Source organism: Miscanthus floridulus, chromosome 15 (assembly GCF_019320115.1).
Source record: "Miscanthus floridulus cultivar M001 chromosome 15, ASM1932011v1, whole genome shotgun sequence".
Classification (NCBI taxonomy): Eukaryota; Viridiplantae; Streptophyta; class Magnoliopsida; order Poales; family Poaceae; genus Miscanthus; species Miscanthus floridulus.
The window spans coordinates 20508708-20579546 of NC_089594.1; the positions used below are offsets into that span (position 1 = coordinate 20508708).

Consider the following 70839-nt stretch of genomic DNA (forward strand, 5'->3'; position numbering starts at 1 on the left):
GGGTGGGATTAGGACCTATCCTCACCTATTAGACAGCAGGCACGCCGTGCAGATGCAACTGATGGTTATATTACTCCGTTATGTGTATATGATATTGCTCCGTTATGTGTATATGCTAGAGGATGGAGAACTGTGAGTGGATGTACATGGGACGCCCAAGTCAGGCTCAAATCACTCGTGAATGGATGGATAAGACCGAGAAATTCTTGGACCATGCATTTAAGGAAGCTAAGGGAGCGAGAGACACGTTCTGTCCCTGCAGCGATTATAAAAACAAGAAAAGAAAAACAAGGGAAGTCATGATGAAGCATCTTTGCAAGTTTGGATTTATGCCAAACTATACCCGGTGGGTGTACCATGGTGAAGCCTATCATCCTAGAGAGGAGGTCGTGAGATGACGCTTGGAGGCATTTGATGGTGATGGCGGGGTAGAAGGATGGTTAGGTGACTATGAGGATGCAATGTTCGCTGAAAGACCTCCGAAGGTCGAGCAGGAGGATGAGGAGGAGGAGCCAAAGCCAAGCGCTAAGGCGTTCTTGGCCATGTTGGAATCGGCACAGAAGTTCCTACATGAGAAGACAACAGTTTCTCAACTGGATGCCATTGGGCGCCTACTAGGGTTGAAGTCCTAGCACAACATGACTCGAGCCTGCTTCGATGCTATGATGGCAATTATTGGGGATTTGCTTCCGGAGGGTCATCATTTGCCGAGCAGCTTGTACGAGTCAACGAGACTCCTTCGGGCACTGAAGATGCCGTATGAGCAGATACATTGTTGTCCGAAGGGGTGCGTCCTATTTAGGAAAGATCACAAGGATGCAAAGTATTGTCCAAAGTGTAAATCCTCTAGGTATGTGGAGGTAGACAAAGATGATGGCAAGAAGGAGCAGAATGAGGGGATCCCCATGAAAGTCCTACGATACCTTCCGATCATACCGAGGCTCCAACAGCTATTCATGTCCGAGGAGTCCGTAAAACAGATGACATGGCACAAGAATGGCGTTCGATACAATCCTGACAAGATGGTACATCCAGCAGATGGTGAAGCATGGAAAAGCTTTAATGGCAACCATCGTGGCAAAGATGAAGAGGCCCATAATGTACGTATTGCACTGGCAATGGATGGGTTCAATCCTTATGAAATGATGTTGGCCCCATACACTTGTTGGCCCGTGTTTGCTATCCCCCTCAATCTCCCCCCCCCCCCCCGGGGCCCTACTTCAACGGCAAAATATATTCTTGACATTGATAATTCCTGGACACTCGGGAAACAAAATGGGTGTGTACATGGAGCCGGTTTATGATGAATTGATCAAGGTTTGGAATGAAGGCGTATGGACTTATGACCGAGCTACAAAGAAGAACTTCAAAATGTATGTTTGGTACTTGTACTCCATGCATGACTTCCTGGCGTATGGGATATTCGCCGGCTGGTGTGTCCACGAGAAGTTTCCATGCCCGGTATGCAAGGCAGCTCTACAGTTCATTTGGTTGAAGAAGGGTGGCAAGTTCTCGTTGTTCGACAAGCATCGATAGTTCCTCCCTCTTGACCATCCATTCAGAGAAGACACTAAGAACTTCACGAAAGGTGTCACGGTGACCGACCCTGCACCTTAGAAGATGGCTGGTGGCCAGGTTCATGCTCAGATAGATGCTCTCATGGTCCCAGCGCAGAAAGATAATCCAAAGAAGGGTAAAAGAAAGAAAGTTAATCCAAAGAAAGATAATCCAAACAAAGATCGCTTTGTGGGCTATGGTGTGGAACATATGTGGACTCATAAGTCAGGATTGGAGAGGCTTCCCTATTTTGATGACCTTCTCCTTCCACATAACATAGATGTAATGCACACTGAGAAGAATGTCGCCGAAGCACTTTGGGCAACACTCATGGACATTCCTGACAAGACAAAGGACAACACTAAGGCTAGAGTAGACATGGCAACACTATGCGACAGACCAAAGCTACAGATGCTGACTCCAAGAGATGGCAAACCATGGAAAAGGCCTAAGGCCGATTATGTCTTGGAAAAGAAGCACAGGACAGAAGTGATACAATGGATGCAGACGTTAAGTTTCCCTGATGGGTTTGCAGCGAATCTGAGGAGGGGAGCGAATCCAGATACTGGCCGAGTGTTAGGGATGAAGAGTCATGACTTCCACATATGGATTGAGCGGCTTCTTTTGTCAATGGTTCATGGCTACGTCCCTAAGCATGTCTGGAAGGTGCTGGCAGAGTTGAGCTTTTTCTTCCGCCAGCTTTGTGCCAAGGAGATCTCTCTGAAAGTGGTTGAGGAGTTGGAAAAAATGGCACCCAAGTTGCTCTGTAAGTTGGAGAAGATCTTTCCACCTGGCTTTTTCTTGTCGATGCAGCATTTGATTTTGCACCTCCCGAACGAGGTCCGAATGGGGGGGCCCGTGCAAAACCATTGGTGCTATCCAATCGAGAGATGTCTAAAGACTGTTCGCCAGAAATGTGGAAACAAAGGCAGGATTGAGACTTCCATAGCAGAGGCATTTATTCATGAGGAGGTGTCAAACTTCACAACATTATACTATAGTGACAACCTTCCTAGCGTGCATAATCCACCCCCTCGTTACAACGAGGACGAAAATGAATCGACCCTCAGCCTATTCAAAGGGCAACGCGGGAGATCAAGGGAGCATCCAAAAAGTTCTTGACCAATGAAGAGTGGCGCAAGATCATGCTCTACGTGTTGACGAACCTTGATGAAGTCGACAAGTATCAGAGGTAAATTCTCAATGAACTTGTTACATAGCCAGTCATCTTTTTTGCATCCAACAACCTTGTTGCTTGTCGGTGCAGGGAATTTTTTGACCAATACTGGCATCATCCAAGGCCACCTTCTGACCATGAACGAGAGACCCTTCTTGAACATGGTTCGCCTGATTTCATAACATGGTTCCAAAGAAAGGTACCTTTTGACCAACTTAGCTCGTTCCAAGTTTGGCGTTCCTAGTTACCTAATTTCATTTCTCTCCTGCTTTACCTTGCAGTGCCAAAGTGATTTGTCTATAAGTGCCCAATTACGACAAGTGGGCAAAGGCTTTGACTATAAGGTCTCGTCATTTAACGCTTATGACGTGAATGGATATCGCTTTCACACAACAAGCTACAAGAAGAGTCGGTGTCACACCCAATTTTAAGGATAAAATTGAATGAACTAACTCATGTGTGCCCAGGGATCAATCACACACATAAGCTGACAAATTACAAAAAGTATCATCACGGTGTCTCTTACATCAAGAATCATAATATAACTTAGTCTTACATCACACAGCGGAAAGTAAAAGGTAACTCTCTCATGTGGAACACCATCACAGGGAAGGTCAACTGGTTGACCACAAGCCTAAAAATCCTCTGGGAATTCCTCATACCCGTTGTCATCTGTTACCCATCCGGGATTTTTATCCAAATAAAGAAAATAAACAAGCGTAAGTACATCCCGTACTTAACAAGTTAACATGGGGTTATGAAGCTCAAAAAGGGTTGACTCTGGCTTACTGCAGTTAGCACTTTTAGTACGACAAGCTTTTATTATCAGATATTATCAAGTTATGCTTAAGCTCCCATTTAATCCCATATGAACATATATCAGGGTCAAGTGTACCATATATCATCATTGAACAACTTAAATGATCATCAACAAGTAACCAGTTATTCTGTGAGTTTTCCGGGCCGCTCGTAACCGTGAGCACGACTGTTATAACAGTTTGTTACCCTCTGCAGAGGTGCTGCACATTCACCGCGAGTCATGATCCCCATATGCCTGGGTTAATTACTCCCATGTCACTGCCAAGGTGAGCGGGCAGGGTACACTATGAAGCCATTTCATAGGTTTCACTAACAAGTTAGGGCCGCTAGGTTTCCTTGGCAGGCAGATGTAGGAACCCCCCTTTCCTATGGCACATATCCATCGCGGCTATACTCATAGGAACATAGGCAGCCCTATACCCAATGTGGCAAGCCCCATTTGCGCCAAAAAGGTAACCTCTAACTAGCTAGAGAAGTTCCTATTACTGAGCTAAAGTCAGAGCCATATGACTCTCCCGGTTGCACTATCAATCCCAGCTTTTGCCGACAGATAAGTCCTTATGGAGGGCCGGGAGCAACATGATCAAAGGTCATTTGCACCTTCGTCCTATGGAGCAGTTGTTATATATCATGTTAAACTCTTAGTTCCATAGAGTCATTCATCATCATGTAGATTAAGTTCAGTTAGAGCACTAGCAATCTACCCATATGCAATTACCCCATAGGAGTCAAGGGAACAAGTCATCAAATGTCTAGAATGTCCTTAGGGTTATCAAAATTAGACACATGCACATGAGTAATTGATTAAAGTGAAATAGGACATCAAGGTAGGCCCATGCTATACTTGCCTTGGTTCACAAACTCTTGCAGGTCCTGCTGGTCGTCGAAGAATTCTTGGTCTCCAACGTTCTCCTCACCGTCTGAACGCGACCAACACGGCAACATACAACATTCCAAAAGCATTCATGCCAAGCAAACATTCCTATCATTAGAACAATACACTAACAGTATAGAAAACAAGATAAAATGTTTGTGAAAATAATCTACATCTCGCTACGTTCACGTCAACGCGAAGTTCACGAAAAACGGAGCTAAAATGCAAAAGTTATGATTTAAACGGGATTTCCTATAGCAATATATTTAATTAAATCTAACCAGGAAATTAAAATGTTCCAAACTTGACTAACAGTGGTTCTAACATGTAGCTTATGGAATTACGAAGCTAACGCGATTTGAATGGATCAATTCGGAGCTAAAACGACAATTTTATAAGCAAAACAGTTCAAATGGCATTTCTATAAATACTGAAAACGTATTTTAGACTAAAGCATTGAACTTTACGCTTTCAAAACGTGAATGCATATTCGGGGATTTACGCTAAGGATTGTAGGTTCAAATAGATGAAAACCGAGGGGCTCTTAAGCTAATTGACCTCCGAAGAGGTATCTTCTAATCTTGACCGCAGATCGGAAAACAGACGGCTGGAATCAAATCTGGGGGAGAGAAGAGAAGGGAGACCCGGCCGGCACAGTGACGCCGGCGGCAAACTCCATGGCTGGCGGCGTGGAGGTCACTGACGTGCACGGATAGAGGCCTATGGGCCACGGTTGGCGCAACCGAGAGCACCGGGGTTAGCAGGGGAAGTAGGGGGTCTCGGCCAGGCCGATACGGCGGCCGGAGGACGCGGGTGGCGCGGTGGCCGCCATGGCCGGCGGCTGAAGCTCGCGGGCGCATGCAGCAATGGCCAAACAGGCCGCCAAAAGCCAAGGGAAAAGGTTAGGAAGAAAGAGGAGAGCGAGGGGAGGCTCACAGCGGGGAGAAACGATGACAGAGATGGCTCGGGGAAGACAGCGGCGTGGATGGCGATCTTCGGTCGGCGGTGCTCCTCCATGCAACGGTTGCTGGGGCTTCCGAGGTGAGAGCGGGCGAAAACGGAATGGGGAACAGCAGGGGGCGCGCGGAGGGGGGGGGCTCGGCTCCTTTTTATCGAGGCCGAGGAGCGGGGGACGCTCCCACGATGCACGTCGTGGCGGCGGTTGTAGCTGCGTCAGGCACGGGCGGGCGGTTCCGAGCCGCGCAGGAGGAAGGGGACGGCGCCGACAGGCGGTGCTTGGGCGTCAGCGGCTGGGGACACAAGGAAGGCGCGGTGGTTGCGCGCGTTATGCTAGGCTGGCGCGGCTTGCTGGGCCGAGCGAGGCGCGCGGCTGGGCTGACGGCTGTGCTGGGCCGCGCAGCGCGCAAGGGGGAGGCGAGCTGGGCTGGCAGGGCGTAACGCGTGAGCTGAGCCGCGGGAGGGAGCTGGGCCAACGGCCGAAATGAGAGAGGAGAGAGTGAGAAGGATTTTCTTTTTTTTTTCCAAATAGATTCCCAAAAATATTTTCAAATAGGTTTTGAATTCATTTGAACTTTAAATCAAGATCAATCATCACAAAATTAGATATGCAACAGCATGTATGCATCAAAAAGTTTCTAACCTTATTTTTAATTTTAATTCCACAAAATTTATTATTTTCCTATATTTTAATGCACACATATTTGCATAAATAAATCATATTTACTAATTTTAAAAGAATGTAATTTTTAGGGTGTTACAATTCTACCCCCCTTAAGATGAATCTCGTCCTCGAGATTCGGGTGATTGCTTACTCAAACATTTGGGGATAAATCTTTCTCAGATCCTCTTCTCTTTCCCAAGTAGCTTCATCATCTGTATACCGATTCCACTGCACCTTGCAATCTTTATGATTCAGCTTCTCGTAACTCTTTCGGCAGTTTCCAAGATCTTTATCGGATACTCTTCATAAGTAAGATCCTCCTTAACAGCAAGTTCTTCCAAAGGAATTTGCTCTTCTGGTACCCTCAAACACTTCTTCAATTGGGAAACATGGAACACGTCATGCATACCTGACAAACTCTCAGGCAGTTCCAACTGATAAGCTACTTCTCCACGTCTCTCTAGGATCTTAAAAGGTCCAATATACCTTGGTGCTAACTTTCCCTTCATATTGAATCTTCTCACACTTCTCATTGGTGACACCTTCAAGTACACATAATCACCAATCTCGAAAGTCAGCTCTCTTCTGCGAATATCAGCGTAACTCTTCTGTCGGGACTGAGCTACTCTCAAATTGTCTCTAATCATTCTCACTTGTTCTTCCGCGTCTCTAAGGACATCGGGTCCAAACACTTGAGTTTCTCCAGTCTGATTCCAGAACAAAGGCGTTCTACATTTACGCCCATACAGCGCCTCGAAAGGTGCCATCTTGAGACTCTTCTGATAACTGTTGTTATACGAGAACTCTGCGTATGGCAGACTCTTATCCCAACTATCACCATACTAAAGTGCACAAGCTCTCAACATATCTTCCAAAATCTGGTTGATCCTTTCAGTCTGTCCATCAGTTTGTGGGTGGTAAGCAGAACTGAAATTCAACTTTGTCCCTAAAGATCTATGTACTTTATGCCAGAATTGCGATGTAAACTGAGTGCCTCTATCCGACACAATTTTCTTGGGAACACCATGTAGGCACACTATTCTTTCCATATACAACTCTGCTAGTCTTGCACCTGTATAGGTAGTTTGACTGGTAAAAAGTGGGCAACCTTGGTGAGTCGATCCACTATTACCCATATTGAATCATAGCCTCTTTGAGTGCGGGGCAATCCTACGATAAAATCCATACCAACTTCTTCCCATTTCCATTCAGGAATCTTCATTGGTTGTAGTAACCCTGCAGGTCTTTGATGCTCAGCTTTCACTCTTTGACAAGTGTCACACAAAGCCACGTATTCTACCACATCTCTCTTCAAACCATACCACCAATACTTCTCCTTGAGATCCAAATACATCTTGGTACTTCCGGGAAGTATAGAATAAGCAGACTCATGGGCCTCTTACGGAATTGCATCACGGATAGCCTTCACTTCAGGTACACATATCCTTTTTCTGAACCAAAGAGTGCCATTCTCATCCATTATGAATCCGGGTGCCTTTCCAAGCACTATATTCTCTGCTATCTCCTTAAGTTTTTCATCCTCCAATTGACCTTTTCGTATCTCTTGCTCCAATGTAGGCTCTATCACCAATTCCATTGCATTAGTGACAAGGCTCAAGTTGAGATACTCTATTTCAGCACACAACTCTGCTGACATAGATGTTATCTGAAGTCCATTGGCATAGCTCTTTTTGCTAAGTGCATCCGCTACAACGTTTGCCTTTCCCGGGTGATAATGCACTTCCAAATCATAGTCTTTGATCAATTCCAACCAACGACGTTGTCTCAGATTCAGATCTGATTGGGTGAAGATATACTTCAAACTCTTATGATCAGTATAGATATCACTCTTATGTCCAATTAGATAATGTCTCTAGATCTTCAAAGCATGAACCACAGCTACCAATTCCAAGTCATGAGTAGGATAATTCAACTCATGCTTCCTTAGTTGTCTAGATGCATATGCCACCACTCTTCCTTCTTGCATAAGCACACATCCAAGGCCCAAACGGGATGCATCACAATATATAGAGAAGTTCTTGCTTAAATCGGGCAGAATTAATACTGGAGCTGTAGTCAATCTCTTCTTTAGCTCATCAAAGTTTGCCTGACATTTATCCGACCATACATACTTAGCATTCTTTTCCAACAGAGCTGTCATAGGCTTGGCTAGCTTGGAAAAACCTTCAATGAACCTCCTATAATATCCAGCTAATCCCAAAAAGCTACGAATCTCACTTACAGTTGTTGGTGGTTTCCAATTCAATACATCTTGCACTTTGCCTGGATCCACTGCTATTCCACCATTGGAGACAACATGATCCAGAAAAGAGACTTCCTTCAACCAAAACTCACACTTGCTTCGCTTAGCGTACAACTTATGTTCTCTAAGCTTTTGCAAGACCAATCTTATATGTTCAGCATGTTCTTCTTCAGTCTTGGAGAATATTAGTATGTCATCTATGAATACCACTACAAATTTATCCAGAAATTCCATGAACACCTTATTCATCAGATACATGAAGTATGCAGGTGCATTGGTCAATCCAAAAGACATCACGGTGTACTCATATAATCCATACCGTGTAGTGAATGATGTCTTGGGTATGTCCGAGTTTCGGATCTTAAGCTGATGATAACCTGAGCGGAGATCAATCTTGGAGAACACATGGGCTCCTCTCAACTGATCAAACAAATCATCAATCCTAAGCAAAGGGTATTTATTCTTGATTGTAACATCATTAAGTGAACGGTAATCCACACACATTCATTGACTACCATCCTTCTTATCCACAAAGATCACAGGTGCCCCCCACGGGGAAGAACTGGGGCGTATGAAACTTTTTTCTTGCAACTCTTTTAGTTGCTTCTTAAGCTCTTCTAATTCATTAACTCCCATTCTATATGGACATTTAGCTATTGGTGCAGTTCCAGGTAATAATTCAATAATGAATTCAATGTCTCGGTCAGGTGGCACACCTGGCAAGTCATCGGGGAAGACATCCGGGAACTCCTCCACAACACGATCTTGTTCATTGACTTCACCATCTAGCTGGTTCACTATGGCTGTAGGCTGGGCTTGCACTACCACTTCTACATAGATTCTATCTCCATTGAGTGATGTCACAACCACAGATTTCTCCTGACACTGAATCACTGCCCGGTGTTGTTTCATCCAATCCATTCCCAGAATAAGATCAATTCCCGCTGTTCTCAACACAATAGGCTTCACCTTGAAGTCTACCCCCCTTAAGGAAATGCTAGTTGAGGGGCTCCAATAAGAAGCTGGCATACTACCTCCTAGGGAATTTACTAGTATGGGGTTTTTCATGGCACACAAAGGTATGCTATGCATTCTAACAAAAGCTTGGGAGATAAAAGAATGCGAAGCACCAGAATCAAAAAGTATGGTAGCAGAGATAGAGTTGACGCTGAACGTACCCAACATGACCTCAGGCGTCTCCTGAGCTGCATCAGATGACACATAATTCACCTTCGCAGTGTGAGGTGGTCGGGCGTTGAACTTCTGATTGCTGGTCTGGTTCTGAGGTGCTTGTTGGTTCTGCTTCTTAGGACACTAATGAGCATAGTGACCCACTTCTCCACAGCGATAGCAGGCATTGGGATTGTTGGGTGCACCACTCTTCACAGGAGCATTGTTGGGCACTCCTTGGCGTGTTGCAGGATTGCTGGTCTATTGCGGGGGACGCTGATTTCCAAACTGTTGCTGGTAGTGAGGGTGTTGCTGGAACTGGTTCCGCTGAGGATACTGACCACGGTTTCCCTGGTGAGTTGGTCCTTGATTCCTCTGCTGGAGACCTTGCTGGGGATAAGCACATGGGCGAGTGTTGCTTCCAGAAGCTTGCCCTTGGAGCCTTCTCTTCTTAGCTTCCATCTCCTTGCGCTTATCGTCAATCACGATAGCGCGATTCACCAAAGACTAGAAGTTAGGGTAGGTATTAGACATCAGCTGGAGCTGCAGTCCATCATAGAGTCCCTTGAGGAAACGGCGTTGCTTATCCTTGTCGTCCGCTACATCATTTGGAGCATAGCATGATAGTTGTGCGAACTTGTCCCGATACTCCGACACAGTCATGGATCCTTGCTTGAGGGACCCGAATTCTTCTTGCTTCAGTTCCACTAGTCCATCAGGAATATAGTATGACCGGAAATTGTCCTTGAATTCCTGCCAGGTGATAGCAGGAGCATTGTTGGGACGTCCAAACTGGAATGATTCCCACCAATCCTGAGCAGCTCCTTGGAGTTGCCCAGAAGCGTACAACACCTTCTCAAGGTCGTTGCATTGTGCTATGTTCAGTTGTTTCTCCACAGCACGCAACCAATCATCTGCCTCCATAGGATCTGAGGCATGGGTGAACACCGGTGGACGACCTTTCATAAACTCTCCACGCTTATCTCTGACCTGAACAGGCGGTGGTCCTCTTGCAGGTTCGTTCTCCAAGCGCTGCATCATAGCTTGCATCAGCTGCGCTTGCATTCCCAATATTTGTTACATAGTCACAGGTGGCGGTGGTGGTGGATTTATGAGAGCATCACATCCACGACCACGGCCTCTGCCTCTTCCTCCTCTTGCGGTCATCTGTTTTCCAACAAATGTGCAAAATTTAGAGATTTTCCAATTATAGAGAGCTTACAAAAGATAAGAAACAATGCTGAGAATTTTCTGGACAAGATTCAAATTCAGTAGTTCAGTAAAACTGTTATAACTCGAGTTTCAGAGATCCAACAGAGGTGCACCAAGATTTGTTAGAAAGCTTAGGAGATCAGCTACAACTTTTATTTAGATCACTTTTACAGATTCTGACACACACATAGTCAAAAGTAGAGCTAAACCGAATCTGTTCTGGGTTCCAGACAGCGCAGGAACATCAACTTGTGTCAGCTAGATCTCACAAACCTGAACATCTATTGATGTGATTCTAGAGACATTTGAAAGATACAGAAGTCTAGTTATCTCCACAAAAATTTCAGAATTTTTGACAGCCCAGATTTCGAGATACCAGATAAAGAACACAGGCTGCTCCAGAAATTAGCACAGCAGAGATAAGGTAAAGCGAGACATCTGCAATAAGATTTCTTTCTAAACTTAAAGTTCCAATCTAAGGAAGTTGTGGACATGCCCACAAACTCCCAGCAATCAAGCAAATACCAAATCAACCAAGTTCACAAATTAAACATCTAATCATCCAAGTTCACAAGACCAAACAAGACTAAATAAGAAACACGAACTAACGACGTGGTAATCTAGATCAAGGCACCTAACACCTATGGAGCGGTGTCAATCATGGTGAAGGTCCGGCGCTTCTTCTTGTAGATGGATGGCTGTCCAAGTTGAGCTCGAAGTTCATCCACTTGCTTCTGGAGGCGTCTCTGAGCCCTCTGAGATGCACGCAGTTCTCCTTTGACTTCCTCATCCACTCCCTGCATAGCGTGGACATGCTGTACCGTTGCTTCCAGAGTTGGGTCATTCTCTAGTGGAGCCAAAACCTACCAAACACCCTCATGATCATTTTGAGGAAGGAACCTGAAGCGATCCTCCCTCATGGCCTCAAAGCGACGCCCATGGTAATGGATTGTAGGCGTTCTGTGCTGCATCCTCCATGCCATCCAAGGCATGGGCTCTCCTGGCAGGGGCACAGTGGACAGTCTCCACCTCATGTCCATTCTTGACGTCGTTCCAAGCGGTGACCACCAGCTCTACCTTCCAGAAGGTAGCCTCCAATGGATGCTGGTACTCGGCGCGAGTGGTAGCTGATGGAGGCGTGCAAGTCGGGGTAGTAGTCGTCCAGCACGTGGGTGAGGAGGGTGTGGTAGTAGACTGTCTCTGGGGCTGGCTTGAAGTAGTACTTGCACTTCTAGCCAATCTCCTCATCCACCAAGGGGGACAGCTAGGGATGGTGCAGGTGTAGGGGAAGTAGTCGTCGACTCCTCAGGTGTAGCTACGACAGGATAGACCGGCGCGATGACTGGAGTAGGAGCAGGTGCAGGCGTCGGGGTAGCCATCTCCTCATCGTCGGAGATGATCACAATCTCCCTCTCCGCCTGTGGGGCACGCGGGGTGAACAGGGCACGATAGCCGGCGGTGCTGAGGCGAGCAGTCTTCGGGTTATGAGACATCTATAGATTTAAAGTGAGATAGAATTAGAATCAACAATTTTAAATAATAGATTAAGGTATGAAAGCATAAATGTTTTAATAAAATAACAAGAATAAGACAGTAAGCAAGAAACCATAGGAGGCAAAGATGCTAAAACGACCATTTTCTAACTAGGCTTGCGTCCTACAGTCAACACGGCTTTGATACCAATTTGTCACACCCCAATTTTAAGGATAAATTGAATGCACTAACTCATATGTGCCTAGGGATCAATCACACACATAAGCTGACAAATTACAAAAAGTATCATCACGGTGTCTCTTACATCAAGAATCATAATATAACTTAGTTTACATCACACAGCGGAAAGTAAAAGGTAACTCTCTCACGTGGAACACCATCACAGGGAAGGTCAACTGGTTGACCACAAGCCTAAAAATCCTCGGGAATTCCTCATACCCGTTGTCATCTGTTACCCATCTGGGATTTTTATCCAAATAAAGAAATAAACAAGCGTAACTACATCCCGTACTTAACAAGTTAACATGGGGTTATGAAGCTCAAAAAGGGTTTGACTCTGGCTTACTGCAGTTAGCACTTTTAGTACGACAAGCTTTTATTATCAGATATTATCAAGTTATGCTTAAGCTCCATTTAATCCCATATGAACATATATCAGGGTCAAGTGTACCATATATCATCATTGAACAACTTAAATGATCATCAATAAGTAACCAGTTATTCTGTGAGTTTTCCGGGCCGCTCGTAACCGTGAGCACGACTGTTATAACAGTTTGTTACCCTCTGCAGAGGTGGTGCACATTCACCGCGAGTCGTGATCCCCATATGCCTGGGTTAATTACTCCCATGTCACTGCCAAGGTGAGCGGGCAGGGTACACTATGAAGCCATTTCATAGGTTTCACTAACAAGTTAGGGCCGCTAGGTTTCCTTGGCAGGCAGATGTAGGAACCCCCCTTTCCTATGGCACATATCCATCGCGGCTATACTCATAGGAACATAGGCAGCCCTATACCCAACGTGGCAAGCCCCATTTGCGCCAAAATGGTAACCTCTAACTAGCTAGAGAAGTTCCTATTACTGAGCTAAAGTTAGAGCCATATGACTCTCCCGGTTGCACTGTCAATCCCAGCTTTTGCCGACAGATAAGTCCTTATGGAGGGCCGGGAGCAACATGATCAAAGGTCATTTGCACCTTCGTCCTATGGAGCAGTTGTTATATATCATGTTAAACTCTTAGTTCCATAGAGTCATTCATCATCATGTAGATCAAGTTTAGTTAGAGCACTAGCAATCTACCCATATGCAATTACCCCATAGGAGTCAAGGGAACAAGTCATCAAATGTCTAGAATGTCCTTAGGGTTATCAAAATTAGACACATGCACATGAGTAATTGATTAAAGTGAAATAGGACATCAAGGTAGACCCATGCTATGCTTGCCTTGGTTCACAAACTCTTGCAGGTCCTGCTGGTCGTCAAAGAATTCTTGGTCTCCAACGTTCTCCTCACCGTCTGAACGCGACCAACACGGCAACATACAACATTCCAAAAGCATTCATGCCAAGCAAACATTCCTATCATTAGAACAGTACACCAACAGTATAGAAAACAAGATAAAATCTTTGTGAAAATAATCTACGTCTCGCTACGTTCACGTCAACGCGAAGTTCACGAAAAACGGAGCTAAAATGCGAAAGTTATGATTTAAACGGGATTTCCTATAGCAATATATTTAATTAAATCTAACCAGGAAATTAAAATATTCCAAACTTGACTAACAGTGGTTCTAACATGTAGCTTATGGAATTACGAAGCTAACGCGATTTGAATGGATCAATTCAGAGCTAAAACGACAATTTTATAAGCAAAACAATTCAAATGGCATTTCTGTAAATACTGAAAACGTATTTTAGACTAAAGCATTGAACTTTACACTTTCAAAACGTGAATGCGTATTTGGGGATTTACGCTAAGGATTGCGGGTTCAAATAAATGAAAACCGAGGGGCTCTTAAGCTAATTGACCTCCGAAGAGGTATCTTCTAATCTTGACCGCAGATCGGAAAACGGACGGCTGGAATCAAATTTGGGGGAGAGAAGAGAAGGGAGACCCAGCCGGCACAGTGACGCCGGCGGCAAACTCCATGGCCGGCGGCGTGGAGGTCACTGACGCGCACGAATAGAGGCCTACGGGCCACGGTTGGCGCAACCGAGAGCACCGGGGTTAGCGGGGGAAGTAGGGGGTCTCGGCCAAGCCAATACGGCGGCCGGAGGACGCGGGTGGCGCGGTGGCCGCCATGGCCGGCGGCCGAAGCTCGCGGGCGCATGCAGCAATGGCCAAACAGGCCGCCAAAAGCCAAGGGAAAAGGTTGGGAAGAAAGAGGAGAGCGAGGGGAGGCTCACAGCGGGGAGAAACGATGACGGAGACGGCTCGGGGAAGACGGCGATGCGGACGGCGATCTTCGGTCGGCGGTGCTCCTCCGTGCAACGGTTGCTGGGGCTTCCGAGGCGAGAGCGGGTGAAAACGGAGCGGGGAACAGCAGGGGGCGCGCGGGGGGGGGGGGGGCTCGGCTCCTTTTTATCGAGGCCAAGGAGCGGGGGACACTCCCACGACGCACGTCGTGGCGGCGGTTGCAGCTGCGTCAGGCGTGGGTAGGCGGTTCTGAGCCACGCGGGAGGAAGGGGACGGCGCCGATAGGCGGGGCCCGGGGGTCAGCGGCTGGGGACGCGAGGAAGGCGCGGCGGTTGCGCACGTTATGCTGGGCTGGCGCGGCTTGCTGGGCCGAGCGAGGCGCGCGGCTGGGCTGATGGCTGTGCTGGGCCGCGCAGCGCGCAAGGGGGAGGCGAGCTGGGCTGGCAGGGCGTAATGCGTGAGCTAGGCCGCGGGAGGGAGCTGGGCCAACAGCCGAAATGAGAGAGAGGAGAGAGTGAGAAGGATTTTTTTTCCAAATAGATTCCCAAAAACATTTTCAAATAGGTTTTGAATTCATTTGAACTTTAAATCAAGATCAATCATCACAAAATTAGATATGCAGCAGCATGTATGCATCAAAAAGTTTCTAACCTTATTTTTAATTTTAATTTCATAAAATTTATTATTTTCCTATATTTTAATGCACACATATTTGCATAAATAAATCATATTTACTAATTTTAAAAGAATGTAATTTTTAGGGTGTTACAGTCGGCCCAATGCAAAGACCACGAATACCAGAGTATATACGCCCGGAGTAGTTACGCCCGGCGCTGAGCAAGAGGACTATTATGGCACAGTTGAAGAAATATACGAGCTCCAATACCATGGTGAAAAAGCACCTAGGCCAGTCACATTCAAATTCCAGTGGTTTAATCCTGCAGTATCAAAAAAGTCCCCTAAACTTGGGATAGTCGAAACTAGACAGGATTCCTTCTATCCAGGAGATGATGTCTATATTGTGGCTCAACAAGCCAGGCAAGTTTATTATTGTCCATATGCTTGCAAAACCGACCCACGTCTTCAGGGTTTGTATATTGTGCACAAGGTATCACCACATGGTAAATTACCTCGCCCAAACGATGATGATTACAACTTGAACCCACCCACGCATGATGACGGGGAGTTCTATCAACAAGACGAGGGGCTACCAGGGATGCTTGAGATAGACTTAACAGGAGAGATTGAAATGGAAGTAGACGAGGAATGGGTTGTTGACGAGGAAGCTGCAGATAAGGTGCATGATCTGAGAGACTTGAAAATGCTTGATGGACTACAACTAGGCAACGACAGCGATGAGGATGAGGCTGTTGACGATTTGGAGGCTCTTGATAGTGATGACGATACCTATCGTTCAGATAATCCCGATCATGAAGAATATTAGAAATACATGTAATACTATGTTATTTTGTAATTACATTTTCTTTTTTTTGCATACCTTGCTAAGTACTTCTCGTTTATCTTGACTAATACTGGTTTATTCTTTTTAATTGCAGGTGATGGAGCCCACTAGGAGGAGCTATCACTCGACTTACATGAGATCGAGGGACACGCCACAGGCTGAGGAGACGGAGGCGGAGGCGGAGACGTCACAGAGGCAGAGGAGGCCGAGGGGCAGGCCCAGGCGGGAGCCGTCGACTAACCACGAGCGCGGCTCCTCATGCTCTTCTAGGGACGACGATGGCCCTCTGCCCACGGTGGGCGAGGAGGCGGCTCCACAGATGTACAACGAGGAGGTGGTTCCGCACACATCCGAGGAGGGGGCAGGGGGTTCGATTTCCTCTGCAGCCTCCAAACCCTACTTGTGAGGTCCCAGCCAGCTCCCGAAGCGACCGATTCCTCCTCACCGCCGCCCACTGATTGCACCCGAGGGGGATAAGTAAGTAACTTCATATGTTCTTCATTTGATATGTTGAAAAATGATAATAAGAGCTAATAATAACTATTGTTAACCACTTGTGCAGGAACTGGATGCTTGTGGAGGAGGGGATCGAGGCTCGCAATGTCAATGGGATCCTGGGACTTCTGTGCAGGGAACACTTCCCTGGCCTGGTGTGGACGTCATAGGATGAGGACCCAGTGGTACCCTCGTTCGACCAGTATGCCCTCGTCGCCACCGACACTGAGCAAAGAAACTTGGCGGATCGGGTGATTCAGGAGTTGTGGGTAAGCCTTTCTCGCACTACGGCCCTCAATTCATTGCATTCAATGCACATTCTTTAAACAAAATAATGGATACCTCGTGTCTTTATGCAGGACTTCTTCAGATGCTAGCCGGGACAGGAGGATAGGGCGTATCAGGTGGCTTATGCTTCCTGTAAAAGGCGTGTCTCGGACTTGTATTACGAGGCCCACCTCCAGGCGCACAGAGACTACGACGCCACCTTCCGTAACAGAAGAATCAACAAGACACAGGCAAGAAGGGAGACAGAGGTTCTTACCAGGGAGCAGTACCTACAGGTAAATAGAAAACATCTCCTATTGATTTCTTCTTAGATTAACTATGCCTAATTTGATCTTATGATGGCTTGTAGGTGATTCCAAACTGGTGCGCCACCCACCCCGATTGCTGGGCTGCTATAGTGGATAAATGGTTGGATGCGGACTGGCAGAGGGCGCACCAAGAGAAAAGCGAGCACCGTATGATGATGCTAGGTGTACCTCACCATCAGGGCAGCACCAGCCTCAGCAAGTATGCGAAGACATATGTAAGTCTCCACCATTTGTCTTATCTAGCCGTGCTCAGTTTTGCATTATTTCTTACCACATGTTGTTGTCTTTCTCGTAGTCGGCAGTGCACAGTGGCCAGCCAATTGGCCAACTCACGGCGTATGCTCTGGCCCACATGGGCCCGGCAAAGTCCAACATCGAGTACAACCTGGTTGCGGGCCCAGAGGCGTACACCAACTCCAGCGTCCACACCCGCCTCACTTCTTACACGGAGGCGGCAAGGTCAGTCCACGGGCTCGACTACGATCTGAGGACCGAGGAGCGCCTTGATCCTGAGCTCGTGATGAGGGTGGGGGAAGGCAAGAAGCATGGGCGTTTCTGGATTGGCGACGGCATCCTCGACACGGGATCTACTCCTCCTCTCCACCGCCTCCGAGCAGCGAGCACGAGCTCTAGCGTGCCCATAAGGCAACAGCCGTCATCGGTGGCGGCACTCCAGGTTAGTATTCCAGTTTCATTCGTCGTTCTTTGTCATTTACATTCCTTAGCTATGTATTATTGAAACATTGGTGTCAAATGTTGCAGGCCGAGCTGCAGCAACTTTGGTCCTAGCAGGAGGCCCAGCTGGCTGAGCGGTAGGCTGAGCGTCAGAGGCTACAAGCTTTGGAGGCCTAGCAAGCAGGTTTGCTCTAGTTCGTGCAACAACTTGGGCTGCAACAAGGTTGGGAGATCCCAGCCAACCTGCTTGCACCACCACCACCACCACCACATCGTCCAGATTCTACTCCGGTGAGTATGAGTACGGATGCTTTACTTTCTATGCTCATGCTTAGTGTCAAACCTAGTGATGGCCTTCGTGCCGGATTTGTTGATGTGTGGGCCTTCGTGCCGGGTTTGTTGATGTGTCGGCCTTCGTGCCGGAAATGTGGTTGTCGGCCTTCATGCCGACGTTTTTCTTGCAGGTTTTGGAAACCTCCCCGTGTAGGGGAGGTGCTGCCGAAATTTCCAACTTTTCTTTAAACTGCTTACATTTTTATCTTGTCACTCACATGCAATCTCTTCTCTTTTGTGCAGCATCAATCGGGGGCGGCGTCGAACCATCTTGGAGGGTCGCCGGCATCGCAAGTTGGGGCGTCGCAACCCTCACATTCGTCGTGAGCCGCTTCCGGAGTCAGTTTTATGTAGGCATGCCTTTATGTATTGAACTTGTGAACTTTGAACTTGTGGTTTGTAATATATTATGGATTTCGGACATAATTGGTCGTTTGTGATATATATGTGTGGTTTATGATATATTGTGTTGAATTGTGGTTTCTAATATATATATATGCACTGTTGTTTACATGGAAAAGCAAAAAACAAAAAAAAATTTGTTGTGGCTTTGCCGAGTGCAATGACCATTGCACTCGGCAAAGCTGGGAAAATAGCAGCAACAATTTCCCAGATTTGCCGAGTGCGATGGCCATTGCACTCGGCAAAGAAAATTTAAAAAAAAAATAAAAATGCTTTGCCGAGTGCCTTGGCAGTGGCACTCGGCAAAGAAAATTTAAAAAAAATAAAAACAGGCTTTGCCGAGTGCCTCGGCGCTATGGCACTCGACAAAGAATTTTGAAAAAAAAAGAAAATTCTTTGCCGAGTGTTGCACTCGGCAAAGAAATTAAAAAAAAAATTAAGACGGCGTGAGCCGTCGGTCAACGGCCGTCAATCCTTTGCCGAGTGCCAGCTTGACACTTGGCAAAGCCTTTGCCGAGTGCCCGAGATTTGGCACTCGGCAAAGCAGACTTTACCGTGAAAAGGTTCGACGGAGCCTCTTTGCCGAGTGTTGCACTCGGCAAAGGATTTGCCGAGTGCATGGGTGCCTTTGCCGAGTGCATGGGGCACTCGACAAAGCTTGTGGCTGCTGTAGTGTTGAAACGGAAAGTTAATGCAACAATTTGGAAAGAGAGAAGCTTCCAGTGCATCAGTGCTTAGAAGGTTACGACATTAAGGTATCCATTTCTAAGTTTTATCTAGCTATCTGTGCTTCATAGTTTGTGCAATTCATTCAGTACTCGTGGTATTTTACTTGTACTAAGCCCTTCCAACATCAGCATTTTCATGCCCTACCTCTGGAAGGCTTGGTCCTTAATGTATCTCTAGGTCAGCACCCTGAGAATCGTCATCTCGTTGGCAGGGTGAGCCCTTTCTTTTAGCCCTTGAAGTGATTAATCCATCTGCAGTGCAACATGCATGGTTAAAATACACCGAGACAATTTTTCAAAAAAAGCACACACCGAGACATCCATTTTTCCACTTGCCAACTTTTGTTCAACGGCCCTAATAATATGTAAGACAAATTAACTTGTTTTACATTTTAGGGGGGGGGGGGGGGGGGGGGGGGGAATCCTCAGTTCAGCATGCTTCTTTTCCTTTTTTTTCTTTTGCATAGCAGAGCAGTCTGTTCCAAAGTATTGTAATTTGTGAATCTAGTTCAAGAATAGAAAAGGAAGAAGAAGGTGGAGGCCACCAGCCATTGCGATCATTTACTTCTTGGATGAAACGCCTCTGATCTGCTTTTTTTTCGACACATAGTAACAGACGCAGACGCTCACATATACGAGCGCGCACTCAATCCTAGGAACGCACACATGCACACCTTACCCCTATGAGCATCTTCGAAAAACTGAGTTTGACCGGCAAATCTCGAGATTGACAAAGTCACCACGGGCGCCTCGCTGTCAACGGGCACATCGTCTACCACTAAAAGAATAGCGCCGTTAAATCCTGGAATAAGTCTAGAAAAATATGAGAACCCGTGTCAAGTCGAAGACTTAAAACCGGATGGGCAGATTCCACCACAAAAAACCCAACCAGCTGAGCCTAGCTCAGTTCGCAACGCCTCTTATCTGCTACCTTATAAGGGTCTTAGACTAGGATCTTACTGTTACCAGTTTTTTTCTTATAAAAAATAAGAAATTAGTCTCCCTGCTAATCTGATTCTCTTTGCACCCAGTACAAACATGTTTTTTTTTCTTTTTTTGGTGGATTCAAATCGAAAGTTCGAAACAACAGGGAGACGGACCACGAAAAAGGCACAACTTTTGTACTAATTACTCCGCTCGAGTTTAAAGAGCAACAAGCTGCTCGCGCTTGGCCGTGGTATGCACAGGGAGGTAGGGGAGGCAGCTAATCAAGTGGAGAATGCTTACCACGCGGGCTGCCTGGGCTTGCCGGCGGCGGCGCTGCTGGCCCCGCTGGTGGCGCTTCATGGGCATGAGGAGCATCAGATCCAGCAACCCCATGGCGGATGATGCCCGCCGGCCTCTCTCTTCTGTCATGCTACTCTCCCCCTCCCTGTTTGGTTCGGATCTTCTCTTCTTCTCGAGGCTAGGTATCCAACTCCAATCCAGCGCGAGGCGCGAGCTCCCCCGTGAATAATTTGGACTCGACTCCGCGACGGGACGGTTTTCCTTTTTCGGCCAAAATCACCTAAAATTTCCGATATATCCTTTTTATACACAGTGCCGATAAAAAAATATCTATATTTTTCGTACAAATTTTGTTTAAATTTATTTAAATGTATTTAAATTCAAATTAAATTTTATTTGAATTTGGTCTGATATTTCTAATATATTCTGTTTATTCTCTTTATCTGTGACCCTCGATAAATTTTAATTTTCGAAAATAAAAACCTTAGACGGGAAGGGAAGTTGCCTTCCGTATCCGTGCACACTGGGATGTGTCATTGCTGCCTGTGCATTCACTGGTGTGGACAAGGCCGGCCGCATACGTCCTCCACTCCCTCGTGGGCTCGTGGCTCCGGTGAAGGACGCGCCGCCGTCGTTGAGGAGGAGGGCGGCATCCCAGTTCTCGTCGAGATGGTGGAGGGCGGCACCTCGCCGCAGGAAGAGGGAGCAGCGGGCGCCGGAAGGGCGAGGCGCGCGCGTGAAACGGATGGCGAGCGAACGAAGCCACCTTTTCCGGATAGTGTAGCTATTCCAAATCCAAAAGTCATTTGGAATTACAAATCATTTTTTAAGAGTAAATTGCATCCATCGTACAACAACTTGTATGGTTGTATCACTTTAGTCCAACAACGTACTCGTAAATTGTGCAAACTAATATATGCATCATGTTCGCTCGTTGGTTTCAACCAGGCTTATTCAACCAGCCAACAGTGTTTTTCTCTCACAACAAACCAGCACCAGCTAACCCAAATCAGTTCAGAAACCAACCAGCGAACACGTCGATGGACTTGTTAATGTGTGCGTGCACGGTCATATGTATGCCATGAAACGTATTTTTCCATGTTGGCATGTGACTTTGGCTTAGATATGCACGGTTACACGAGGACCAAGGTGCAAATTTGCTTTTATTAGATCGATGGATATTCAGATTAGTTGATCCAGTGGTCAACGAGGGTTCCTAGCTATAGCAACTGGCGACAGGCGGCGACGTCAATGGATCTGCGGCGACATGCACCAGATGGATTCCTCCCTGACTACGGTTTGTACTTGTATTTTGTACTCTATTTTCGTTTAGATTTGGATTCATCTTACTTAATCTTTGAGTTTGTAGGTTCAGTGCTATAATTTTTTTTTTTTTGAGAAACAACGGGAGGACCAACTATCCCCACCTAATTCATTACCAGGGAAACCTAGTGGGTGGAGGGCAAAGCCCAAGTTCAGCGTGGCGCCACAATTATCAGAGGTACATAGCGCGGGAGAAAAGGCAAGATTACATGTCACTAATAGAACTCTAGAAGTTAGACAAGATGGATGATCTTCTCGGCATCCGACATTCCCATAGGGCCGCTGTGTTCTTGCATGTGGCAATTAGTCTTTCGACGCTTGGCGCCATCCCCCTAAAGACCACATCGTGATGGTGCTTCCACAACTCCCAACAGCATAGGAGGAGGAAGGTAGGGGCAGCCTCCCGGGGAGCCCTGTGAGGCATTCTTGTTTCCCAGAGTCTCTGTACTTCTCTAGGTTGCCAGCCTATTCTTCTCCAGAAAGAGCGAGCGAAAGAGCAGCCCGATACTATGTGATTTGCATCTTCATCTTGGCTCTTGCAAAGATCACAGGTTGCATTAGACAGCAGGCCTTTCTTCTCCAGGTTAGTTTTACACTGGATTCTGTCTTGGATCAGCAGCCAGGCGAAGAACTTCACGCGTGGGGGAGCATAGTTGGTGATATTTTTGTATTTTGGTCCTTTTTTAAAACATTTTTTAGAAAAAGACCACTGCCAAAACGTTTTCTGAAAATAGACCGTTTTTAGGCGTCTTAGGACATGACGCCGAGGTATGAGGGTCGGCGTCGACTGACACGACGCCGAGGTCTTGCCACGTCACGGACGACCCCGGTCGACGACGACACGGTGGCGCATGGGGCCACTACGTCGGCGTCGTGTCAGCCAACGCCAGAGGCCGAACCTCGGCGTGTAGTCTCACCACGCCGAGCTACCTGTTCAATGAGATTCAAAACTCAATTCTACCCCAAAAACGCGACTGAACATAAATCTTTGTCCTTTCGTATCTCCTGATCTGTTTAGTTCTGGCACAAAATGTAGTAACAAAAGTTGTAGATCTATATGAGTACTACAACTTTTCTTTAAGATTCAAAGTCTTATTCGGTCTGGTTGGAGAGATACAAGGCTCCAAAGTGGGGTACATGAAAACTGAAATCCTGAATTCAGTCATCCAGACAGCCAAATTTTGAGCTCCCCAAAACAGTCATGGATTCCAACTTTAGGGCTCGTTTTGACTTTCTTACAAGCTTATCTAGCTCTTGGTCCAAAAACAAAGTTTGTTGTACTCCACTCAAACTTCAACTTTTATTTAAGGTGCAACTCCATAAAAGCATTGTAAGCAATTGGTAACACCGGTCAAAATAGCATCACGGTAAACCTCAATTTAGAGTTTTTGACCGATTGAGGCATTTTCTTGACCTTTGCTCAACATGAATCCTTCGTGACTTTTGTTGTAGAGTTCATCTAGAGTCATTTGGGCAAGGTTGCAAGGTTTGGTTGATGACACATGTTCTCATTCACTTAATAAGACCAACAAACATAAATATAGGTTGTTATGAGAGCTGAAGATAGCAAAAAAAAATCAAGCATCCGCTTCTTGTTATAAAAGGAAAAAGGTTGAGGCACCCTGATGTCGCTTCTTGGTCATGCTAGGCCGTTGGCCGTTGGGGCTCCCCTGCCGAACAAAACGTTCACAAACTGCAAACACCGGAGCACATCCCAACCATACACTGAAAGTCTTCTCAGAAAGCATATCCTGACGCATTTGCTCGATATATCAAGAAACGGGGAGAATGAAGTTCTGTGCAGAGCATCATCTCATACAAATATGACATAACCATGATTTTCAATTCTTTTTTTGCGGGTAACCATGATTTTCAATTCATGGCTAAAGCTCTTCTGATTCTGAAAGTTAAACTCAATAAACACGGACTCTATTCGTTTTATGTTGAGTCTGTCTACCCAACAACCATGTGTTTTATGTAATTTCAACACATGAATTTTTTTACGACATAGAATTAAGATCCAATAGCCTCTATTTTTTTTTCTAGCTCCAGCTTTCTTCTACCTCCAGACAATCACAAATCATAAGATCACAGATCTACAGATCCACATATCACAAAAAAACATTTTTTTTCTATGGAAGAACAAATCACAAATTGTAAAGGAAGATGTACCTGGAGCCGGACACACGAGGCGTCAGGCGTCTCCTCACACGAGGCGTCAGGCGTCAGGCTTCTACCTCCAGCTTTCTTATTAATTTTTTTTGTGCATTTGACGTCTCCACACACGAGGCGTCAGGCGTCAGGCGTCAGCCCACACACGAGGCACAGCCCAGCGATCGGACAGGAGGAAACAACACATGCGAGGTGAAAAAAAAGAGAGAGAAAATCTATGTGTTTTTTTCTCTTAAAACATATGTGTGGTGTATAGCATTTCTGTTTATGTTTCAGGATTCTGAGCAAGGTACATACAAAAGCAGGAACATGTGTTCTCGTTATCACGCAAAAAACCTGGTAAGTAGAATCCGTGTTGCATTGCAAATGCAAACCATTCTCCATTACTTCCACATATTCTTTCAGCATTTTTTATGCTCTGAAACAAAGGCCAACTCAAACCGCTTCTAGTCTACAGAATGTATCAAATCTAAGCACCAAATTCAAAAGCGTTGTTGAGTTTTCTGAAACTTTGTGAACAAAAGAAGACAAGCCGATAGTCCTGCTCCCTCCAAATCGAATTCGTGGACGGAGTGCATGGAGAAGAGAAGGCGAACTCACGGGAGAAGGAGCTGGAAGTGCTGGCGGCTCCGGTCTCGGGGGAATGGCCTCGATCACCCAACGCATCGCCTTGCTCGGGTCGCCGTTGTCGTACCAGAGGCCGTACCTGTAGTGGCGCATGAGGACGTCGCCGCCGTCGTCGCCCCCCGCCTCGACGGCCTCCCAGAGGACGTCGTCCTGCTCAGGGGCATCGTAGACGCACTGGACCGCGTGGCAGGCGCGGTGGGCGCGGATGCCCGGCGGCGGTGCGGTCTCGGGCCTGACGGCGAGGTACCGGCCGTAGGCGGCGCCGTGGAGGAGGATGCGGGTGGCGCCGCCGTGGAGGACCCGGTGCACCCGCCACGCCACGCTCAAAGAGCCGCGGTGCCCGCGCAGGGACACCTCCACCCCGTCCTCGTCGGCGTGGAGGTAGAGGCACCCGCCTCCTCCGTGCACGCGGCTCCGCAGCCGCACGTGCGCCCCGTCGGGGAACTGCTCCATCGCCACCTCCGGTGGTGCGGCGCGGCGTCGGGAAGGCGGTGGGAGAGGAGAGAGCAGAGCGAGTCTGTTGGGATGGGACGGTTACGTTTGGGCGCCGAGGCGAGGCGGGGACGAGCCGGGGAATTTCAAGGCGCTGCTCTCCTCTGGATGGTGGGCTGCCTCCTGCTTGCGCTGCGCAGGTTGTTTGGTCCACGTGCCAATGACACTGACAGTGGGGCCATTGAGCTTGTTGCTTTGGTTGATTATACAATGTGCTTATTTCATTTAAACAGAAGCAGAGTTTTTACAGAAATTATTCAGATGAGGGTCGCAAGATGAGGGATCGCAGGTGTCGTGATCCAGCCAGCGCCGAGGCAGCTATTACTGAGTTCAGTTTCTCGATTCTTGCCTCCGTTAGGGCAATGAATCCAACTTTTCTGCAGCGAGAAGGTTGCAAGATGCACATGATCGAATTAAAACTGTTCACAAGGAATACACACATCAATTCTGAATATCTTTTACCTTTTCTTGTCAAATGTGGCCGTTCGTTCAGTTTCAGTAGCGAGGATACTGAAATAGAATTGCATCAGAGACTTTCAGCAGACAACTCTGCATGGTCTTCCTTCCAAAACTGCAGCCAATCTAATGAAATGGGCCTTGCCAATCTTTACAATGGGCCTTGTTGGAATGGTCTTATTAAGTGAATGAGAACATGTGTCATCAACCAAACCTTACAACCTTGCCCAAATGACTCTAGATGAACTCTACAACAAAAGTCACGAAGGATTCATGTTGAGCAAAGGTCAAGAAAATGCCTCAATCGGTCAAAAACTCTAAATTGAGGTTTACCGTGATGCTATTTTGACCGGTGTTGACCAATTGCTTACAATGCTTTTATGGAGTTGCACCTTAAATAAAAGTTGAAGTTTGAGTGGAGTACAACAAACTTTGTTTTTAGACCAAGAGCTAGATAAGCTTGTAAGAAAGTCAAAACGAGCCCTAAAGTTGGAATCCATGACTGTTTTGGGGAGCTCAAAATTTGGCTAAGTCTGGATGACTGAATTCAGGATTTCAGTTTTCATGTACCCCACTTTGGAGCCTTGTATCTCTCCAACCAGACCGAATAAGACTTTGAACCTTAAAGAAAAGTTGTAGTACTCATATAGATCTATAACTTTTGTTACTACATTTTGTGCCAGAACTAAACAGATCAGGAGATACGAAAGGACAAAGATTTATGTTCAGTCGCGTTTTTGGGGTAGAATTGAGTTTTGAATCCCATTGAACAAGTAGCTCGGCATGGTGAGACTACACGCCGAGGTTCGGCCTCTGGCGTTGGCTGACACGACGCCGACGTAGTGGCCCATGCGCCACCGTGTCGTCGTCGACCGGGGTCGTCCGTGACGTGGCAAGACCTCGGCGTCGTGTCAGTCGACGCCGACCCTCATACCTCGGCGTCATGTCCTAAGACACCTAAAAACGGTCTATTTTCAGAAAACGTTTTGGCAGTGGTCTTTTTCTAAAAAATATTTTAAAAAAGGACTAAAATACAAAAATATCACGCATAGTTGCGCCAGATGAAGTCAAAGGAGGGCAGTTTCTGATCTCCTCTAACTGAAGTTTTGTTTATCTCTGAATAACCCATAAATAGGAATGTCAAATTACATTTTAACCCTCACCCTCCTAAAAATAAGAACACACTTCAGGAGTTAATGATCGCTACAGTCCACGTAGGTCTCTACCATGACATAATACACTGTGTGGCGTACATATGACTATACACGCACACATTTAACAAGTTCATGTATTAGCTTGCACATTTTGCAAGTTGTTGGACTAAAATGATACGGCCATACAAGTTGTTGTATGACGGATGAAATTTACTCTTTTTTGAAAGTATAAATCATTATACTATATATGTATCTAGGTATAGTATAGATAAAATTATTACAACTAAAAATACTAGAACAACTTATAATTTAAAATGAAAAGTGTATATATAATTTATTTAAATGCACGTAAATATACATCATACTTAGTTGTATGTAAAAAATATAAATCTAAAAAAGGCAAAGCGAATTATAACTTAGAACTAATATAGTGTTTTAGAGGTGAAGATGATGAACCTATTGGACCATATTTTTTAATCTTTTAGTTAATCTGCTGAATGCGAGTGTGAAACCAGGTTTCGGGAGTTGCTCTTAGGCTCTATTTATTTGAGTTCGTAGCCAAACAACTCCCATAAGAAAAGAAAAAAGACCAAAAGCTCACTTTTTTTTTAGAAAAACTCTATCCGCAGTGACTAGACAGCCTCGGGTATTCCAGACTTAAGAAGAAGATCTTCTCACGCAGATTGAGAAAACCCTTAAACCCCTACCCTACCCTTACACAGTGGCACCGCAACTCTGTGAGATGAGCTAGCCATAGACCCGTGCTTTGCATGTGGGGCAGACGAGGGAGTTTTTTTTTTTTTGCCTCCTCCGGTCGCTGTGGCTGAAGCCACAAGAGTGAGTCCCTCAAAACTCGAACTTTGACCACCTGGAGGGAAGGTACTGACCCTGTGATCACTCGGTCAGCCAGCCGTTCCTAGAAAGCTCACTATTTCAGGAGCTTTATGGCAAAAGTATAAAAAGTTTATAGGAAACTCAAACAAACAGACCTTATAAAACAAATTTTTATTCTTGTCTTTCGCTTTTGAGTTTGGGTTGTTCATTTTTCTATATGTTCTAGAACCATATATATGTTTATTGGATGGCCCTAAAGAGCAAAACCTCATGTGTTATTCTTATCATCCTTTATTAATGCGAGGCAGAGGTCCTACTATTTTTAAATAAAAAAAGAAATAAGATGATAGAGGCCATCATCAGCCATTAAGCTAGCACACCATATCTTTCCGGTCTCATCTAAACAATCTTCTTTGTATCTTCAATCTCGTGGTGGATAGGCCATCCATGCCATGGGGCGTTTTTGCAAGCTTCTTATCGATTCTCGCTGCCAATGATAGATAGATAATCTAATTATATAATATAAGCGTATCCACGTCTCTATCTTTTTTTTCCTTTTTTTCTTCGGATAGATCAAGGGCCCGTTCGTTTTGGTTTAACCTTGGTCAGAATTGTTCTTGCTGCTGCTTGCCTGTATAAAATACAGCTGCGTTTCTGGTCGAATCAATTCCTGAGCTCTATTCCATGCTATCCGAACATGCCCGTCATTAAGATAACATGGCGAAGTTTGCCAAAAAAAAAAAAAGCATAGCGAAGTGAATAGCAACTGAGAGGAGAGGAGAGACGGGAAGGACGAACGAGGCACTGCTGCAGCCTCTCCAGCGTTCTGCTTGGACTCCCCTCCTCGTCCGTCGGATACCGTGCCCACCAATCCTAAAGCACGAGGCCGAGCTACTGTGGAAGAGAGAGGGGAGAAAAGAAGCACGGACGCGCCCCGTGCCTGGGGTTTTAACCCTACCCAACCGCCGGCCATGGCGTCTGCAGCCGCCGGTGAGGCGTCCACCTCGGAGCCCGCGGCGAGGGAGAAGCCCATCGTCGTCCGGGTCAAGCGCAAGCCCTCGCAGAGCCGTCCGGACGCTTTCTGTGAGCTCCCTTCTTTTCCTTTCTCAATGCCCCGCCCACTTTCCCCTTGAATGTTTCCACTCAATACAAGGACTGCTTTGATTTTTTTTCTGCTCTGTTATCAGGGCTAGAGATTAATGAGAGGCCGTCGAAGAAGGCGATGCTCGATTTCTCCCGCCTATCCATCTCCGAACCCTCATCGTCCTCCTCTGCCAGGGCCAAAGGTACACGAGCCAAAAAAAAAAGATGTGACCTGTCACTGATACTAAAGGATGGTTCGTTCCGTACATTGTCAGTAACTTGCTCATGCGAAATTACCCCGGAAAGAATGCAAGATTGTCCTGTCTGCTCGATGCCATGATACTTGCCCATACGAATTTGTCACCACACCTTGCATCGATACTATGCCTGATAACTGATATGATACCAAATTCAGCTCATTGGGACGAACAATTATAGACTACAATTGGGGAAAAAAAACATAGTAGTGCCACCTTCACCTGCAAATTGATTTACTTGCTCCCCGTGCCCACAGCTTCAGAGGAACCACGAGTTAAGAAGCTTCTTGTCCAACACATCGAGACCGTACACCATTCTGAAGCTGTTGAAGATGTTTTACATTCTCTTCTGGTAATATAGCTTTCCTTGTCGTTTGTCCGTTTCTTATTTATTTCTTGTTATATGCTGGATTAGCATCCATATTCGGCATTTGGCATGGCATAGCTGTTTCTTAGTCTATGGTTAGATTTCTGCTCATGTTTCATTTCTCCTATGTGTTCAGTGATGCTACCGCGTCATTGGACTTGTTCCTTAATTTGTTTCTCTGTGGATTCTATATAAATCATATGTAATCTTTAAGCAGCATCTTTAATGCATTTCTGGAGTTTAAATGCTGCAACTGAACAGCTTCTTTGAAATATAAAAGAATGTTGTCGTTCGTACCTTCACTATCCATCATCATTTTAATGGGAAGCAGAAGTTTGTTTCTGTTATGCACTCAAACATGGTTACACAACGGATGGGCATTACTTGTTCCATATGTCAGATGCATAACGCTTATGTAGTTATATCTAAACAACTCCATTTGTTTCTGCAGCTTCCTTACTCAAATGCCAAGGAGATAAAGAGCAAGACAAAGGAGTGGAATGACAAAATCAAGCAAGACAATGTAAGCGAAACTGACGCTGTGTACTGCATTATTTTTTGTCTTCACTGGTTCCCACGAGGATTATGTAATAATTAAACCTTTTAATTTTCTCCTGGAACTTTGTTGGCACTAACATTTACTATCAGGAAAATAGTGTTTTTCATATTTATAGCTGTTGAAATGAATTTAGTTGGTTAAATACTAAAGTGGACCCTCTCTGTGTGGACAGAAACCAGAGCAGCTACGATCAGCAGCCAGACAGAGGCATGAGGTACACATCATATTATTCTGAGTTTCTCACTGCAGCCAATTCCTTCTTCTCAAGTTTCTGCAAGTACTAAGGGGATAATGAATTTGATATTTGGTGCATATCGTGAAATGGCTGTAACACAAGCATAGAATTAACTATAGGAGGAAACTAAGGGTTTGTGTAATTTGCTATGCAGATTTTAAGTACATCATTCACCAATAACCATTTTTAACTTGCAAAGCATTTCCCTATTCTATTTCATCAGGGTTAAATTGTGTTTTCTATTATGTACTTTGTTCCACATAGTCTAGTATTAAGTTTGTTTCACATACTCTTATTGGTGCATAATTTATTGACTAGTTCAGAAGTGCTCCCACAATAATGATTTAGTATGGATTTTTTAAGTGCTTATACATCATTGCTACATTCTAGTTTGAATTTTGTATGTCACACCTGCGAGTATGTGTGAATTGGTTTTAGCTCCACACCACAGATTTATCCATGTTGAGCCTGCTTGCAGCATAATCTTGTGGGAGCAACCAGGTTAACCAATCTATGCTAACAGTGTTGCATCCCAATTCCCAAATACGGTTATTGGTTGAGAGTTAGATTCTGGGAACATTCCCTTGCCACAAGCACATGGAAAGCTAGATATGCAGATTTAGCTAGTCAAAGGATTATTTACATGCTAAATTAACTCTTGCATGGTCTACATTACAAAACCTGGAGTCCGGGTAGTGTGTATATTGATCATAGTTCCGCTAGGCGCTCGCCTAGGTGCGACTAGGCGCGACTAGGCTCTAGTCGGAGGGTGTCCGCCTCGCCTATGGGGGTAGGCGGACCCCTAGGCGGCAGCGGCTCGTCGGCGGCGGCGGTGGTGGTGGAGGAGCGCCTGGCGGAGGTCGTCGGTGGGGGAGGAGGAGCTGCGAGTGGCGGCGGGCGCTCGCGCGGGCTTGCGCGGGCGGCCGGCGCTCGGGCGGGCGCAGGCGCGGGCGGCGGCGGTGTGGGAGGAGGCGTGGATAAGGTGCGCTGGGCCGTTTTTAACGGTGGATAAGGTGGGTTGGGCCGTTTTTATGGGCCTTTCTTCTCTTTTCTCCCTGTTCCATGACCATTGGTCTTCTATTTTTTCTTTTCTTTTAAGTACTTAAGTATGTATTAATAAATTTAAGCATGTATTGGAAAACGCCTAGGAAAACGCCTAGGAACGCCTAGGCGCGATTAATCCCGCCTAGGCGCTAGGCTGAGGGTCAACGCCTAGATTCCGCCCAGCGCCTAGCTGAACTTTGATATTGATGGATGGCACTGGACCCTATTTGTGTTAATGTTTAAAATAATGTGGTGGTCAGGTTCTTTAGGAGCGATGTATTTGATTGTTGCAAGTGAGCAGGTTTGGTCCATTACGAAATATAGCTAGTTTTCAGGAGTTGCTATAGCATGTGCCTTGTAGTGTTAGATTGTGTATTAGGATTTCATGAGGGACAGGGAACTGCTATTCCCTAAGTATCCTGAGACTAGAAAACTGTGATAGTAATTTATTTTTAAATCTTTTGTAAATTCCATAGTGTTCTTTTTCATTCAATCTTATTCATGGTTTTGTTCATTGACCATGTATAGGATATGGGAAGAAATGCTCGCTTTGCACAAATATGGAAGAGTCGAAAAGGAGAAAAGAATGATGCTGATGACTCGTTGAGAGAAATATGCCATCTTTATGATGCTGTCCAAGTAGATCCCGATGATGAGAAGCATCCAGCAGAACCATGGCAAGTCTTGATTTCTGACAATTTATCAGACCATTTGGAATTTAGAGTTGTATTGTTGCATGTTTCCTTACAATATTCTCTGCAGGATTACATCTTTCGAAGAGGGTGCTGTTCTATGCAACTTTCTTCCACTTATACGGGAGTACTTGCCATCAACTGCAGAGGAAATTGAGGTGGATATAATTTCGTTGGCACAATCAGAAGGTATTGAAGCTTCTTGCCTTGAGATGCTCTCAACAATAATGGAAGGGTTCTTGGCACTTTCTTTATTAACTGTAATAGAAAGTGATTTCAAACTCTAGTATTAGTACTAGCGGCCAAGTAGTAACAATGAGCAGTTTAGCTCCAGCATTAGTTTTGAGTTTTGACGAGTCTAAATTTGCTGTTTAGCAGATTCTGAAGTTTATGATATCTATACTGTCAAGGAGGTGGATGATACAAACATGGAGGCCACGTCAGCAGCTTCATATCCAAGGTGGATAATAAACATGAATCACATGTGTTTTATTCAATTCAGCTCATGTGAGAGTGTCTTCTTAACAAGTGGTCTTGTTACATAAGGTTACAAGTGGATGATGGAGAAGATGAATGCTATGAAGATTGTCCGTATGACACAGATGATTCAAATGGTAATCATACCATCATTATTTTTCTTTAACTAATCAGTGAGATCCATAGCTACTTGGATTAGCTGAAGCTCTTTCAACATCGAATATGCAGCCGAAGACAATCCGCTTTTCGATTATCCTGATGATTTTTCTGAGGACGAGGATGATGGTAGCAACGACGAGGATCCTTTTGGAGACAAAGAAGGTTCTGACTTCGACTACGAGAAGGAAGAAGTAGAGGTGGAAGAGAATGAGTAATGCTGAAGGGAAGTTGTGATGAAATGTGCGGTTGTAGATGTAGGGGACTAGCCTGTCAGCTGAAGGTAATGTTTGACGATGAGATAGGTTCGGAGCTGACTGATGAATGTTTGTGTTGCTTGTGCTGACTAAGAAATGGACTTTGTCTCGACGTTGTGTACCAGTTAGCATTGCGCATCATGTGCATTGCCCGGAGGAAGAATTAAAAAAATATTAGGAAGTGTCACATAGACACAGGCGAATCTTATGTGTTCTTGCTTTATAAATATTATATATGTTTTTAACAAAGAATATCAATTTTTTTTACTGTCAGGGGGCGGGGATGGCTCCCCACCTGATTTTCATCGATCTAGTCCCCTTGTAGGGGGCATCTTGTTTAAAGTACATCATCAGTGATTGACATATGGAAACTAAGTATTGACACCATGCATTTGCTACTGCACGGTCCTTTTTTGCGCAGCCTCATCGCCCACAGTTTGGCATCCGCTGTTATCGGTAGGACTGTGCTAAATTGTGGCTGCCTCCTCTCTGAATACAAGCCCATTTCGTCGCTTCCAGAGGTGCCAGTAGCATAGGGCCACAAAGGTACTGAAATGCTGTTTTGGAAAGCTTTGAGGACATTGAATGTTTTTTTTTAGCATCTGAGGACATTGAACGTTGATCATGCGTTCAGCAAGTGATGGTTGATTTGTTTGGAACCCAAGCCGTTGCCAGAACTGTTGAGCAAACGGGCAATCAAAGACAATGTGTTCACCTGTTTCATCCTCAAGGCTGCAGGCTTCACAGATTGAGCTGTCCACAATTGTCTTGCGGCAAAGGTTTACTCTACATTGCACCCTTCCATGAATTAGAAGCCAGACATAATTGAACTCTTGGAGGAGCACGACTATTCCATATGAACTTGGCAGCAGGGTGTGGTGGTGTCGTTCAAGATTGTAGCAGGCGGTACAAGCTATCTGAATCTAACCTTCCTTGCAAGGCAGAAAGGACCCTGACGCTTGTCTATGTTGTTGTTGAGGCTAACCATGCTTACAATATGTCTCAGTTTGAGCCAGCTCGGTGTTCGCTTATGCAGATAACCTTGGTACCATGAAGCTTGGAGAATCCACTCCCACCGCAACTACTTGCGCCACAGAGAATTTTCGCCCTGTTCGCTTGGGCTTGTTTGGCTGATAAGCCATAGCTGAAAGTACTGTTCACTGATTTGGTGTGAGAGAAAATTACTATTCGTTGGCTGAAAAAGTACGGCTTATAAGCCTATCGGCCAGTGCATCCTCATTTTGCCGAGCATCGTACCAAAAGGAAGTATCCCGTCCATCCCCAACATCAACCACAGTGATGGCCTGGTAGAGTGGCAGCAGAGATCGTAGCATGTTCCAGTGCTCACCAAAGAGTTCCCCCTCTAAGGTTGCCAAGAAGGCGTGTTTCCTTAACCATTCAGCCCATGCTAACTCAGAGGAGCAGTGAAGGCGGTGCAGAAGCTTCACCAGTAAGCAAACATTTTGTAGGCAGAGGTTTTCGATGCCCAGCCCACCCTGGTCTTTGGAAGGGCATACCCGTTCCCAGGCGATCAAACTCTGAGCAGGACAAGCAGTATTGTCCCCATTCCAAAGGAAGGAGCGGCGGCGGCGATCCATCTTGTGTAGCACGGTCACCAGGATAGATAGAGCACTCATAGCATATACCAACTGAGAGTCCAACACAGAGTTAACTAGGATCGCCCGTCCCATGGAGTTGAGCAGGGCCGCTAGAATTGTGTGCAATCCATCTCAATTGACCGTATCAAAATCCTTTGCGAAGGCCAATTTTATAACAAGGGCAGAAACTTTCCTCTGAAGGCAGAAAGAATATCGATTTATATAAATTTCTTTGGAAATGATTTACTTACATCCCTAGCGGCTCATGATGTGTTGTGGAAAGGCTCTAGGCCTTCGTGCCTTTCATGAACAAGGGTTTACAGACCCGGGTGTAGCAAGCAGAGTTTAGTCACGGCCCATCAACTACTGGGCCACAGGCTCACCGCCTACCAGCATTCCGGACCCAGTGATTGACGCCGGCAAAGGAAGAACAGCCAGAACAACAGAAACGGGGAAGAACAACAGAAAAAATAGAGCGGCTCCGCCGCGAGTCGAGACTCTGCGACGCGGCCGCAGAAAGAAGAGGACTAGCTCTACGCAATCCCGCTATCCTGGCGGCATCGTTGACTCCGATCTCCGGTAAATTGGTATCATCTTTTGATCTTCTCGCTGTCTCCTTCGTATTCTGGTCGAGATTGTTTGATCCCATCTCTTGATTCGGTTCCACGATGACCATCTCGCGTCAGTAAGGTCGGCTGCTTTTGTCCGGGCAAGAATTTGCAGCTTTCTTTATCCAATCCAGAAAAACCTAGCTCTTAATCTTAGCAGTGTGGGGGCTTGGCCCTAGACTTTTTGTTTCTTTATCTTGTAGCAAGTAAGAAAAAAAAATAACTTTTGACGTAATGTCAAAGGCATTTGTTCGAAGTATCTATCCCTTTAGTGATTTGGAGTCCGGAGATGCTTTGATACCTATCCTTCTTTACGATACTAGGTAGCGTGTTCGTGCGTTGCTACATAATAGCTAATAATTTATACTAAAAACATATGGATCGCACGATAAGATAATAATACTGTAAAAATTAAATATCAACGTTAAAATGGCAGTTAATCCAAAAGGCAAAGTTTATGAAATTAACAGTCACGGAGAGCGCGGCGCCACAGGCTTACAAACTCTACTATATAGACCTTTCCGTGATACGTCTAAGATAATGTTTTATATAGGCAGAAAGAAATCTCCGATATTCATTTCTGACTGCACATGCGCGGTCTCGCTCAGTTTTGCAAAGCAATGTCATGACCACATCAGGATGACGTCATTAGTCTCCTTTTTCCTATTGTGAAATAAAAACCAAATACAAAAATACATATATATACGCCACAATTCTTCTTAGCCGTTCATTACGATCTGTGGCCGAGGAATACCCAATCCATGCCCCTTTCATTCATGGACCAGGACCACCGTGGACCACAGACCAGCAGCACTTCTAATATAAACCACGGCTTATGAGCCAAGTTCACAGCATAGCTCTGTCCCTTTGACGATCATCATCAAGATTCAAGATCATGAGTTCAAAATTTCTTTAGGTCCAATGTACAAAATAGATATAGATACATCAGATAGACTCTAACGAGATCCAGCAACATGTGATCTCGTGCATGGTGGCCTCTAGGAACAGTGAAATTTTCGTATTTTGGTCTCTTTTGAAAATAATTTTTAGAAAAATACCAACGTCAAAACATTTTCTGAAAATAGACCATTTTTAGGCGTCTTAGCACATGACGCCGAGATATGAGGCTCGGCGTCGTGTCACTCGACGCCGAGGTACTGCCACGTCACGGAAGACCGGGGTCGTCGTCGACACGTTGGCGCGTGGGTCCGAGACGTCGGCGTCGTGTCAGCCGTCGCCAAGTACCCAACCTCGGCGCGGTCGGACCGAGCGCCGAGCTCTGGCCCCATCCGGAGCGCGGCCCAGGCGGCCCAACAAAGCACGGTGGCCCAGCAGCTCGGCGTTGGGTCACTTAACGCCGAGCCTCCAGACCTCGGCGTGACCCGACTCAACGCCGAGGTCTGGACCCTTTAAGCCGAGGCCCCTTCTTCTTCTTCCCTCCCCTCCTCCATTCCCCCACGGCTCCCAAATCCCCCACGGCCCCCACGAAACTCTAACCTCCAAAATCGACCCCCGGTGCCCGGATCTTGTCTCCCGAAGCTTCCTCGAGGTAATGGTCCCTCCCCTCCTCCATTCTATCCGCGTAGATGTGCTTACATTGTCCCTAATCATTTGGAATCATGGTTGTTTGGTGATTTGGTATATTTGTGTTTGCATTTGCAAAATGTATGGCTTAGGATCATTGAGTGCATTGTTGTTTAACTGATTTATGTGATGAACATGTTAGGTTAGTTTGGTTTCTAGTTATTTTGGTCATTAGGGTTATTTGTTTATTGTAGGTGTCATTAGGGTTAGTTATTTGTTGGTCATTAGGGTTACTATGTATTTTATTTATTTGTTGGTCATTACATTTCAATTTGTTATGATCAAGGCGTTTTGCCAAGGTACTCCTCTTTCCCCTCTTTCAATTCATTCATTTAGATTCGTTTGTTTTTGAACTTGGCATTATAGGTTTGGTTCATGTTCATGTCATTCATGCAATGTATGGTGGTTCAAATGATTGAATGACCCAAATGTATGGTTGTTGGTGTTGTTGTTGTTGTATATGTTATGGTTTATAATCATTGAGTTAAATTTTGTGTTTGTTGGGATTCAAATTTGTTTAGGGTTTGTAATGAAAAGCTTATTTGGGAGGTATGGTGATGTAGTGTTAGTACCTTTACATTCGTTGCAAGGTACTTTGGATTGATTTTTTTTCTACGTAATGTTAGGATGCCAAGGCGTGGTAAAGCTCGTATTCCAAGGTAATCCCAATGTTTATTCATTATCTGTGCAACAAATAGAAAACCCTAGGTTTAGGTTTGGTTCTCCGTTAATATGACTAAATTCTTTCAATTGTAGCTATGGTCGCCAGAGGGCAAATCCCTACGACCTAAAGCCTCTCCCTGAAGGTGTTCCTCGACCAATGTGCTTTTGTGGTGATCCTTGCAAGGTAGACATCTCTGAAGATGAGGAAACATATAGACAGAGGTACTGGATGTGTCCCAATTATGCATGGGAACCTACAAAGCAACAGCGCCGTGCATCGTTTGTGAGGAATTTTTATTGTGTTAATTAATTTTCTTGTGATATTAAGTATTGCTTATTTATTTGTTTTGTAACAATTTGTTTTTCTTGCAGACCGTTCCACCACTGTGTGACTTTGAGCAGTGGATTGACACTGAGATCAAGGAGTCGGACAAGCAGCGTCTAGAAGGCCTGAAGGAGTGGGATGCGGAGGTTAAGGAGAGGTTTGAGCAGAGACGCAGACTGGAGGCTATAGAAAAGGAGCATAAGGAAGAGGAGGAAAGGAGACGTGTTGCTGCGTACAGGGCGGAGAGGGAGAAGAAGCTTGAGCGTGTGCGCCGAGCGAAGGCAGCGATGGAGGAGAATCCCGATGCCGAGAGGAAGGGAAAGTGGCCTCGTTGCACTCAGTAGGTATTTGGTTCATTCACGAGCGATGTCGTGTAGCCCTGGACTTTTTTTACTATGTTGTAATGCACTCTGCTTTTATTTCAGATGAACTTATTCCCTGGACTTTTTTTATTATGTTGTAATGCACTATGATTTTATTTCAGATGGTCTTATGCCCTGTACTTCGTTAACTATCCTAAGACTGTAGTGGTACTGTTTGTATCACTGAAAAGACTACTTGTGTTGTTGCAGTCACTGAAAGGGCTACATGTACTGTTGCAGTCACTGAAAGGGCTACAAGTCTATTTGAAAACTCACTGAAAAGCCTAGATTCGTTTACTGTTGTATCCGTATACGCAATGAATTAATATCAGAGTGATGTACTGCATTTAGATGAAGTGACAAAACACAGGTGTAGCCTTTTCAGATGAAATGACCAGTCATGATTGTAGGCTTTTCAGATGAAGCATCTAGCCTTTGGAGATTCAATAAATAAGTACGCACACATGTTTTTTGTCAAGTAGCATTCATGATGAACCTGCCTTCATCTCTATATATAGTGCTCCATGTCTTGCTCCACATCCACACAAATTGTTTTCTGGTTTAGTTTTAGCAAATGTCGAGCGGAGGTTCCTCGAGTGGAAAGGGTTTCGACGGAGGGAGAGGAAAGGGGGTGAGGAAGGGACCTCCGATTGTGTGGGAGGGTTCTCTGGGTCCTGATTCTTTTGAAGAACCAATAGAGGAATTTCCTTTGGAGAGGAAGAGTGACTTTACCCGTGAGAGACCTCTTAGATCATACGAGAAGCGCATTGAAGATTGGCCAAAATGCCGCCACGGTTTGGATTGCGTTGTGCAGATATACAACGACTGTGACGGTGGAGGCCGTCGTTTCTTCAGATGCCCGTGAGGATTTGTATTGCCTTTGAACTCTCTCCTTTTTTAGATTTGCATTTGGTTTCTACTAGTACTTATTGGTAGATGGGTTTTCAGGATTCAAGCTGTCCAGATAACTATGGCTTCACTAGATGGGTCGACCCTCCTCCTATCTATCCCCATCAACAGTACATCACATATCTACAGGGACGCATCTTTGACCTAGAGTATGGCCCTGGAAGTGGTAACAGGGACAAGTCGGACGACGACAACAGCAATGATGCAGAGGAGGCACTATGCAATAATCCGTACTGCGAGTGCCCGTACCATAAGAAGGACGGACCTCCTTCTCCACCGCCACCGCCACCACCACCGCCTCTGTCAACTGGAGGATACTATGGGGAAGGCGCAACTCAGTTCAATATGTGGGAGCATTATTAGGACCAACATTTGTTAGTCAATCTGAATGTGGAATGCTGGTATGAGTTGTTCTTTTCAATCTCGTAAGGCATGCTAGGTTTAGTTTGCAACATGCCCTTGTTAGTTTTTATGTGAGTGTGTACCCTTTGCAATGTCTGTATCACTTGTTTCTTTCAATCCCCTAAGGCATGCTAGGTTTAGTTTGCGACATGCCATTTGTTACTTTTGATGTGACTGTAATCGTTGTGCCTCCGCTATTTCATAAATTGCAGTTTACCTACCTCTAAGTTTCATGTACTATGGTTGATTCCCAAACTGAAAAAAAGATTTGAGTCTCTCTACAAATAGGGGATTGAAATCGAACCAACAATCAGTTTTTCCTGCAGGAACAAACATACAAACATAAATATAACTTGTCTACTCTTATTAGTATAACTCGTGTTAGTCGAAGAGGTTGAGAAAGATTTTTCATTTGAATCATGCAAATAGGATCGCAACATATACCAAATGGTTTGGGTTTTGTTGGGCTGAGGCTCGGCGTTGAGTCGGCCCACGCCGACCCTAGGGTTTGGCTCGACCGTGTGTGAGTTGTGCTGAGGCTCGGCGTTGAGTCGTCCCACGCCGACCCTAGGGTTTGGCTCAGCCGTTTGTGAGTTGGGCTGAGGCTCAGCGTCGAGTCGGCCCACGCCAACCCTAGGGTTTGGCAACGGCCGTGGCCCGGTTTGGGCCAAACCTCGGCGCTTAGTCGTAACACGCTGAGGTTCAAGGCTCGGCGTCAATTTACCCCACGCCGAGCTTGGGCACCTCGGCGCTTCGATGCAAGGGTTTCCAGTATGTACCAGGAGTCGGCGTGAAACGACTAAACGCCGAGGTTGGGCACCTCGGCGCTTCGGTGAATTGTTTTCCAGTATGTACCAGGGGTCGGCGTCAAATGACTAAACGCCGAGCCCCTGGGTTCACCAAAATATACCTCTTCTTTGATTTGCTTCACTATTTCCCACTACTCTAATCAGCCGACGATGACCTTGTGCCAACAACGGACCTGAGCTCGCTAGCTCCCCGACTCTCCTAAGCCGCTTCGTCCCCTTTGCGTGCTTGCCATGTCACCATGGATCCAACAGAGGTTGATCGTAACATGGAGGATGGGGATGATGACACCCCTTCTTCCTTGTGAGTTGCGATGGAGGCCCTTAATAGCTGGAAACATGAAACATGGCGATGTTCCACACATTCACATAACACATGACCACACCGACAGACACATTCATTCAACATCCGTACATACATAAGGTCCAACACATTAAGCATCCAACATAGTCCAACACATTCAACATCCAACATAGTCCATACATATGCTTCATTAATCAAAAAACATAGTCCAAACATAGTACAAGGTCCAATGCATACATAGTCCATGCACAAAATAAAGCATATGAAGTCTTTGGATCTTTTATCGCTCCTTGTACCTTAACGTGGACGGCGAGCGTAACGCTTTCCCCTCCCAAACGGATAGGTACCTGGAGTGTACCTATCCACTGGTCTGAGCGTCCTATGTGGACATCCAGAACTGGAGGGGCCTTGAGTTCCTTGGGGTGCATCTCCAAGCTGGGACATGCCAATCTCATCATACTCATGATCATAGTACTCTCCCTGTCCTTCATCAACTTCATCATCATAATGACCATGTCCTTGACCACCCTCTGCAGTAGTTGTTGCACCATGTGAAGAAGAAGTCCTGCCACCATGTGCACCATGTGAAGATGAAGTCCCTCCAACATGTGCAGTAGAAGGTCCAGCACCAAGCTATTGTGGGACTGCCACATCCGGGGAACGTCTACATCCAAGGCGTGCAGCTACCTTTCGTAGGTGATGCATGGCACGCTGCATTTTGAAAGCACTATTAGTAAGTGGGGTTGGTCGCAAAACTATATAAAGATGTAACATCAACTGAATGAGAGAAGACTACCTGAATGTGCTGTCGTAACATGGAGGCCTCATCAGGATCGCCCATAGGAATCATCAATGCCCTTCCTTGGTCGGCCACTGTCCTCATTATCTCCATGCTCTATGCAACAAAAACAATAATTTAAGTCTCTATCACAGTAAAGACCTCAGAGATTGAAATAGTTGTATCACTTACAGCTTTGGCTAACGCAGGGGCGATCTCAACTTGCCTGCCTTCTCGGGTAGCTTGGTCATATGGGTTGTTGCCCTCATCCTCGCTCGCAATGTCAGCAATGTCTTGCTCCGTCCAAGCGGGCCTCAATTGAAGCCTTGTTCGTTGACCAAACCAAACAAGGTAATCATGGAATGCCTTGTCACGATGGACGGCGTGGATGCCCATGTTGTTCTGCTCCATCAACATCCACTCATCAATGTAGCGCTGGTGCTCCAGCTGCCAGTTGGTGATCTTCTTATTTTTTTGTCTGTTGAACCTACAAATTTTACACCAAATCGGCAATATGAAGGCCTACTCAATGATTCTTTCATGTGAAACGAACAAAATATTGTATGTTATGTACTTGTGGAGCTGCCAACCGGTGGAGAAATCATCGGGCGGAGAAGGCTGCAGCCTACCAAACTGCCGTGCTACACGGTGAGGGAGATGGTACTCCACTGCATAGAAACAAATAAGGGGGGTCCTCATCATCCAGACGTCCTCGTCTGCCATGCACAAGGCGCTCAAGTTGAGATCCGTTACTTGCCTCCGCCGATATGGGCTCCATTGAACCTATACACAACGTCGTCATCAACTAGTCGACGCTCAATTTGTGCACATATCCTCGATTAGGGCAAAAGGGTGGGAAACTTACATGCTGTGGCAAAAGGGTGTCCAGCTTGTTGGTGAAGCTGATGTACGCGTGGCGTGACACGTGGTATGTTCCGTGGGCTCGCTCGTAGAGGTGTGCCACGGTAGGGGCGACAACTACGTCTCCTTGAGGAAACCAAGGTTGTGGGGGATCAAGCTGATGCGGTCTCCCAACTGGAAGCCTCTCCCACATCCAAATATGCAAAAAAAAGAGTGGAAACATGAATGTTAATTACTTTTGTTAAGATAAAACATTGAATTGTAGTGGTAACTTGTACAACTTTGCTTTATTACCTGCAATAGTGTGATGCAGCCTGACATTGTAGCGTGCGCGCCTCCAGGATGGCGGCAAGCCTCGCAAAGCTGACAGTACAGGAAGGCAAGTATAGCCGAGCCCCAACTCCTATTGCCGGCATCCTCCCAGTTCAAAAGGCACGGGATGTACATCCAGGACGCCGTGTCTCCAGTGCCGTCAGGGAAGAGAACCGTACCTAACATGTGGAGGACGTAGGCCCGACAGTAGTATGTCACGGTCTCGGCGTCTACGTTGGGTGGGCACTCCCGAAACTGCTGACGAAGCCACCTCAGGGACACCCCACTGCTGCGCCGTTTCTTGCCAGCCTCAACTGCCGCTAGGGGCCATCCCAAGAAGTGCTTAACCCACTGCTGCCATCCTTCAGACTCCGTGTCTCCTGTCACTGGGAATCCTCAGATTTTGACTCCAAGGATCATGGCAACGTCCTCGAGAGTGACCGTCATCTCCCCGCATGGTAGGTGAAAGCTGTGTGTCTCCGGACGCCACCGATCTATCAACGCCGTCAGCGCCGCTGGGTTGAAAGGTGGCGTGCCTCGATGACAAACACGAGCAACGGTAGCAAGGTTCGCCAGCTTCAGGAGGGGCGTGTACCTCTTGTCGTAGACCATGGTCGTAGAGGCCTCATGTGTCATTGGCCTCAGCACATTCAAAACCTGCAAAAAAACAAGCATGAAAAAGTATTAGTTCATGTCACTTTATAAAGAGCATGGACTATAGAGCAAAACATGAACAATGCAATGTTTTCATACGAATTGTTGAATATACCTCTCCGTTCTCGATCCTCCGAGCCCGGTGGTGCTCATCAAACCTTGGATCAAGAAGGGGGAACCGATCCATCCTGCAACATAAGTAATGCCAAACCATTAGTATAAGTTAAAGCATGTGTATGTGGTACGAAGTAACATAAAAATAAAAAAAAACAAAAGTAAACCAATGTACCATTACACAAAGCAATTCTAGTAGCTAGCTTGATGGATACCTGTTGTCTAAGTAGTTCAGGACATTTTCTCTTATTGTGGCCCGGCTTATGGCAACCAGAGCAACGGCTCTTTTGGGTGTCCTCTACAAAATGTCTCCCAACCTTACTCGTGGTTGATCTACCTTTCGTTGCTCAGTCCATGTCCATCCTGAACCGCTTCCGCCGCCTAGGTCCTCTACTCTTCCAGAGTAAACCAAGATCAGCCACATACTTGGGGCCATCATAAGTAGGCCATTGACTCTCGTCAAGAAATGGCTCGAACTGAGGATTCCAGGTGCTCATTAGGTTCCTCAAAGAGAACTCCGCGGCCATACGGGGAGGGACCTCAGGGTCAACACGTCTAAGGCGACAGGCTGTAATCATGTGGGAGCAAGGCCTATGGTATATGATCGGTTTTCCACATGTACACTTGTTCTCATTGATCACTACTTTATGTTTTCGAGCACCCCGGTCTTCACCACCAATGTTAGTTCCGCCACCCTCTAGAATCTCATATCCATGGTTGATCGGATCAAAACATGAACCCTTCTGTCGTTTAGACTTTTTCTTTGAGAAAGCTAGTTCCTGAGATGCTAAAAGTGCCCAAGCTTTGCCTGCTGTCCATAGAGACCTCGCATGCTTCTTCCTCGAAACGAACCAAGAATTCAACTTGTAGAAGGTGAATGAGGCAATAGCAGTCACAGGCAGACCACGACAACCTCTTAGAAGGCTGTTGAACATCTCTGCCATGTTACTAGTCATGAAGCCCCATCTCCAACCACCCGTGTCATATGCAAGTGACCACTTATCCTTCGACGCCATCAACTCGCTCAAGAATTGCCTGCCATCAACATTTGTGGCTAACTTCAGGGCATCTAACTTGTCTTTGAATAATTGAACCTCTTGCTGCTTGCAAACCTCCTCAAATAATTTGAAGTTGTCCTTTGTGTGATCACGCCTTATAAGATTCTGAGCAAGGTGTCTGGTGCACCACCGGTGATGTATTTGGCCGTAACCAGGAATCTCTTGTTCTACGACATTCAGAATGCTAGCATGCCTATCGGATATCACACAAACATCACGTCCCAGACCAATTACCACTTGTCTTACTAGCCTGAGAAACCAACACCAACTATCCGTGTCCTCATTCCGAACAATCGCAAAGGCCAATGGCACAAGCTGGTCCTCTGCATCTGTCCCAATACAAATAAGCATTGTGCCTTCAAACTTCTCTGTAAGAAAGGTCCCGTCAATTGAGACGACGGGCCTGCAATGCTTGAATGCTTCGATGCTCTGCCCGAACGCCCAAAACGCCCTTCCAAATACCTGGCTACCATTTCTTGTTTCACCCTCCTTAGGTAAATACTCGAAGTGCATCCCAGGATTTACGGCCCTCATTGCGTTCAACATTACAGGGAGGCGCTCATAAGCTTCTTCCCAATTTCCAAATATTATTTCCAGTGCACGCTGCTTTGCCCTCCATGCTTTCCCATACTTGACATAGTAATTGTACCATTGGAAGATGATCTCAACCAACGTAGACACCGTAATGGTTGGCATATGCTTCACCACGGGGCATAATTGCCTTGCAATGAACCTAGAATTGAGCTGCAGATGGTTCTCTTCTGCCTCAGCAGTGGCACAAACATGTGGTTGCTTCACTGAGGTAATCTTCCATTTGCCTGCCTTCGTCTTCCTAGCATATACTCTCCAACCACACTGTTGTTCTTCACAAGCAACAGTGTACCTCTTCTTGAATGAATTGATGACCCTAAAAGGTCGGTTGTGTACAATGGAGTACTCTTGCAACCATGATTTCAACTCATCCATGGTAGCAAACAATATGCCCTTCCGTATGATGAGGCAACCGCTAACATCAGGCACAGTTGTATCACTTGGCCTACCATCAGCTACTGCCCTATGACCATGGCTAAGGTCCTCGAAATCACCAACTAGTGGATCTCTCCAAGGCAAGACCCTAGACAATATCTCTATTTCCCTTAAATTCAGACGACCAACAGGGCGATCGTCATCAGAGTCTTCGGCTATCTCCTCTACGAAGGACTCATCATCTCCAGCTATCTCCATGTCAAAACGGTTCGTAGCCCTAGCATCACCAAAGTCTTCTTCACTACTAAGATCATCTTTGTCACTAAGCTCATCCTCAATAGAAAAGTCTCCGCTAGCGTCGTCTAAACCTTCTTCTGCATCAACAATTACATAATCATCATCCTCTTCATCACTATCATGATTGCCCTCACCATCGGCAACCGGATTCTCTTCCTCATCTCCAACGTAGCCTAGTTGTGTGACAAGTATTTCTTCTTCAGGCAAAGGACCATAACCTATGTGAGCGGGGGAAGATGGCCATGCTTCGAAGTTATCATTTCCTAAGCCAGACTCCTTACTTACTACTAAATCCAAAGATCACACTTCTGAGGCCAATACAACTGCCTTGTAATCATTCCATTCAGACTCGTTTGTAATTTTGAGCAACCGCTTGATCCGAGGACCCTTCGACGACCCAACATCTATGACACCTTCAAACTGAACATGCACGTCTCCTTCATTCCAGCCTAACTTAACCTTCACTCGCTCCACTAACTGGGTCAAAGATGGTGTTTCAGAAAAAATCATCAACTCCTCACACATGTCCAGAAATTCCAAACTATCATCTCTTGTCCTAACAATACGGCCTCCATGATGCAACCTCACTAATTTATCCATCTACAGCCATCACACAACAAGTAGTGTAACATATGAATATATTTCAATCCAATAAGTAGAAACTAAAATATATCATTTCATCTTTTTCAACCCCAACAACATAATCATTTCTAGTCATAAAAAATTAAAATGTAATGATGAACAAATAAATAAAATACATACTAACCCTAATGACCAACAAATAACTAACCCTAATGACACCTACAATAAACAAAGAACCCTAATGACCAAAATAACTAGAAACCAAACTAACCTAACATGTTCAGCATATAAAACAGTTAAACAACAATGCACTCAATCATCCTAAGCCATACATTTTGCAAATGCAAACACAAATATACCAAAACACCATACACCCATGATTCCACATGATTAGGGACAATGTAAGCACATCTACGCGGATAGAATGGAGGAGGGAAGGGACCATTACCTCGAGGAAGCTTCGGGAGCCGAGATCGTGGCACCGGGGGTCGATTTTGGGGGTTAGGGTTTGCTGGCGGCGCGGGGGAGAAGAGAAAGAGAGGGAGGCCGGCGGTTTCAGAATGAAGGGAGGAAGAAGAAGGGGCCTCGGCGCGGCCTAAAGGGTCCAGACCTCGGCGTTGAGTCGGGTCACGCCGAGGTCTGGAGGCTCGGCGTTAAGTGACCCAACGCCGAGCTGCTGGGCCACCGTGCTTTGTTGGGCCGCCTGGGCCGCGCTCCGGATGGGGCCAGAGCTCGGCGCTCGGTCCGACCGCGCCGAGGTTGGGTACTTGGCGACGGCTGACACGACGCCAACGTCTCGGACCCACGCGCCAACGTGTCGACGACGACCCCGGTCTTCCGTGACGTGGCAGTACCTCGGCGTCGAGTGACACGACGCCGAGCCTCATATCTCGGCGTCATGTGCTAAGACGCCTAAAAATGGTCTATTTTCAGAAAATGTTTTGGCGTTGGTATTTTTCTAAAAATTGTTTTAAAAAAAGACCAAAATACGAAAATTTCACCTAGGAACATGAGGTCTCGTGCAGCTAGCTCGGCAAGTACCCGGCGCCGGTGACTCCATGCATGGCCACACGGACGTGAGGACATGTGACGTCATTGTGACGTCACTGTGACGTCACATTGACCTATATGTACGCGGTAAAAAGCATCAACTCATTGTCTCATTTAACCGGTGGCTCCGTGCAAAGCACGGGCATAATCTCACAATGTCACACATAGTTTATTAATTTAGTAATCTCACACATAGTTGATTAGCCTTCAAGCGTTCAGGATGAACACCATGCACAAGCGGCTGTATATACAAACTTAAATATAATATTCGAATAAATATAAACGTGTTACGCGACATTGTTCTTGAAATATAAATCTAACATGTATGGATGATTTTCAAGTTGGCATGTAGTGTGTATACAACATCTCTATGTAGAGTCTCTGATAATAAATTTAAAAATACCTAGGGACAACAACAAATATGACGTTAGTGTGATACTATTTGTGTAATATTTAATTGAATAAAAAATGCATTGTATGTGTTAATAATGTTCTGTTACCTTGCATGTGGCGTTAGAACCTCCTTAAATACAATATTCTTTGTGAAAGTTTCATCCACTATTGGGGTCTTCTTATCCTTATCTTTTTTATTTGACACATTCTTATTTTTTTCCCCGGCATTCTTTTTAGCATTTTTCTTCTCCACCTTTTTGGCCTCCTCCTCATGTGCATCCGCATCAGGCGGGAGGGCAAGGATCTTAATATTCGTTATTGTCGTGGCTCTAGACATCGCAACGTACAACTGACCGTGAGAGAACACCGGTGCGGGCAGGTACACACCCACGTTCAGGATAGTTTGGCCCTGTGACTTATTGACTGCCATGGCAAAGCTCAGCCTGATAGGAAACTACTTCCTCTTAACCTGGAACGGAAACATCTCGTCATCGGACGGCCATAGCGGTATTCGAGGAAGGAATACCCGCTTCCCAGCATGCTGCCCCACCACGATCTCCACATCGATTGTATTTCTTTGGAACCCCCGCACCACCAGCCTTGTACCATTGCATAGCCCAATGGCTGGGTCAATATTCCTAAGCAATATGATAGGACACCCGAACTTGAGCTTCAAGACGTGTGGAGGCAGCCCGTTGGGGGTCAGACTATTAAGGAACTCCGATGGATAGTAGTTATGTGGATCATCTACCGCGGAGTCAAAACTATGATACACCATCTCGCCGCCCTGGAACATATCAATCATTTTCATATTGAGCACGTCAACCCAATCGTTACGTGTAGATAAAATCGCTCTGGTGGTGATGTAGTCTTTGTACGCCATGTTTGCATTTAGATCTGGAAAGATGATGCCGATCAATCTATGAAGATCTTTTTTGGCATCGCCAGAGTACAGGACACAGATCTCATCTGGAATACGTACATTGCCATCTTCGTTAACCTCTTCAGTTCCACCACCAATGCACAATAGATAATCTGCAAACCACGGGTCACTCTGAGCCCTCATGTTGCGGATGAGCTTTAGGTGGCGCATGGATTCCCAAAGATACGACCTTCATAGAGAAGCACAGACTATTTGAGCCCTGGATCCTTTCCGCACAATAGGGAGGAGCTGTCTGAAATCCCCACCAAGGACAACAGTCTTCCCACCAAACGGTAGGTCTGACCGGCCCATTATATCCCGTAGGCTGTTGTCTAGTGCTTCCATATTTTGCCTCTTTGTCATAGATGCCTCGTCCCAAATTATGAGAGCTGCTTGTTGTAGCAACTTGGCAGTACAACTCTATTTCGTGAAGCTACAGCAACCACCCTCTTCAACAGTGAGGGGTATCTTGAAACGCGAGTGGACTATCCTCCCACCTGGCATTATGGATGCTGCGACTCCAGATGTAGCTATAGCCACGGCAATCTTGTCCTGGCTACGTAGTTTTGCGAGAAGTGCCCTATACAAAAAGGTCTTTCCCGTCCCGCTAGGTCCATCCACAAAGAATAGCCCACCTTGTTTGCTGTAGACAGCGGCCATTATCTCATCGTAGGCAGACCTTTGCTCGGCGTTGAGTGAGTCGCACAATAGCACATCTTCGACATTCTGCTCGACGCTAGCTTCCTCAAATATCTCATGAGGAATATGGCTAGCATCGTCGTATGAGTGATCAATATCGGAAAGAGGAAATGGCCTTATGTCCTTCCCCATAGATTGCAGCATGTTTCTAATGTCTATCAAAACCATCTGTTGAACCAGATCTAGGGATGGATTATTGCGGCTGTAGTCCTCTGACATTGCATCGTAGTGTTTTTCCACAACCTCATCACATCATTCGGCTCGCAGAATACCAATATTGTTGCAAATAGCCTTCGCAGAGAGGAAGGCATCTAGAAGAAAGTAGCTTCACTTAGACATTCATCTAGTGTATTGTCTTCTTCGATTAGACCCCTTCTTTCCGCAGCTTCACGGAACGAAGGCAGTAGAACGCCATCAACCATCCTAAGGTGTTCGTATGAGGTAGCACCAGCAACATTGTTTAAGAGAACACAAAGAAAGTAGCATTCTTGCTCAGTAGGATGGGCTGAGATGACTCTGCCAACTTGAAAAACGGAGTTTTTCCTTTTCTGCCAGAATTTACCATCAGACTGCCACGTAAAATGCTCCGGAAGTCCCGATATAATATTCTGCAGGCTTCCCCATGCATCCTGTTTGCCTCGAAGTATGCTATCAGCATTGACTTTTCTACACCTAGCCTATTAATGATCCGTTCGACCTTGTCCCGTTTATGAAATGCCACCATGTGCATGTCGGGTAGATGAAGCTGCAGCTGCTGTACTGGTGGATGGTTCTTGCTCAAGTCAAAGCCATATATCCTCCAGAGTGCTTCTGGAGGTGTCACCCACCGGGCGTCTCTATACTGCTTGATCTCATCAACGTTGCCTTTCTCGTCTGCTTTGTCGGTCTCCCTCATCACCACCGATGCTCTGTCATGTCCCTTGTATATGTACTTGAACAGATACTTTACTGATTTGATGCTCCCGCAGGCCTCAACATTTATATGGTAGTTGAAGGTACGTAGTAGGCAAGGGTTGTAAGGAACAACCCATTGATTGTCCAGGTAATGGCCTCGAACTTTTTGCGTACGGCCGTCATTGTGTCACCGATAGATGGGGTACGAATCCTTTCCATGTGATGTGGCCTCACAGAATGGGCGCGGGTAAATGACCCGCAGCCCACCGTGCATGGACAGTATGTATTAAGCGTCCCACAAGGACCATGCATCATATGCTTCGTGACCATCTTGTATAGCTCAGGGTACTTTTCCTTTTTGGTAGCTCTACAGTGATGATCATGTCATATTGCTCGGGACATGTGAGTTTGTACTTCCGTTCCATTATTAGCAAGAAGTGTGCATGTGGCAAGCCCCTCTTCTTGAACTCCACTATATATACATATGCCTTCACCTTCCCAAGTATGTCTTTCTCCATCAATATTTTCCTCATCGCCTCTAACTTTGCTCTGAAGACTCGTGTGACGAGATCTAGGCGGTCCTGTGGTGTCTGGCCTGGATAAAGTTCATTCTTGATCTCATCCTAGTTAGGGTTGCACGTCATTGTGAGAAAGATATCAGGTTTACCGCACTTTCGCACCAGAGCCATTGCATCCATGTACCGACGCCTCATATCACGGGGTCCTCTGATGAATGACGAAGATAGGACAGTACGCCTTCCGATGTTCTCAGCAAATCCTTCACCCGAATGCATGTTGTCCACCAGGCCTTGGTATAGGTCAGCCCTCAAAGTATCTTGATTGTTCCTCATGTAGTCTAAATGCGAGCTCTCAATCTTGATGTAGGTGTCAACGGCGAACTGCTGGAAAAGACGCCGACCATAGAGTATTGGATTAAATATCCCTAGTCGCATCTAGAACTTGTAGCAGTAGTAGTCACGCACGAAGACACATGTATTCGCAACAGGTTCTACAGGGAGACATTGTTCGAATTAGTATCATGAGTTAACAGAAAAGAGTTTATATTGCATTATTGAAAAGAGTTCAAGTTACCTCCATCATTATCGCCACCATTCTCAGCACGCTTTTTGCGGATTGCTTGAGCTCGATCAACTTGAGCCATAGTCACACCCACTTTTGGAATGCAATTGTGCCACCCGAGCTCACCCATTGGAAAGAACACCGGGTATGACAGTGGGTCGTAGCATGCATTATATGAGCGGATGTCGTGTATAGACCGATCCTTCCCTTGCAGGAGAACACTATGCTCGAATTGGCCGTGATGGTCACTCCCCTCAACCCAAACGACGGCCACCTCTGATGTCAATGGCACGTTATATGTTCTCTGGTCAAGCCGCTGGTCAAGGTTCAACTCGACTCAGTAATCCTCAAGGTTTTCAACGTGTCCCATATGCCTTAGTTGCTGAGAGTAGGGATTCTCATTAAAGATCCTAACCAATTGCTCTATAACTTCTCTGTCTTTTTTGGCGCATTGCTCACGGCACTTGCTCATCTGATGCTCGAGGGATGGATCGTCGTCACAAAAATAAAGCTCAAGGTCTCTTTTTGACACCCTCCTCTTTACCAAATGATCGTATGTTATGGTAAATCTGGCCATGGGCACGGAACATGTAGACACCATAGATTCGCATGTTAGTGGTCACACGATCTAGGTGGCAGTACAGAGAAGTGAAAGAGAAGTGGCCGTTGAAATATCTGATGTTTGCATGAAAGTGCCTAGCATCAGCATCCGAGCTTGACAACAACCTCATGAGCTCTGGTGGTGTCTCAGGAGTTGAAAGATGAATCTTTCCACCCCGATAACAAAATCCAGGCGGTTCACCCTCAAATTTCTTTACGTTGCAGTGCTCGTAGTTCAGCACCGACGATAGCATGTGCGACTCTAACGAGACATTAGCGTAAACCTTGTCGTATGAATCCGCGACATCAGGCTCACTGTTCTCGTACTCATCCATGTTGAGATTATGCTCGACGTCGGTTCCCTCCTCGTCGTCTTCTGACAAAATGTTGATGTGTTACGCGTTGAAAGAAAGTTTGTGAAAAAATGTTTTGACTATTACGCGGTGTACCATGTCTGGCGAAAAAGTACGCCTCATCTTCTTCCTCGTCCTCCTCAAATACCACATCCTCATCATAGTCTGTGCAATACGGCCACATATATGATGAGAGAAACATAATGGCATACAAAAAGAACAAAAATGGATAAATTTAATAAAGAAAATAGCATCCTTGACCATAGAGTTTGGTGTATCAGCTTGTGCACCATTTGGAGGCATTGAAGAGATACCGTCAACTATTGACGGTTGTGTCTGTGTACCTGTGCAATTATTAGGTGGTGGAACTAGAGTTTCCTGGATGACACCATCTGTAGTAAGAAAAGGTGAGTTTTTGGAATAGGAGAACGAAGGTGAAAGTATCGACAATATATAGTGATCAAGGCTAATTACCGTTGTAAACCACACTCGGTTCAGCCGGGTCGTTCGAATCATTGCACTTTCCATCCGCACACCCTCTAGCCCTTCTTCCAATGTTTGCTTCAAAAGCCCGATTGCGACGGGATAGGAGGGCATTTCTCTCTTTAGTGGTCACTCGATGCCTATGTATGGTCTGTGCCACAGCCACTTTAGGGGTCTGGACTTCTAGATTTTGAACTACAGTCGGCGTGATGTCAACAGGCGTGCCAGTCAATTCACATAATTCCATATCGTGTGAAGGTGCTTTAGGCGATTGAGGTGAAGAAGGGAAAATAAGCTGAGGGTTAAAGTGAGGGCTCTCCATGGCGATTGAGTCCGGATGCAAATTGTTAGCTCGGTGTTCTCTCACCATCGTATTTTATTTTTTGTTGCTCTCTTTTCGTTTTAACTTCTTCTCTTGTGGAGTCATTTGCAGTTTTCTTGCAGCATTCTTCGCCGCATACAAGTCATGTCGCCTCTTGTTTATTAGCGCCTTTTGTTCAGGAGACAGTGTAGCCCGTCGTGCTCTATCTAGTTCACGCTTACGCTCTTTTGGACACGTGACAATATTGTCGATGGAATTGAATGCATTTACAACACCTAAATGTAATAAGAAAAAGTACGGTCTCAATGTCTCATCGATGAAGGACACACAATAATTCAAATTGTGTGATAATAAACTTTACACAACAGTGTCAGGTACAATGGTGTTGAAACTCCTTTAGTAATTAAAAACAAAGCCACGATTCTATAAAGGCGTACTTGTTTCATGAATAGTGTTGATATCCGTCTCAGTTAAACTATCGTCAATATCACAAAGAGGGGGTGATTCCTCGTTTCCTCCGATGCTTAAAGGGATAGAACCGTCTAAATTTTTATTGATATAATAAGTATCCTACGGCACCATGGAATTTTTTACCGTAAAGAAATCAATAGTTTTGCTATACCTGCTGATTGGCAAGTCTCCTTTGGAGTCATTTGTAGCATCTTTGCAGACTTTTTTGATGTCTTTTTTTGTGCATACAATTCACGTCGTTTCTTATTCAGTAGCGCCCTTTCTTCAAGAGACATTATAGCTTTTCTTGCTCTATCACGATCACGCTTACGCTCTTTTGGACACGTGACAAGCCGGTTGATGGGACTAGGTGCATATCTAGAACCTATATATCATGGAATGACATCTTAATCAACGCATGCTAGGACGGTGTCTAAGCACACCTATAAGAAACTAACACAGGCACGATTCACAAGAATATCAGGCAATGGATACAAAAGTGTCCCGTTTCATGAATAGTGCTGATATCTTGCTCACTATCAATGTCATGCACGTCATCAGTGCCACCAATGCAACTGAAAGGTTCCGTACCGTCTACAAATATAACCATGTAATTAAAATTGAACCATACAATAAGCAAACTATGACGACACGATAATTTTAGGCGCCGCACCAATAAATACTTTTATTAGCTGAATAAGTAATCTGATAATTGTTGAAAGCCATTACTGTAGGTTGACTGCGTATGGAGCCGATCACTATTTTCGCCTGTTTCATTATGTGTATTCGCATCTGCAATACAAAACATAATAATTGTTATTAATTAAAACACGAATGGCAGTCAAAATGACACTCAACAATACCTCCATAGCTGTTGAATGGGAAGCCATATTGTTTTCAAGATCAACATTCTCTTGGTTACTCATCTTATACCTCTGACGGGGTTTCTTGTTTCTTTCGGTCCCCTTTTCATCAGACATCGTTGCATACCGTTCTCTCTCCCTCTGCCTCTTCTGCTCATTACGATCCCCATCTAGTGGCACCAACCCTGATTTTGTATGATTTCCTTCAATAAAGTTTGGTGAGGAGTTGAAAACATATAAACATAGAACATGTAGAGAGGCTGTAAAAGTTTATATACCTCCATGTGTTGTATTTGTAAGGTACCCGATCACCGGTTGGCCTTGGCGTGTCCATCAACACTACCAAACACTTTTAGCAATACTGTACCTTTGAAATAATGTGCCCAATTCAATATGGACAAGTGAAAAGCAGTGCAAGCTAGGTTGCTGTAGGGGAAATAAAGAATCAAAGAAAAGACCATAAATTTAGTATCGTTGCTATATCTGAATATTTTTGTTCATGTTTTACTACTTAGAAATGTATTCAGGAAGTGCTTTGACTTTTGAAAAAAAAAAGTGGTGGGCACATGTGGCTGTTTGCATACATTCCCTGCCTCTCAAATGCAATCTGAAAAGGAGAGGCATGGAGTTGGATACTTGCTGCTGCATATGCAACAGATCAGATGACAACTACTAATTAGCCTTGGGTTTTTGCCCAGCCATGGTTGTTGTGACAGATTGAGAAGACAAAAATCGCATAGGAGCAGTTGATCAGAAACTCAAAAGTGCAGACGCTAACAAGCAGGGAAACACAAGAACTTCACCTTCTCCAAACTTTAAGCAGAGCAGCACAATCCCCAACTCCTGATCTGAAAATTAATTCGCCACGTTAGCAACATCCGATGGCAGATGAGGTATATTAACAACTACTAATTTGCCAGTGATCACAATTTTAGATTAAAATCAATTTTAGCAGATAAGACTTTTTGCAGATCTGACAGATAATCACCACAATAAGCGCTGCCAGATAATGCTCAATTTTAAGGAGCCAAGGCTTTTTGCAGAACTCTAACAGAGAAAACTCTACCATGATCATCTAGCAAGTTTGATACATATAGAAGCGATAATGGGCCTGTTGCACTCTTTAGCAAGTAACCTTGAAAAAAAAGGTACATCAGTACAATAGATCAGCAGTGCTTTTATGACCAGTAAGCTAATCATATACATATCATATATTAATCAAAGTATCAATACGTTCTCATGATTACAACCAAATCATTTTTTATTTAACAACTACAAGATAGTGTTATGTTCATTATCAGGTAGCAAGCTAGTAATCACAATGCATGAGAATAGATGAATCACCTTTGCTAGTGCTAAGATAGAGTCGTCGGTGTACTTGTATCAGGTCCAGACTTTGGAGCTGGCACAAAATTATTTAGTATATGCACTTGTACAATGGACTTAATTCTACAAATAAACAAACACATCAGAAGAAATGAATCACCTTTGCTATGGCTGAGATGGAGTCAATGGCATATTTGTATCAGCTCCAAACACTGGAGGTGGCAGAAAATTATTTAGTATCTGTATTTGTAAAGTAGATTTAATTCTACAAGTAAACAAAGCTTATTCTGAATAAACATAGATATATTTATCCCGACAATACTTGCAGAATGGATCATCATTACAAGTTTTACTAAACCAAAATAAATTATCTTGATAACTTGTTGCAATTTTGATAACTTGTTGCAATTTATTACTGAACCAAGGGATAACACAGACTACTTATGGTATACAAAGGATTGGAAAACACTGATTCAACACTGGAGAACTCGGTTAGCTCCGCATAGGAACTTGTTAAAGCACAGCCTTGCTGCTTATAATTTAATGGTTTGCTCGGCACAGGAATTCCTTGCTTTAACCCTTATCTCTGCTTGCCCTTTGCTTTTATGGTTAGCTCTGCACAAGAATTTGTTGCTTTAGTTGTTAGCTCTGCATCAAGAATTTGTAAATCATTGAACCAAGCATGCAGTCCTGAATAACCTTAATTCAAGTCTCTTGTGAAATTTTACTTAAACTTGGATGTCACTTGACCAAATCTATAAAATATGGAGTGTTGAACGAACAACAAAAGATCAGAAGATCAAACAATCTACCATTTCAGTCCTCACTGTCTAATTACTGTTAGATAATTTATTGCTTCCTTGTGTGAACACACGGCAGGGGAAGGCGGCGCCGAAAAGGCTTTCTGCTGTGGTACTATAGCCGTTGCAGGGGTAGGCGCCGAACGGCTCACCTGCCGTACTGTAGCCATAGCAGGGACAGGCGCAGAAGTCAGTCCTGCCGTGTTATCTAGTCACTGTTGCAGCATGGCAGCTGTACTAGGACTAGATGGATAGAGTTGTATATATAGTTTGCCACTGCAACTCAATAAAGATGAAGTTCAGATTTGCCATCTCCTCTACAGGGCTTCGGCCAATGCTGGTGCTCGTGCTGTGTGTGTATGCTCTGTTCTCTCTCCCTTCTTCTACCTTTAGCCATAGAGTGTGGTCGGACAACACTTGTTGTGGTCGGCAAGACTGGTGAGTGGTCGACTCACCTGAGCCGGTGATCCTGTGTGGGCCAACAAGTGGTATCGGAGCCGTACAAGCGCCGTCGCAGGACTAACTGCTGGCGATGACGGACGGTTTGGAGATGGACGATAGCAGTGGCACTGTTGTGGCTGTCCAGCCACGACAGGAGGTCGTTGTTCGCATGGTGCGGGAGGTCAGTGGCACCAGTTGGCCGACGCTGACTTGCACCAACTATGGCGAGTGGGCGGTGACCATGAAGGTCAAGCTCAGAGCCCGGCGGCTCTGGAATGCAATTGACAAAGGCACCGACAATGAAGAAGACGACATGTCAGCGATGGAGGCTATCCTCGCTGCTGTATCGAGGGAGTACAGGGAGCCATTGGGGGTGGAGAGCTCTGCTAAGGAAACATGGGAGGCCATTGCAGCGATGCGCGTCGGTTCTGACCGCGTAAAGAAGGCAACGGCCCAACTTCTGAATCAGGAGTACGCCAACCTCAAGTTCAAGGATGGTGAATCAGTGGAGGACTTCTCCCTCTGCCTGCAGACGCTCATCAGCAAGCTGAAGAGCCATGGCGTCACCATCGATGAAGAGGAGGCGGTCTCCAAGTACCTCTACTCCGTGCCGATAAAGTACATCCAGATTGCTCTATCCATAGAGACGATGCTGGACTTGTCCACCCTCACCATTGAGGATGTGACAGGCCGTCTGCGGGCAGTGGATGAGCGCCTGGAGCAGGCGACAGCAACGAAGGACAGCGGTAAACTACTGTTGACAGAGGAGGAGTGGGCTGCTCGGAGGAACTCTGGGGTAGACTCCTCTAGCTGCTCGGTGAAGAAGTAGGTCGACCCCAATGCCTGCTGGCGCTGTGGGAAGACGGGCTATTAGGCACGGGAGTGCCCAAATCACAAACAGGAGAAGAAGGCTGAAGCTCATCTGGCACAAGCTGATGATGAGGATGAGGCCACTATCCTGATGGCGACATTTTGTGCACTGCACGACGTCGAGGCCGAGGAGAAGGAAGAGGTTATTGTGGTGGAAGGGCCTAGCAAGGCTCTAAAAGCCGTCTACCTCGACGAACCACGCGCCCAAGTCCACCTCGGACATGTGGGTGGTGAGCAGGAGCAGCTATGGTATCTAGACTCTGGCACCAGCAACCACATGACGGGCTCCAAGGCAGCCTTCTCTGAGCTCGACGACGATGTAACTGATACGGTGAAGTTCGGTGATGGCACAAGGGTGGGAATCCGAGGGCGCGACACCATCATCTTCAGGTGCCAGAACGGTGAGCACCGCGCGCTAATGGATGTATATTACATCCCGCAGCTGCGTTCAAGCATCATCAGCATTGGCCAACTGGATGAGCGCGATAGCGAGGTACTGATCAAGGACGGAGTCCTCAGGATCAGGGACTGAGAGAAGCGACTTCTTGCCAAGGTGAAGAGGTCTAAGAACCAATTGTACCTACTCGATTTGAAGGTGGAGCGGCTTCACTAGCACTTTCGTTGTCGAGCACTTGGTCATCTACGGTGGTGGAGATGCTGGGGAAGAGGTGCCGAGCACTTCGAAAGGGGTGCCGAGCACTCTAGCTATAGAGCTGAGCACTCTTGGGGAGGTGCCGAGCACTCCGAGAGGGGTGCTGAGCACTCTGGGAGTGGTGCCAGGAGGTTCTGCAGTGGTGGCGACCACTCCATGACGGGTGCCGAGCACTCCCGTAGCAGAGCCAAAGGGTCTTGCAGTGGGGCCGACCACTACAAGACTAGGACTGAGCACTCCTGCAGTGGTGCCGACCACTCCAGGAGTGGTGACGAGCTATCTAGAAGTAGTGTCGAGCACTGCATCCGGGGTGCCGAGCACTCCAGGTACTGTGTCGAGCACTCCGACGAAATAGGGAACTCCATCGATGTCGATCGAGTTCACCTCACCTCCATGTGACATCACTGAGTTCGTGGATTCCTTCCATGAAGGTGAGGAGGTGCGGTTCAACAGGCTGGACGACATCGTCGGTGGCACAGGGCCCTCAGGCCTGGTGGGTAGGCTGCTCAATGACCTAGAGCTGCTTCTCGTCAGTGCTGAGGAACCACCCACGTTCGTGCTGGTCAAGCGCGATGGACGCTGGCGACGGGCGATGCTGGAGGAGATGAAGGCGATCGAGGAAAATGAGACTTGGGAGCTCATCGATCCGCCTCCAGGATGCCATCCGGTCGGTCTGAAGTGGGTGTGCAAGGTCAAGCGGGACGAGCATGGCGCTATTGTCAAACACAAGGCGCACCTCGTGGCCCGAGGCTTTGTCCAGCACGAGGGCATCGACTTCGAGGAAGTCTTTGTGCCGATAGCGCGCATGGAGTCCGTCCGTTTGCTACTGGCTTTAGCAGCAGCAAAGGACTGGCGCGTCCATCACCTAGATGTTAAATTGGCCTTCCTCAACCGCAAGCTAGCGGAGACGGTCTTCATCAGACAACCTCCGGGTTTTGCCTTCAAGGGAGCGGAGCACATGGTGCTCCGACTACGCAAGGCGCTCTACGGACTGCGCAAGCCCTATGAGCGTGGAACGCCAAGCTTGACGCCATGCTGGGCGAGCTTGGGTTCAAGAGGCGCGCAACCGAGCACGCGCTCTACACGCGGCGACGGGGGAAGGAAGAGCTCATCGTCGGCATGTATGTGGATGACTTGATCGTCACCGGCGTGCGTGCGGAGGACATCGACAGCTTCATGAGCGAGATGGCGGCTCGTTTTCGAATGAGCGATCTCAGCGCACTCTCCTACTACCTCAGCATCGAGGTGAGATAGGGGAAGGAGGCGCTCACGCTCGATCAGAGCGCGTACACCTCGAAGCTATTGGAGCGGAGCGGCATGGCTGAGTGCAAGCCGTGCGTGACTCCGATGGAGGAGCGGCTGAAGCTGACAAAGGCCAGTACCGCGGTGAAGGTGGATGCAACACTCTACCAGAGCATCGTCGACGGTCTGCACTACCTAGTCCACACGAGGCCGGACATTGCGTTCGCCGTGGGCTACGTTAGTCGCTTCATGGAGGATCCCAGAGAGGATCACTGGGCTGCGGTGAAGCGGCTACTGCGCTATGTCAAGGGGACGGTGGATCAGGGGATCGTCTTTCCCAAGACCGGAGGAAGTAGGCTATAGCTCACTGTCTTCAGCGATGCAAACATGGCGGGGACATCGACGGACGGCGGAGCACCTCTAGCGTGCTCGTCTTCCTCAGGTCGGCTCCAATCTCATGGATGTCGCTGAAACAGAAGGTGGTGGCGCTATCTACGTGTGAGGCAGAGTACGTAGCGGTGGCCATAGCGGCGTGCCAAGTTGTGTGGCTACGCCAGCTACTGGGCGAGCTGACCGGTGTGGAAGCTCACCCACCAGCACTGATGGTGGACAACCAGCCCACCATCGCCCTCACGAAGAATCCGGTTCTCCATGACTGGAGCAAACACATCGACGTCAAGTTCCATTTCCTCAGGGACTGTGTTGATGGAGGGCAGATCATCGTCGAGTTTGTCGAAACTGGTCGGCAACTCACGGACGTCCTCACCAAGCTGCTCGGACGTCTTCGACTCACGGAGCTGAAGGAGATGATCGGCATGGAGGGGGTTCAAGGGATAGCAGTAGGATTAGGGGGAAAATTGTTAGATAATCTACTGCTTCCTTGTGTGAACACATGGCAGGGGAAGGCGGCGTCGAAAAGGCTCCCTACTGTGGTACTGTAGCCGCTGCAGGGGCAGGCGCCGAACGGCTCACCTGCCGCACTGTAGCCACAGCAGAGACAGGCGCAGAAGTCAGTCCTGCTGTGTTATCTAGTCGCTGTTGCAGTATGACAGCTGTATTAGGACTAGATGGATAGAGTTGTATATATAGTTTGCCACTGCAACTCAATAAAGAGGGAGTTCAGATTTGCCATCTCCTCTGCAGGGCTCCGACCAACGCTGGTGCTCGTGCTCTGTGTGTATGCTCTGTTCTCCCTCCCTTCTTCTACCTTTAGCCATAGAGTGTGGTCGGACAACACTTGTCGTGGTCGGCAAGACTGGTGAGTGGTCGACTCACCTGAGCCGGTGATCCTGTGTGGACCAACAATTACATATAAGTAATTAGTAGCAACTTTTTTGGGGTATAAATAGCAGCAGCCTGTCTGCTAGCATCCTAGTTTGAAGAGGACAACTCGGATCACTCCTTTTCGGCCTCTCCGCTATCAGCCTTGTTTGAAACATGGCATAGAAATTTTGTTCACTTGAATTGTTTTGCAAGCTTATTAAAATTATTTACACCATTTGCAGAACACTTCGAATAGCAACCAGAGTTTACCAGTAAACCTATTCCAATCATTGTTTCTTCGGCTCTCAAATGTGCATGAAATTTTGAGACGTTCATGGACTGTTTGCAAAGGCTCTTTTATTTGGAGTTACAACCTTGTAGATAATCATGTCTACATCTAAATACCATAAATAAATTTGCGCTTATAGTTTCTGACCCTAAACATTTCATAGAGCAAAGCATTCCTGCTGTCCGGCCAGTTTGACTGCAAAGTGCGAACTCACCGTTAGAGAAGCAAAGCAGGCTTACTGAAAGGTGCATTTGGCTAACTGATGCTGCAGCTATGTGATGCATATTTCCTATTGAATTCAGGAGAGAAACTATGGCTCATTAGAGAGAGAGTTAATTAGTTGCTTACATATTTTGACATCTCAAGAGTCAAGAGCATGAGCTTAGCAATACCAGTACAAGCCCTCGGGAGCATGAGCGCAGCAGGGATCAAAATGTGTTCTTTACCCATAACATAATGTACAAAATGACCAAAAAGTTATCTTTACAAAAGCAAAAGCAAAGCATAAACTGGAAGCCGGCGGAAAGCAAAAATAATGGATCCCTGCCATTGTAGAAAAGATCTTCAAATTAAAAAAAAGCATAAGTAAATTTAAATGATCTACAAGTAAAATGACCATTCTTAGTATATGAGCAATACCGAAGTATGGCTTGTACTGCTCCAAAGATGCCACCTGTAGAGGGCGAAGAAGACGAGAGGGGCTATGTCTCTAAAGTCTAAACCGAATGCAATACAAATAACAGAAGACAGATCACACGGAATGCAATGTTTAGATAAACGAGGATTCCTTCAGTTATAAAACCATTCGAATCCAAATAGCTTAGAGATCACACATGATGAAATCTAAATGCAGTTACTGAGATCTATAAATGAAATGTACCTATCGACACAGATGATTCTCGGATGGAAATGCTGACGGCAATGAAGTCAGCGTGCTGACAGTGTGGGATGTGGGCATGTGGCAGTAGACTGCACGACGCCGGTGTGCAGGCTGAGAGAAGGTTTGCGGTGATCATCGATTCATTGGGGATGGAGGGGGATCGGGACGGCGGTGACTGTCTATGGGATCGGGGATCACCTTGCTGCGACTACGGCCCTCGGTGCGGGTGGGAACTGGGAACGAACCGCACCTCGTCGGCCGCCTCTTGCCGTTGGCCGCTGCTGCGGACTGCGGGTGGGAACTGGGATCAGGAAGAAGGATCGGCCGAGGTGGTTGACGAGCTTGCCGGTCTGCTTGGACTGCTTGAGGACGAGGCATTCTCCTGCTGGAAGACCCTCGGGGAGGGGAGGGCAGATGGCGGCGGTAGATGCGGGATGCACGATTTAGGAATTAGGGGGCAGGACGCGAGGGAATTTAGGAAGGTGGGATAGGGAGGTGCCGTGATTACTGTGATCAGTGCAGGACTGCCGGAAACGATTTCAGGAGAGGCAGGTTCACGAGATCGCACGGCAGAAAGGTGAGGCGACCCCAAAACAAATGTCGCACCAAAAAGTTGTCTTAGTTTTGTTCTTTTTAGTTGTAGGAAAAGAGTTAAGGATAAAAACGAACGAAAACGAACGGAAAATAGCTCTACCGTTTTTGTTTTCATATTTTTTTACGAAAACGGGAGCGGGAGCCAGACAACCGGGAGCGAAAACGGTAGCGGGATAAACGGTAATACGAAAACGGATAAATACGATCGGAAAATAGATGGAAACGAACGGTAAGCGGGAACTTAAGCCGGAATTACATGCCGCATATGATAGCTCAAATATAGAAACCAAAGAGCATTAATAAATAGATAATACACTTAACAGACCACACACAAATATTAGTACAATACCAAATATGAAATATCCATACATCACACCCAGACACCAACAGCACAGCGGAGAGTTTAAAAAAACAGCATAGCGGAGAGCACACAGCATCATAGCCCATCAGCCTCTCCTCTTTCCTTCCCAGGCCGCAGGCCTGTTTCCTGCACCGGCACCCCACCCACCAGGTCGGCCCACTAGGCATCCCCAGCCCGCGCCCCTCCCTTCGTCGCTGGGCCGTGGTCCAACTCGCGCTGGGAGCCAGCCAAGCCTTCTATGCTGTGTTGGACTGTTATCCCGGATTTAAGAAAACGGGATATCCCAGTTGAAAACAGCATACCGCAAATACGGACGGACAAATGCTCTACCATTTTTGGTCCCGGTCCCGGTCTCAGTTCACTCTGTCCTGTTTTCGGTCCCGTTTCTGTTTATCCAGAAAAAACGAAAACGGACAGGAAAAAACAATATACGGTTGCGGACAGAACGGGATTCATCCCATCCATTTTCATCCTTAATAAGAGTAACCACCTTTTTGTTACTTGTGCAGTTGTTTTCCTTTGCTCTAAAAGAACCTTGTCTTTTTTTCTAAGTTTTATATTTCATAACCAGATAGCCTTCTAACCTTTTTTCCTATTACTTTATTTATTACTTATGAGGATTCATTCATAGTTCATTGCACATTAGTTATCCTGACAAATGTAATGGCAACAAACATTGGGTGCACATATTGTTTTTTTTATAATTTTCTTAAGACTATTTCCAATAAATATATATTAATAACAATGCATATGACATTATTAATAGTTTTTAACAACTTATTCATATGTTGGACTCATGTGCATTCATATATAATTTCTATTACAAACATGACAATTTTGTCATATTAAAAAATAAGGTAAATAAGGTGGCTATCTTAGAGCAACTCCAACCAAGCTCTCAAAAATTTCCCCCTATTCTTTCAATTGAGAGTTCCCCATCTATATTTCATTCCCTACTTTTCAGTGCACTCTAACCGATGTCCTAAATTTCCCCTACTTTACACTGTATTGTCATGGACCCTGTTCATTTGCCCCACTTGTCAGCTTTATGGGAAGAGAGAAAGGAGAAATAGGGGGAAGGATGAGGGGCACCAACATATGAAAGTTAAGGAGAGAGAAATGAGAGTCCCTCGTCCACTAGAGGCTGAATAAGGGGTCAGTTGCAGAGGGTTTCATGTGTTGAGCTCTCAAAAATGGGATGAGGCCTCAAGTGGGGCTTTGTTGGAGTTGCCCTTATAACTCTATTATTTATTTTATGGTGGCTTGTTATGGATGTGAACCGAACACATCAATGGACACGCCTATTTATAGCTGCTCATGATCACTATGGTATTACAAAAAAAAATTATATTTTTTCTAATACTTATATATTCTTAGATATTTTTAGCTTACAAGAATATCTACACCTAGAGTATCCTAATTTTCGCTATGAAACATGACAAATATATCTCATGTATGCTCATTATTTATCTAGAAAGTTCCACAAATATGCATCGCTATCTTTAGCACTACCATTTAATGTATACTTATCTCCGTTAGTCGTGCATGATACTATCTTTAAATCTTTTATGCTTTGCCATCCCGGCCTCCTACCCTAGTGACAAGTTCTGCTCTTCCTTCATCTCATACATTTTTTGATGAGAATATCACTCCTTTGGATACACATGATGCTCCTCAAGTTTGTTAACAAAAACATGGGATGGCACACTTGACATGTGGCTGTCAGCCTATAGTCTTTCTATTTTCTTTCTTCTCTCTCCTTAGTCCGTTCTTCCTACTCCCGATCCATCCGCAGAGGGTGGTGGCCGCCTCCTCCCCCCTTGCGGCCGAGCTTGCCCCAATGTTCCACAAGGCGCTCGCCTAGGCGCGCTTATACGCTAGGCGGAGGGGCACCGCCTCACCCAAGGGGGTAGGCGGAGAATAGGTGGTGTGCCCTAGATCTAGGGTTGCGGCGGAGGCGCGAGCGTGCCAGGTTGAGGCTAGCGGCAGGCGCGGCCATGAGGAAGGCGCGCTGTGGGCGCAACTGGAGGCAGCGGGTGGAGGTTGGGAGGAGGGCGGGCAGAGGTGATGGGCGCGAGGTTGCAAGGAGATAGGCGCGGCCTGGAGGCAGCGACGATGGGCGAGGAGCGCGGACAAGAGGATGTAGACGTGGACATGAGCAGAGTAGTGCGGGAGGTGGATGGAGTGGTGACTTAGGTCAGGAAGGATAAGGTGTAGTAAATAACGTGGATGGGCCTTTTTTAGTCTTTTACAACTTTAAGGCTCCGTTTGGGTGTTTTTGTTTTCTAAAACTGTAGTATTGCGAAACCACAGTTTTAAAAACCGTAAGTTTGTAATACCATAGTATTTAGAAACCACAGTGTTTCTCTATTTAAGAAAAGCCATGACGTGTTTGGCTACACAGCAATATGTTGCTTTTGAGACTAGTTGGGTTTGTGTCTTTGCTGCTAAAAATAGCATGTATCTCTGCATACATATGAATTCATTTTTATTTAAATGAATGCTTATAGTACTATTAAACAGATTGGATGAGCAGTCAAACTGTCCTTCTTCAACGGATCACAATTATTTCTGTTACTAGTCTTGCCGTAGTCTTTTCCTATTGATCGGGTCTTACGAGGACCTTGCATGCAAACTAATCACAACTCTATCTGAATATTTGTATATAGAAAGCTATGTCCAAACGCCACAGTTCAACAATTATCAACAATGTGGGGAAGTTTTATCCAGGGAAAGCAAAGAGATGATGATGAGTTTGCTCTCATCACAGGATATAATCTTGGGAGTGATTCTTCATCTGAGCGTACACCAATCCATGATTCTATTCTTTAGGAGAAGAATATGTATCAGAAGTTTCTTTATGGGTTAGGTTGCAAGCGAGAATTTCGGATGGAGAAAGCAATCTTTTATAGATTGGTGGATTTGCTTTGAGATAAGAATCTTCTGCAAGATACCAGAGGAGTTGCAGTTGAAGAACAGGTAGCTATATTCATGTATGCTATATCAAAAAAATGCAAGCAACAGAGATCTGCAATGGCATTTCCAACATAGCAGCGAGACAATAAGTAGACACTTTGGGTCAGTACTAAGAGCAATCACGAGGTTAACAAGAAGCCTTATACAATTGCCAACCATCAATATTTCGATCAAAATTCCAAGTAAGTCAATGTTTACGCCATACTACTGCTAGTGGCACTCATTTTTCGCAAGTGGCGCTTATTTTTCGCACATCTATTTATGTTCTCATGTTCAATTTTTAACTAGAGATATGTTCGGTAGGACTGTATTGGAGCAATAGATGGAACACATGTTTCGATTTCCATTGCTCCACGCTTACAAGATCCGTACCAAAATAGGAAGGGGACATTGTCTCAAAATATCATGGTTGCATGTAATTTTGACAATCGGTTTGTACATGTTAGTGCAGTCAGATGCGAGAGTGTTGCAAAATGCACTACAAAATAATTTTTATGTGCCTGAAGGAAAGTTCTATTTAGTCTATGCAGGATATGCCAATACACCAAATTTTATTGCACCATATTGCAATGTAAGATATCATCTACAGGAGCAAGGCAGAAGCAACCAAAGGCCACAAACTCCACAAGAATTATTCAACCTGAGGCATGCACAGCTCTGTAATCATGTTGAACGTATTATAGGTGTTGTAAAGATGCGTTTTCAAATATTGAAGTGTACTTCGCATCACCCTTGAATGGACCGTGGCGCCTAAGAGGGAAGAGAATTAGGCAACTTAAAAACTATTTCTAAACTATGGCCTCTAAAGCAACCTAGTCAAAACCTATGCAAGAAATAATCTATCTAGATATGCAATTAAGGTTTTGCTAGATGTGTTGCTATCTCTACCTCAAAATAGGTATGCACCATAGGTTCCAATCCTATCGACTGGTCTGTCACACTAAGCTAAGAAAGTAAGCACACAACCAAGGTACATAAATTAAGTGTGGAAGGTAAAGGGCGATAGATATGCAAGCTCCCATTCGACGACGCCTGTATTTTTACCGAGGTATCGAGAAGCACGCAAGCTTCCTCCTAGTCCTTGATGGAGCCCCTCGCAAGGGCCAAGCTCCTGGTCGGGTAACTCCATGGATAGCCTTGGGCCTTCCCCATGCGCAAGACTATACTCCGGTGTACAAACACGGTGTGCGCAAGCACCTAAGATCAAGAGGTATGCAAACCTCACTAAACACACTAGGCATAAAACCTAGAGCAAGCACATAAGTGGTAGTCTGCCTAAGCACTTCGCAAAGCACCTATACTAATCACCGAGTGTATCACTGAGCACTATATAGTTGGAGAGCACTAAAATGGTCAACCGTTGGAGGCCAACGCCGGGTAACAGTTACATGTTGTTCCCGGCCCCACCTATCGACTCCCTCTCCTGGCGGTCACACCGTGGCGCGTCCAGAGAACTCCGCACTGGGCTGGAGTGTCGGACTAGGCCGACGGCCCATCATCGGACCGAATGCTTGCCCGTTTTTGAAGTCGCATGTCTTCCCGTGCGTGTGACCCTGGCGGTCCCACCATCGGACCGAATGGTCCAACCGTCGGACCCACTAAACATTGGGCACGTCTCGTCCGAGGCCCCCTACTGGCTCGGTCCGACGCCCTAGCGGTCCCACCATTGGAGTGAGCAGTCCCACCACCAGACAGACAGAGCCTGCCCTGTCTTTGTTTCTTCGCGCCAAGTTCTCCGTTAATTGTCCGGGCTTCTTTTTTGCGTTTTGGATCCTTCTCTTTATTTTTGAGACATCAACACATCTTCTAGCGTCTTCCTTCAGGTGTTGATCATCTTCTACATGTCCCAACACGATCCAAATCCGCATGTGCATCCTATTGAACTACAACAAAAACACTTACAAACATATTAGTCTAATTTGGTCTTATTGGTCATCAAACACCAAATTCTAAGCTAAATGGGCCAATGGTCCATTTTCCTTACAACACTATTGACTCACGGGCAGATATTGTTTTATCATGTTGCGTACTTCATAATTTTATAAACAGCAAGCAAACAATGGATTGAACAATCTGGTTTTTGTGTCCAAGAGACACAAATAGTTGATGTTCTTGGGGAGATACACATTATACAAGTGATGTGCAATCTCTAAATCAAAGAAGAACTTTGGGCAGTGCAAAGAGAGATAAAATAACTAGTGACATGTGGGCAGACTATAATATTTATCTGCAGCATTACATAAGAAATGATGCAAGATTTTGTACTCACTTTTGTACAATAAAAGTTACATAAATATAGTTTTGCAGTATTTGATGTTTCTTTAATATATGGATTATTTAATCCAGGAACAATATTAACAAAACCAGTTAACAATTGTAAATAAATCCTGATATGGTGGTCCTTATTAACACGAGCAAATTAAAAAAGATACAGCTAGTTGAAGCATATGAGCTAAGCAGTCTTTTTAATACCAAACCTTACTACTATTTAATAACAAATCTCACCTAAAATTCAACATAGAAAATAGCTTCCTTAAGGAACTCCACAATATTATCATTGCCATTCAGTGTCATGAATATCTCCCGGTTCATTTTGTCCTTCTTGAGATAGTTGATTGTCTTCATCAATTCTTGTGCTTGCAGAACGTCCAACTCCTGTAACTTTGCAACACACTTGGCCACCGAGTAAGGATCATTATTGGGGTCATTTCTTTCCATCTGGGCTAATTTAACTTCCTTGTAGCTCTCAATTTGCTTTGACTTAAGATCCTTATAGCTCTCAAGCTTCTGTTTCCTCAAGGCAACCAGACTCTCAAGCACAGCATGCTTGTTCTTCTTTGGTCTAGTTTTTTCAGGAACTTTCTCGGTTGATCTAGCACGCTGCGTCCTACAACTTGCTGCTGAGTTTTCAAGTATTTGTTCCTCTGGATTTTTACTAGGATTTTGGCTATTTTCTGGAACATCACCAGGGTCACCATACGGTGAATCAGGAGCATTATTGTTCATCCCATACTCTTATCCAAAACTCAAACCAGATTCTGTGCCTTGTCGATTTGTTTTCTGGTTCTAGGAAAGGAAACATGGAAACAAAATGACTGCACATGGAAAGAAAAAAGGGCGCGAAGTGGAAATGAGACACGTGCCATCAGAGGGTGGGACCGAGTTTTTTTGACTAAAAAAACTATGGTTTTATTAATGGCAACATATCATGTGCAAACCAACTAACATGTGCAAACTTAAAAACTATCAATCAGGACCACTGCATGCTGATCCAATTGATAGGGTGAGGGGGCTTAGGCGCAAAAAAAAAGGCGGGTGGGGGGCTTAAGCGCAAAAAATCCCACCTCTCACCCCCATTCATTGGATCAGCATCTAGTGGTCCTGATCGGTAGTTTTCAAGTTTGCACAGGTTAGTTGGTTTGCACCTGATACGTTGCCTTTATTAATACCTTAGTTTCTAAAACTCCAAATTAACTACATCCAAACACCTTCTTTCTTTCAGATACCTAGGTATTTTAAAAAAACCATGGTATTAATCTAAAACTCTTAAAAAAAACTTTGTATCCAAACAAGCCCAAGTCCACAATCTCTTGTTTTTCTTTTATTTAAGATACTTTTATATGTAGATGTATAGGACAACTAGAGAATGTCTAGACGTGTCTAAGCTTTAGGCGGTAGGTCACCGTATAGATACCACCTAGTACTTTTTCTAAGGCATATTTAACTTATTGCCATCCTTACGGATGGCACCTCTCCGTTTGCCAGCTTTAAACGCGTACCTACAGAATTGCCCTCAGGAATAGTGAACCACATACATTTTTGTCACTTCCGCTGATGTGGCACGCCACGTGTGCGTGCTAGCACGATAGTGTCTCTAGGAACCCATATAGGACATGTGAAATGACCTATTTTTACCCCTGCTACTTCTCTCCCTCCACTCGCTGATGCGTGGGCCCCATATGTCAGCTTCTCCTTCAACCTCCATCCACCACCACGTAGCGAGGGAAGGGGAGGAGCTCGTGCAGTCCCGACCGATGTTTTCTCCATCCCCGACGACCTTCTCCAGCGAGCCGGTGCGCGTGAGCCGGCGCGGGTGAGCTCCGCCGCGGGGCGGCGTGGGCGAGCTTCGCCACACGCGAGTCGCGTTGGTGAGCTCCACCTCGGGCGAGCGATTCTTCTGCATGCCGACACACTCGACCATGGCTCGGGCCCCTCCTCTCTAGTTCGGATCTGGCCGCAGCCCCTTCCTCGGCTCTGGTGGGCGCGACCCTGGCTTCGGCAAGCGCGGCTGTCTCCTGCGGGTGCTGCTGTTCGAGGGCGCCGCAATTGACTTCTCCTCACCCTCTGTGCTGCTACAGCTCCCACGCCACTGCTGTGCACCCTTAGCAGCGGGCCAACTCCCTCCGATTCCAAGCAGGAGCACCTCTTCGGCCCCATGGAGTTCGACATGGCCAGGACTCCGCACGAGCTCCGCCCTCCCCTCGCTACACGGTGATGGATGGAGGTGGGAGAAGAAGCTGACATGTGGGGCCCACGCGTCAAACAAGTGGAGGGAAAGAAGCATCAGGGGTAATATAGGTCATTTCGCGTGTCCGGTAGGGGTTTCCAGAGACGCTGCCGCGCTGGCATGCACCCGTGGCATGCCACGTCAGCGAAAGTGCCAAAAATGTAGGCGGTTCACTGTTTTGAAGGGCAATTCTGTAGGTGTCCGTCTAAAGTTGGCAAATGGAGAGGTGTCATCTCTAACAATGGCAGCGGGGGCGGGTTCGGAGTGGGTATCCGCGGGTTTCAGGTCCTACGGTCCTGGTTGCGAGGATAGTTTTGCACCCACAGTTTTTTTATTCAGATATCTGAAAATTTATGGGTTTGGTGTGGATTCTCAATTTCATCCGCGGATTACCCTTGGGTCGCGAAATAATTGGGCCCCACTGGGAGGCCATCTAAAACCCTAGGTATATATCTTCTTGCAACTAAAAAGACCCGGATGAAATCGTTTTCGCCTCGCTAATCCGCGTTAATCGCCCCCGCTAAACACGCCAGCCCCGCCACGCTCTCTCTACCGGAACTGCCGCAACGACTCCCGCCCCGCTCCCTGTGTAGCGAGCGTCCGCGGAACCGCCGCCCGCGCACGACGCCCAGCACGCCCCGC

General features: G+C 46.0%; 5 protein-coding genes and 1 pseudogene across 6 annotated transcripts; 2 read left to right on the plus strand and 4 right to left on the minus strand.

Moving 5' to 3' along the window:
• Positions 1 to 24279: 24279 nt before the first annotated feature.
• Positions 24280 to 25145, minus strand: LOC136507161 (uncharacterized). Its single transcript, XM_066501968.1, has 2 exons — positions 24615 to 25145; positions 24280 to 24432 (listed from the first exon to the last, which is right to left on the minus strand). Exons 1-2 carry the CDS (start codon positions 25092 to 25094, stop codon positions 24280 to 24282), a joined length of 633 nt encoding a protein of 210 aa, XP_066358065.1. The 5' UTR covers positions 25095 to 25145.
• A 3335-nt stretch (positions 25146 to 28480) lies between these two features.
• Positions 28481 to 32956, plus strand: LOC136509063 (RNA-directed DNA methylation 4-like). Of its 2 annotated transcripts, none has more exons than XM_066503867.1 (10): positions 28481 to 28660; positions 28765 to 28863; positions 29175 to 29269; positions 29736 to 29807; positions 30016 to 30057; positions 31651 to 31799; positions 31885 to 32003; positions 32190 to 32274; positions 32361 to 32428; positions 32520 to 32956. In XM_066503867.1, exons 1-10 carry the CDS (start codon positions 28549 to 28551, stop codon positions 32663 to 32665), a joined length of 987 nt encoding a protein of 328 aa, XP_066359964.1. In that variant the 5' UTR covers positions 28481 to 28548; the 3' UTR covers positions 32666 to 32956. The 2 variants fall into 2 exon arrangements, with proteins under 2 accessions (XP_066359964.1, XP_066359965.1); XM_066503868.1 differs by having other exon boundaries at positions 28482 to 28660; positions 32193 to 32274.
• Positions 32957 to 34764: 1808 nt separating this feature from the next.
• LOC136509657 (uncharacterized) lies at positions 34765 to 37980 on the plus strand. Its single transcript, XM_066504401.1, has 4 exons — positions 34765 to 34881; positions 37121 to 37153; positions 37251 to 37440; positions 37530 to 37980. Exons 2-4 carry the CDS (start codon positions 37122 to 37124, stop codon positions 37824 to 37826), a joined length of 519 nt encoding a protein of 172 aa, XP_066360498.1. The 5' UTR covers positions 34765 to 34881; position 37121; the 3' UTR covers positions 37827 to 37980.
• A 4325-nt stretch (positions 37981 to 42305) lies between these two features.
• Positions 42306 to 43275, minus strand: LOC136506671 (protein MAIN-LIKE 1-like). Its single transcript, XM_066501564.1, has 3 exons — positions 43200 to 43275; positions 42986 to 43058; positions 42306 to 42873 (listed from the first exon to the last, which is right to left on the minus strand). Exons 2-3 carry the CDS (start codon positions 43055 to 43057, stop codon positions 42613 to 42615), a joined length of 333 nt encoding a protein of 110 aa, XP_066357661.1. The 5' UTR covers position 43058; positions 43200 to 43275; the 3' UTR covers positions 42306 to 42612.
• A 4509-nt stretch (positions 43276 to 47784) lies between these two features.
• LOC136507162 (uncharacterized) lies at positions 47785 to 48423 on the minus strand. Its single transcript, XM_066501969.1, has one exon. It carries the CDS (start codon positions 48421 to 48423, stop codon positions 47785 to 47787), a length of 639 nt encoding a protein of 212 aa, XP_066358066.1.
• A 4573-nt stretch (positions 48424 to 52996) lies between these two features.
• LOC136506732 (uncharacterized) lies at positions 52997 to 54330 on the minus strand (annotated as a pseudogene).
• Between the last annotated feature and the right edge of the window lie 16509 nt (positions 54331 to 70839).

Coding starts and splice junctions, on each gene's coding strand:
- LOC136507161 (XM_066501968.1), bottom strand. CDS start 25,094: ATGGAGCAGTTCCCCGACGGGGCGCACGTGCGGCTGCGGAGCCGCGTG. Junction 24,433..24,614: donor CACTTCCAGCTCCTTCTCCC/GTGAGTTCGCCT, acceptor CCTTTGTTTCAG/AGCATAAAAAATGCTGAAAG.
- LOC136509063 (XM_066503867.1), top strand. CDS start 28,549: ATGGCGTCTGCAGCCGCCGGTGAGGCGTCCACCTCGGAGCCCGCGGCG. Junction 29,808..30,015: donor ACAAAATCAAGCAAGACAAT/GTAAGCGAAACT, acceptor CTGTGTGGACAG/AAACCAGAGCAGCTACGATC. Junction 32,429..32,519: donor TGACACAGATGATTCAAATG/GTAATCATACCA, acceptor TCGAATATGCAG/CCGAAGACAATCCGCTTTTC.
- LOC136509657 (XM_066504401.1), top strand. CDS start 37,122: ATGCCAAGGCGTGGTAAAGCTCGTATTCCAAG. Junction 37,154..37,250: donor GGTAAAGCTCGTATTCCAAG/GTAATCCCAATG, acceptor TTTCAATTGTAG/CTATGGTCGCCAGAGGGCAA. Junction 37,441..37,529: donor AACAGCGCCGTGCATCGTTT/GTGAGGAATTTT, acceptor TTTTTCTTGCAG/ACCGTTCCACCACTGTGTGA.
- LOC136506671 (XM_066501564.1), bottom strand. CDS start 43,057: ATGGATCGGTTCCCCCTTCTTGATCCAAGGTTTGATGAGCACCACCGG. Junction 42,874..42,985: donor GGAGGATCGAGAACGGAGAG/GTATATTCAACA, acceptor GTTTTTTTGCAG/GTTTTGAATGTGCTGAGGCC.
- LOC136507162 (XM_066501969.1), bottom strand. CDS start 48,423: ATGCGCCACCTAAAGCTCATCCGCAACATGAGGGCTCAGAGTGACCCG.